Below are 72,089 nucleotides of genomic sequence, written 5' to 3'. Positions count from 1 at the left end.
TATGGAGCCCCACTACTGGCTCCGGCTTGAGGAGGAGCTGCAGATGGAGGTATCGAGAATTTAAAATCTTTGAACATGATTTACGTTTACTATTATTACCCCGATATCAAAATATTCTAGATGTCCTTCGTTACTAAGCTGCTTATTATGTTCACTTCAATTTTATTCTTCATCTAGTTTCTAGTCCAAGAGTTTCCAGTAATAGACCAGTCTCGCTTGAACGGCCGGCGTAGACAACGTTACATTCGCATTACATGTGTTTGACAGTGGTATTGAGTTTAGGTAATATCGCAGGTTGTAGGCGAGGTGGGAGCGTGTATGCCAACGATAGCCATCTTCAAGCAGTGCGCAGAGGAAGCGGCTAAGGAGACGCAAGCGTCGGCGCCGGCGAATAGCGGCGGCGGGGATAGACCTTGTTATAAAAAGTACAGTATTTAATAAAAACCGTAATTTCTTTGCAAAGAGAAAATACCTAACACGATTTGGAAGTCATAAAACTTGCATAAGAAACGTAGAATTAAAAATTGACAAGCGTTGGTAGAGCCCCATAAAAATAAGTTGACAGTTATTGTATCTTCAATCAAAACAATAAATATTTTTATTTAAACTTGTAATGACGGATCCAATGAAGTACTGAAGTTAATCGCTCAATAAAAATGTGTATTCGATTTCAAAACCATTGACTAGATTCTTATGATGCTTTACCAAGTTTCTAGGATACTAGGGTTTTAGTCAGGTTAAAATCAGAAATGTGGGTGTTAACGAAAGCATATCCTCTTAAGTTAGGGGCTGTCTTGCCACTAATTGATAGAGGCTCAGCTTAAAAATGCCAATACAAAATTCCATATTTCCATCACATGTTGGACACGTTAGATTCTAATCTGCCGATTTAGAAGAATTTGGTATTACTGACTCTTAGTCTCCAGTAACAATATCTGCAGGAGCAACGAGTACCAGACCCGGTACCTGCGGGGTCTACTGATGTACATGCGCGATGAGACCGTGGTCGGCTTCGTCTTTTGGAACATGCCGCCAATAGACGACCGCGCGGCTGTCGCTACTGAGGTAATATACTAAAACGGGTACATAAGGATCAAGGAACTATAGGCCTAAGAAGAGATAGACTTCGTGAAAGGTGACATAATTAAGAAGAGAGTGATGTCTAGACGAATTTAGAAGATGAAATGAGGTGCGTCTCACAAGAGGGGATAGGCATAGGGATATGTGGAATGAGTGATAGAGACAGCTACAAAAATCAGTCTTTGTAAACATTTTGACCACTCACTCACCATTGATCTTAATATTGCACAAGTGTTGTCTCTGATTACTATGAGCTTATATGGAGGTGCGCACACTACTCGATTTTTATTTGTGCAACTAAACAGTTAAATTGCGAAACGATCGACAATCGCACAACAGTTGTGCGATAGTTTAGTCAAAGATGTGCACCAGCTCTAAAAATTAACTACCTTATCATGATTATGCCTGGTTATTTTTATTATAATTTTAACTATAGCATAAATGCAATTTTAAAGGTATGGTTTTTATTGTTTTTACTTCATGCATATCTTATTACGTATGATTTTTCTGTTTTTTTTTCTTGTTAGATTTTGCGCGCGAAGCCATCGTACAAAGACATCGACCTGATCGCCGAACTACTCGGCTTTGTTGACACCAAGTGTATCTACAAAAAGCAGGAGGAACTGATAGAGAAGGGCCCATGCATCAAGAAGTAAGTAAACTAGAGGCAGTCCGGCTATTAGTAATTAATTAGGAGACAAAGAAGTTCTAAGATTTCCTTAAAAAATTCGCTTTACCAAATTCACTTCTTTTTATAAATCCGTTATTATGTAACTTATACAAAATGTTATATGCAATTGAATTTGTTTGGATAATTAACGTTTATTCTTTTGTTTTGCAGTTGGAGAACATTCTAGAATAAAGAAAACCAAAGGCTTGCAAATATATCCGTTTCTGGGCATAGTGTTTTGATAAATTTTGTAATAGAATAAAGTGAAATGTTTTTTTTTATTTAGCTGTTTTACTTTTGTTCTTGTGTACTTTTTGGATAGTCATTTAAAATTGTCAAGTAGACAGATGGTTTTCTACATGTACTTTTTGATTTTATAATAGAATTAATAACGGCAAGTCACCCAACCGGGGCAAGTAGAGGTTATGAATTTTTGGCTACAATAATCTATCCACATTTTTGTTTTAAAATGTTGCATAAACCTTTTTTTACTGTCAAAAAAAAGGTTTTATATATTTCTAGAAATGGATAGTTCATTGTTTTAAAATGACATCTTTTGCTTTGTTTCAAGTAAAGCGCGTAAATGATAATTGATTCTTTCTAGATTATTAGTACGAAGTCTCCCCACTTCTGAGAACCGCAACACTCAGCGCCAATTTGGCGAATTTCAAATAGGCACAAAACAACAAGTCTTTTAGCCGTTCCATGTTTAGTTTAGTGGGTATTTTGAACTGTCCGAAAATAAACTTTGTCCAATATAAAAAAATATGTCATATATTGACATTAAATTATTAACACTCGATTTTAATTATAATTTCTAAACATTTCCTTAATTTTATTTTAAAATATAGGTTTAAAATTAAGTTAAGATGTACAGTAAGAAGAAAAAGATAAAATACCACGATGTGGTGTTTGATAATACCACAAGAGATGCCATCCCCAAGCGAGGGTATTACTCCGAACTTGTCGCCAACATGCTCAAAGAAGAACCATCGAAAGAGCAGTGCGCTAAGAAGAGAATGAAGTTAATACTGCAGGTAAGTCAATAGGACTCCGATTAAAGAAAAGTGAGTAATTAATACTACCCTTTCTGTACAAAGAAAGGTTAAGGGAAGTGGATTTAGTTGGGGAAGAAACGCACAAGTGAGGAAGTCTACCTGTGCGTCCTATCCAGTGCGGATGTCTGTCATCTTGTATTGTAAAAAAATATCTAACAATATGTCGCTGTATTCGAATTATTGCAGAAGACTTATCCAACTCTTCACTGATGATGGTCTGATTTAGATGTAAGGATTACAACTAAGGTATTAGCATTTCGGTTTAGTCTTCAAATATTATAAAGGTTATAAAAAATATTAAGATTCAATCAGTAAATTAACTTAACGACAAATCATTTAATGGGTACGGAATATATGTTCGTGTGAATAATAGGCAAAAACAGACAAGTTGGCTCCGATGCTGATCTCCTTGCCCAAGCCCCAGAAGCCGAAGGTTCTGCTGCCGCCTGGCCGCTGGACTACTTACAGGGAGGACGAGAGTGTCGTAAGTCTATAGGGAAATAAATTAATCTAAATCATATAAGACTCTTATTAGAGTATTCTTTTGTTCTACGTGGCAACTTAGAGTAAAGAACTATCATAGTAAATGATAATTGTTACTATGAATATCTCCGTCCTTGTTCATTTTGTACCCAAAAGCAGAGATAGCGATAGTGTTCGTATTTCACGCATTTAATCTTTGTCAGCTTTTTAATTTTCAGCAATTTCCGTTTGAAACGTTCGTCCCGAAGCTGCAATTCTTGAGTGTTGTGTTGCCGAAAGAGTTACCCAGACTGGTTAAGATCGAACGTCTAAGGAGGAAGTTCCTGGCTTCTAATATCAAGGTATACCTGTATTATAACGTCATCAGACTTATGTCTCATGTTGTCGTGCACGGGTAGTAATTGTACCTGTTATGTGTACCAGAAAATGCTCCGAGAGTTGGGCATCCAACCGTACTGGCTTATCCCACCGTCGGAGTATCCCATACAGGACAACGTGCGTTATGGCCTGTACAGCACATACCCAAAGTTGGACCTGGAGGTATTCGACAATACCGACTTTGATTGCAGGTTAGTTTTCTAAAATAATTTTATAAAATAACAAACTTTTGTCAACTGTTTCTCGTTTACGATTGGTTTATATTATGTTCCGTGTAACTAATCGGCGCTCGAAGCTATCTTAACAGTGTCCAAATACGTCACTTTTTCAACTAAATCGTTAAATGCACAATTTGTCAAAACAGGGTCCCAGAGGAATGGCTGGCGTTAGGTAATATTGAAGGAGAGCTCTACCCGTGTCCCGGGCTCGCGTTCGTGCCCAAAGAGGAAGGTGCCAACAGGGGTCCTGGGGATATTATACAAATGCTCAACAACTTGTATGAGGTACTTTATAATTATACTTAAAAATATGCCAAAGAAAATAGTGCCCTTTTTTTAAATCCGTAAAAAAAGAATAAATCTGAATTAGATCGAATTTCAACCAATGGGTAATCGTTTTTGATGTGGATAGTATAGTTTTATTCCAGTGGACCAATGTAGCGATATACAGCTTCGATAAACTCACTGATAAGTGGGAAGTGATGGCGTTGGATGGCTCCAAGCGACGGTTCAAGTGAGTGATTTTAAATATGACAGTTTCTGTGAAGTTATAATATTATCGGCTAGAAGACGTCACGTGGGTAACACACTCAATGAGCACCATATTCATCCGTACGAGTATCATGTTCTACTACTTCATAATGTTAAGAATAAAATTAGTACCGTGCTCTAAAATTGATGCAACACTAGACTGCATAAACGTCACGTCCCTAGCTGACAGATGTCAATGTCATAAGAAGGATGGATATTCGCGCGCATTCCTGGCTGGACCGCTAGTTTAGAGTGTTAAATTAATATCCCTAGTAACAATTATATTAATTGTTTAAAAATAATATACCTACTTTAGAAAACCCTGCACTCTTGGATATATAGCATAGTCTGTCTCGTTGCATCATCTAAAAAAAGAGGTAGGTTATTGCTCCTTGAAGCCCGTTTTAAAGTTGATAAATTCCAGCATCCCCCGTATTCGTCTGATGTTCAAAGCAGACGACCCCGAGACGTTTGCGCAACGAGTTAAATTCGCTATTGACTTCCGCAACGAAGTGGAGAATAATATAAGGTTATTACACAGATTAATACAGTTTTCATTTATCAATATCTTATGAAATGCAATTAACTCTCAAATAAACAAAAAAAAGTCTTCTTTATTCATCATCATTGCTATTGCATATGCAATCATGATTGCTTTCTAGCAGCGATCGGTTCGTGCTGATTCATTTCTTTGTAGAATTGTCTTAACCAAAATGAAGAAAAAAGGTCAACGGTCAAGGTCACGACTATATCATTTGCTAGGTTCTATCTATATCTGGACTGCCTGATCTTGCACGGGCTTCCGCTGATGCCCCTGCAGTACATGCCGGGCATCGTACGAATGGTGCGGATACACAAGCAGGCCAAGGACGTGGACGAGGAACATATGATCAGGCTTAGACATGAGGTTGGTCCTTCGAGCCGGATAAGCGAGATTCTATGCCCTTACGATATTACTGGTGTCTTAATACAGTTGTCACTTGACTTATTTTAACACAGACAAATTATGTTATATACTAAAGATACGTAATTAGTGTTATTTCTTAACTAGGCGGAGCTCCTGTACTCAAAGATGGAGGGCAAAATGAAAATGATATACATGGTACAAAAATATCCCGGCATGTACAACTTTGTTCGACCACCGACCAAAGAATACGTACCCCCTGTGCCGAAATACGGTAAGTTTTAATTATAACCTGCAAATCTGTCAGACATAGAATAGACACAACAGATATGCGATAGTGTAGTCAAAGAAAAGGAAACATTTTTCTTTTAGTCATACATTTGTTAAAATATTGTTTAAGGTCGTAAGAAATGTGTGATGGAAGATTTCGCTGGACGTATGAAGTATAACCAATGGTATTCGTTGTATGTACTTACAGAGTCCGTCTCTTGTATACACTTGGTTGTAGATGAGTGCTTAAAGGTAAGAAGTGGAGTGCTTCATGTCAATGAAAGTGTACACTCCTAGCCATAAAATTTTTGCAACATTAATGCAATGCGATTTTGAATTTAATTTTCAGGTAGAAGGGATGTTGTTTTTCACCCTAAATTACGGCAGGAATGTCGGACTACCGGAGTTTGATGCTGCACAACAGCATTGCACGCAAATGGTAGCGATGTTTTTCTTATACTGGTCTACTAGGTAACACGATGTACCGGTAATATATTGATTTTTGTTCACAGATGCTTAAATATCTGACCATAACCTGGTTGAACAACACCGCACACGCCATCAGGATGTCATTCAGAGATGTTGGGAAAGGGTAAATGATCAGTCTAATTAGCTCTACAGCTGTTATAGAAAGAGAGTTTAGCTTATATGTTTTTGCAGATGGTTCAATATCTACGAGAAGCAGTGGCAGTTTTACTCTGTTAGCAAACTATGTCGATTCATGCAGCTTGTAAGATTCCGTATGCAGGTACAAATATTTTGAAAAAGTTTCTAGATAGAAATATATCCTGTGTTGACCCTATGATGCATGCATTTTGCCAGTATGCACTTCGGTACTGCATTGAACAATCAATGCTGATGTTTGTGACGCTGTGCGAGACGCCCTGCTTAGTGACGTACAGCTGCGAGGAAGACTATGAGTGGGACACGAACGACCTCATCAACTCTCCCTTCACCTCGCACACCCCGCCCCTCTTCTACTTTCATCTAATGATGAACGAGGATGGACCTTATTATACCACGCCGCCGGAGCAATTTGAGGTCAGTTGATGTTTTTTTTTGTTAGTTTTTAATATTTTTTCCTCAGTTACAATAATGTGTATGTGGTGGTTCCCCGTTTCCTTTAAAGTATTTCTTATACTTTCTATAAACTAACTGATGACGTGTCTTTTTAGATTGTAATCCAGCGTTTATTCCGCGAGATGCTGTATCGATGCCACTTCATACCTCAAGTCCATCCTATGATCCTAACTGGTCTGGTTTTCGACAACGAGCTTGTTCTTACGTCTATAGGTGTGCTTACAGTTTCTTATTATTTTATTTATTAGTTTTGAAGATTTTTACAACTTCCTCGGGTTATAGAGTAGGGGTAAAAAGCTAGATGCTACATTTTTGGTTAACTCACTTTTGTAGGTCTAATGGAACCTAATGTGGTGGACTATCGCGAGAGGCTTCTGAAGGCGTACCGCAAGGCGATCATCCCGCTCAAAGCATACATGCGACAGTACGAAGAATATAGGGACATATTTCTTCTCACCATCGAGGACTATGTCGAGTGAGTTTCCCTATTTGAACATTCTAAAAGATATTACGGTTGTTATAAAATTGTTATTAATATAAATAGAAACTTCCGAGAAGAGAAACATTCAGCGTCAGAGACAAGAGAAGAGGTGCAGACCCACTACGACGCTAAGGAGGCGCTTATTCTACGTTTGCCGCAGTACATTACTATTGGGCCCTTCTCTATAAACGTTGACACATTAAAGGTACCTCTTTAGCCATACTTCATACTTACTAGAAGGTTAGCTGCGTGAAAAACATTAGCTTTGGTTTTTCTTCTAGCAACTGCTAGTAACGAAGCGATCAGATATAATGAAGGCGCTGCTAGTAATGTGGGCGGAGGAGGTACGCATCGCGGTGGATGACGTCATCATGACGTACAAGTCAGTGATGCGCAAGCTGGGCGAGAAACCGAACACTATCGAGCAGGTCTTCGAGATCAGAGAGTGGATGGAAAGCATTCCTTTCGCATTGAAGACACAAGATGACAACATGAAGAAAATTAATACGGTAAAATAAGTTTTCTAAATGTAGTCTTCAAAGGTTGCATTCTATGCCTTATTTTTGAGTAAAAATGATACAGGACAGAATACAGTACAGAAAAAGACACTTTTTTTTTCAGGATTACGAAGTGTTGGATGCATTCTTTACGCCGCTAGAAAATGAAGATTTCAGAGCATTGTGGGAGGCTATAGGATGGCCGCTTGTTATTACAAAGCAGGCTAGTTTCAATTTCAAATTTTCGATTTAAATTAAAAGTTCTTTTGCATTTTCCTTATCCTTTTGTGTCCAGGTTGACGCAACAACGGACTTCTTGGAGGAGGAGCAGGAGAAATTCTGGAAGTTGCACCAGCAGGACGAACAAACACTCTTTGACAAGATAGATATGTTCACCTCGCAGTGCATGGCGCTCACGCTGCAGAACGACATGACCAGGGTAATGTAGATATTAAAAACAATATAGCATTTTGTATGTTGATTCAAGTAATTTATGGTAAAAAATCGATTGGTCGTTACCACTTAGGTGCACTTAATGAAGTTGCAGAGAGAACTTGTGTGATATTGTTTATTTGAAGGGGTTATAGGTTCTGATACGTTAAATATAGTATTTTACTGTTTTGTAGGTGCATGAAATAGCAAACGACATCAAGAAGGCATGGAAGGCGATGAAGGAGTCTCAAGATTGGGGCCGTGTCCTCAACCAGCGGCAGAAATTGTTCGGACAGCCCGTGATACCGTTTGCGGATCTTAACAGACTTGTTAAAGAGTTTGAGCCGTATAGAAACCTCTGGGTGACAGCTTCTGGTATGTGTATTAAGAATATAGGATTGAAAAGAAATAGAGTTGCCTTTCTTTGTGACAATTAACAAATATTTTTTTAGATTTCTTGAAATCACGCGAGGTGTGGTTCGACAACCCGTTGATGTATGTCGACGCTGACACCATCGAGCCTCTTGTCAGCGAATACTACAAAACCATACTAAAGTGCATTCGTACTTTTGCCGATCTGCCTAAAATACAGAAAGTTGCTGTGGATATTAGGGTAACTACGGCAATATTTTTAATATTTCTAGGCATTGAAAGTAAGTAATTATCCTAGAAATAAATCTTTGAATCTCACAGGACGATATCGATAATTTCAAACCACTGATACCGATCCTCCAAGCTGTCAAGAATCCCGGAATGAAAGAAAGGCACTGGAAGGAGTTTATGGATAGAGCTGGTGACTTATATTTTTAATATCAAAGATTACTTCAAAATCCCGCATTAACTTTACCTTTTTGGTATTACCAAAAAGGTCATCTCGGATTAAACTTTTATAGCGGGTGCACACATACTAAACTATCACACAACAGTTGTGCGATTGTCGATTGTTTCGCGGCAAATTCAAATGTTAACATAATTATCTATTACTTCAGGTATCACGGTGACAATGAACGAGAAACAAACGTTTCAAATGTGCCTGAAGCAGGGCGTGGCGGCGCACGGCACGCTCATCTCGGAGATCGGCGAGCTCGCCTCCAAGGAATATGTTATCGAGCAGTCACTCGACAAAATGCTCAATGAGTGGGCCAACAAGGTCATGGAAGTATCTCCTTATAAGACTACAGGTAGAAAACTTTTTAGACTAGCTATTGTTCGCGACTACGTCCGCATGAAATTATAAAAAAATATACAGTCTATGTTACTCACTGATAACGTAGCTTATTAATCTTACTTCTTACTAATATCATAAATGCGAGAGTTTAGTATCATAAATGAGAGGATGTTTGTTAGAGTTAGCAGCCTAAACGGCTGAACGAATTTAGATGGAAATTAGTAAAGATGTAGAGGATAGTCTGGTAGAACACATAGGCTATTCACTTTTTTTTTAATTCCACGCGGACTGAGTCTCGGGCGAAATCTATAATTGAAATTCAATACATACAAAAATACAAATCTTTCCTCTTTAGTATATTAGTATGGATGTTTTCTAATTTACAGTTTTAACGGTTTCCCTAGAACACTATGGGGAGTGGTTTTGTGAAATGTAAATAAATTGTCTTCATTTACGTTATAAAATAATTGTTAAGGCACGTACATAATGAAGATAGCAGACGAAACGCTGCAGTTGCTGGACGAGCACTTGCTGAATACGCAGCAGCTGGGCTTCAGCCCCTTCAAGGCTGCCTTCGAGCTGCGCATCCAGGAGTGGGACGACAAACTGCGCCTCACGCAGCGCGTCGTCGACGAGTGGATCGAATGCCAGAAGTACGTGAGCACTTTTGCCATGTGCCATGTGATTTTCTCAAATTTCATTATTGGCGCTGGTTTAATATTAGGAACTGATTATGTAGAATTGTAAACCAATATACAGACATCATAGAACTTAAAGTTATCTACAAATTGTGATTCTTTGGCCCTGTCCCACCAAATTGTAAATTGTCCGATAACAATCCAATGTGTAAAACACGTGATGTAAATATCGGATTTTGTTCCCTTATCTGACAGTGAAGTCAATTTTAAGCTATCTGAGCCTCTAGCCAGTGGTGGGGCTGGCCTTTAGTGTAGCTTTTTGACTGTTAAAGTTTTTTTTAGTCAAGTATACTTTATGTCAGGCAATGGATGTATTTGGAGCCGATCTTCAATTCTGAAGATATCTCGCGTCAGCTACCCTTCGAAGCCAAGAAATATGGCACCATGGAGAGGATCTGGCGCAGGATTATGGGCACCGCTGCTGCTTGCCCTAAGGTATGAAGATTTTGATGTGTGTTCTCGACGGAAGGTTCCAGAGGGAAAACCTCAAGATTTATCATTGATATATTTCAGATAATGGTAACGTGTCCCGACAGTCGGTTACTCGACAGTCTGGTGGAAGCGATACATCTGCTGGAGATCGTGGCCCGAGGTCTCAGCGAGTACATGGAGGTGAAGAGGATCCGGTTCCCGCGTCTCTTCTTCCTCAGCGACGACGAACTGCTAGAGATTCTCTCGCAGTCACGCAATCCGCGCGCTGTGCAGCCACATCTCAGGAAGTGCTTTGAGAATATCGCCAAGGTAAGCTTAGCATTTGCTTAATTCTATCTATATCTACTTATGATAATGATGACAATAATTTGAATCTCATGATTGTTTATGCTTATAAACATAGAATTTTATTGCAGGTTACTTTCGAGGTCGATTTGAAGATAACAGAAATGCATTCGAGTGAAGGCGAAATTGTGGAATTGAAATACAAATTCTATCCAACCGCAAACGTGGAGCAATGGCTCTTACTGTTAGAAGATACTATGAGGCATACAAGTGAGTAGACAACAATGTAATTGACATTAATTACAATTATATAATTGGAAATAGAAAATTATTTCTGTAGGGCTTTTGCAGTGTATATGTACGTAAGATATGTGTGCAAATTACAGTTCGTCTGACGCTGGTGGCGGGTCTGGAGGAGCTGTACCGGCTGCCACGTAACCAGTGGGTGCTGCGGTGGCCGGGCCAGGTGGTGATTGCGGGCTCGCAGCTTGCATGGACGGCTGGTGTAGAGGAAGCCATCACGGAGTACCGCATGGAGGAATTCTTTGAACAAATGCTGCAACAGGTATAACTAAAGACTTCTACACAAGAGAAAGACTCTATCAGTTAGTTAGTTAAGACATATTAAGGATATAAGTAATCAATTTTGAATTTAAAAAACCCCTAGCGGACAAACTAGAAAACTTTGTATGCTTAGGAGAGATACCTCAACTCATCATAACATGAACTAAAGATCTTGTGTTCTTTTTCTGTGCTCTTATTGTATATTGAAATATGAACCATCTTGTATAGTTGGACAGCTTGCGCGCGCTGGTGAAGGGCGAGCTGACGTTCTTCCAGCGCGAGGTGCTGTGTGCGCTCATAGTGATAGAAGTACATGCTCGTGACGTCACTGCCACGCTCGTTGACGAGAACGTCAAGAACGTGAACGACTTCCAATGGACCTGTCAACTAAGGTACACGGTCACAGGACACAAGGGTACAGGACAACGTACTAAGTTACTAGCGTTTGACGACGAACCACGAAAAATGCGTAAAGTAAAGACGCGAAGTGAACTGAAGCTATGTCACTATTGCCCTGCCATTCAATGTCATTTTCATAACATTGCTGGCTGCCAAAAGAAACATGTACCACTATAACTCCCGCCAGAATGGCGCGCTATTCTAAAACGTCTGAATGACATTGACAGATGTCATAGGGACGAACGATAGGGCGTACTGATTTTCTTCTTAACAATAGTCTATCTGCAGGTACTACCAAATGGTCCGCGAAATGAACCCGCTAGAGGAGGGGGAGTCGCCAGAGATATACCAGGATGAGGACCATCTGGACACATCCGCGTACTACCGCCAGTTCAGCCAGAACACCTGCGACGTGCGCGCACTCAACTCCGTATTTACATACCAGAACGAATATTTGGGTAACAGGTAATATTATTCAGCATTCTAGATTATTTGTTCATCATTTACTACTGTAACATACTTTTTCCGTTTTTCAATTTAGTCTTACGTCTGTGACGAGATCTTACTATTTACAATGTCTTTGTTGACTTTAAATATGTTTCTGTTGTTAGCGGTCGTCTAGTGATCACGCCGTTGACTGACCGCTGCTACTTGACGCTGATGTGTGCTATGCACCTGCGCTTCGGCGGTGCGCCCGCCGGCCCTGCTGGCACCGGCAAGACTGAGACTACCAAGGTAAGTATGTAGATTTTAAAGAACTGCTTATTTAGAGTGCAATATGTATTCCTGCAGCTGACTCCAGATATCGAATGAAATGGTGTAGAGATGATGGCATCTAAAGTGTCCTTGTGCAATTGTTTATTTAGGATTTGGCGAAAGCGTTAGCGGTGCAGTGTGTGGTGTTCAACTGCTCAGATCAGCTCGACTTCATGGCTATGGGCAAGTTCTTCAAAGGACTGGCGGCGTAAGTCATATTAACATAGTAAATATAACTACAAACATAAAAGTATTATATCGTGGGCGTAATTTTACCTTTTTGGTCAGGTCCGGCGCGTGGGCTTGCTTTGACGAGTTCAATCGGATTGACATTGAAGTACTATCGGTGGTTGCTCAACAGGTAACAACATTAATATATCCAAGACAACTTATTAGTACCTATAATGGAGTTGATAATTTAGAATCTATTCCAGTAATTATTGCTTGATTTTAATTCCCAGGTGGTTACAATTCAAAAAGCTCAAATTGCGAAACAGGATAGGTTTATCTTTGAAGGTTGTGAGTTGCCGCTCAAGATGTCCTGCTCCGTCTTCATCACAATGAATCCGGGATATGCTGGTGACGAAAAAAACATATAGTACTAACTGACACTAAATCTACGATTCATCTTTTATCGTTCTTTGTTTCTCCTATCAGGTCGAACAGAATTGCCGGATAATTTGAAAGCTCTGTTCCGTCCGATCGCTATGATGGTACCTGACTACGCCCTCATCGCGGAGATCTCGCTGTTCTCTTACGGATTCTACGAGGCCAAGATCTTAGCGGGCAAGATAACGACCACATTCAGGCTTAGCTCTGAACAGTTGTCGTCACAGGTTACTGAAATATTGACATTTGTTACATGGAAATTATATTCGATAGAGTCTACTTATCTGTGACATGTATCAGGACCACTATGACTTCGGCATGCGCGCGGTGAAGACTGTGATCCTGGTGGCGGGGAACCTCATCCGTCAGATGCCGGACGGCGACGAGCGCCAAATCGTGCTGCGCGCGCTCAGAGATGTCAACGTACCCAAGTTCCTTGCTGATGATTTGCTGTTATTTAATGGTAAGCGTCATCCTTATTTTGACAACCAAAGAAATTTGCAGAGATCCTTAATTTGTCTTCACCAAATCGTAGGTCTTATGCCTTAATGGTTACATTAATTATATATTTTTTGATTTACAGGTATAATATCTGATCTGTTCCCTCGTGTTGAGATTCCTGTAGTAGACTACGGCATAATGGAACAGTCTATCAGGAACATACTAGTGAAGAGAGGTTATGATGAATTGTACAGTGAGTAACAACGTAGTTTTTTATGTTGGATTCGAATGAATTAAAATTTCCAAAGTAATTTAATCGTCGATTCAAATGGTTTGGTCTGTAATATATTTTTTATATATTCCAGCGTTTATCTTCAAGATAATTCAATTATACGAGACCACCGTGGTGCGACATGGCCTCATGTTGGTGGGACCAGCAGGATCCGGAAAAACAAAAGTGATTTTTCAATGTTTTTGAAATAGACAATAGTACAAAAATGATAATCATTTAATTTTGTTTGTGGTCTGTAGTGTTACGAGGTGCTACGCGACGCGTTGACAGCGATTAAGGGCAAATTGGCCCCAGACGGGTTCCCATTCACCCCGGTGCACACGTATGTCGTCAACCCCAAGTCTATCACCATGGGCCAGCTCTACGGAGAATTTGATCTGCAGACGCACGAATGGTAAACAACTATACTTCTTAGATTCTCAAGATGTTGATATATTTCTCACGTTCTTTTATATTACAAGTAGTTTTGTTCCTTTGGTGTTCAGGACGGACGGTATCTTGTCGAGTCTAGTGCGCGCCGGGATCGCAGTCGAGGATATGGACAAACGCTGGTACATCTTTGACGGGCCTGTGGACGCTGTGTGGATAGAGAATATGAATACTGTAATGAAGATATTTCTACCAATCTTTATAACCTACTTAAATTGACTACTGCTTATAATAAATTACGTTATGAATCTGTATCAGGTATTGGACGACAACAAGAAACTATGCCTATCCAGTGGTGAGATCATGAAGATGACGGACCGACAACGGATGATCTTCGAGGTGGCGGACCTGGCGGTGGCGTCTCCGGCCACGGTGTCGCGCTGCGGCATGGTCTATCTGGACGCCCAGGTGGTCGGCTTACCGCCGCTAGTCAATGCCTGGTTAAAGAGCAATCTGCCACCTGTAAGGGTTTTACTGACTTTTGATAAAATTTCCTTCTGTTCTGTTCTCTGTTTTCTTCTCTTTACTGTCTTTTTTTCTCCTTCTAGATAGGTGACAGTATCCGCAGGCTGTTGCCGGGTTTGATCGAGACGTACGTGTACCCCTCGCTGCAGCTGCTGCGCTCGCGGCTCACGGAGATCGTGCCTTCAATCGACAGCGCGCTCATGCTCAAGTTTCTGGAACTGCTCGACTTCCGGCTGCGGCCCCTCACCGGCAAGGACGACCGCCCGCCGCCCGCGCCCCCTTTCCTCGCACTCATGCGTGAGACGTTTATACTAAATCTTTCATGTGTCTTGATATAATAGACGATATCGTTAATTATAGAGATAGATAGAACTTTTACTAAGTTCTATCTATCTCTCTCTGTCTGCGCATCGCCTCCTCATTTTTGGGAGTCTGACCACTCGTCCTGGACATATCTCGGAGGGCGTTTCTCCATTCTATGCGATTCTCTGCGACTATAAAACCATCCATGTTTTTTAGTTCAAAGTTCTATAGCACGCTTTAAATCAAAAAGATAGAACCTCTATAGAGGCTTACTGGACAATTTTAACATTGGGTAATACTGTTGGCAGCGAGACTGGCGCCGTGCTGGGTTGTGTGGTCTGTGATCTGGTCCGTGGGCGCGACGTGTGACCACAACAGCCGCGCGGTATTCTCAGACTTCATGCGGGATTTGATGAGAGGTGCCGATATGAAAACACAGTTCCCAACCGAAGGGAGAGTCTACGACTACACGTAAGTATTGAAAAATAATTGTTTTATGTATGGTGTGTATGGCCTTGACTTCAATCTTTCTGTAATAGATTACACGATGGCGGTTTCACGGACCTTACGGAAGATGGTGAACCTGCCAATCCTTACTGGTACAGTTGGATGGCTAATGTTGAAGAGTATGAAGTGGATCCAGAGCGACCTTATTCAGGTATACAATATCTAACAATGGCTTAGAGACTGTTGGGAAGATTACAAAGGTTTTTTGTGTGGTTGTGAGTGTCATAGGCTATATTTTTTAGCATTTCTTATATGTAAAACGAAGCGATTTGTGGGTACGTCAAACTGTGTGGGTTTTTGTACTGCTTCAAATATTTTTATGTAATATATTTTATTTTTGTTCAATAAATAAAAATATGTGCTTTAAGGTCCAGCTCAATCTATACATATTTAACGTAAAGTATACGAAGTCCGTTGTGACAGATATCGAAGTGCCGACAATGGACAACGTTCGCAGCGCGGCGCTGCTGGGCTACAAGGTGACTAACTACAACCACGCGCTGTGCGCCGGGCCCACCGGCACAGGGAAGACGGTCACCGTCTCCTCCAAGCTGTCTCGCGGTCTACACAAGAAGTTTATCTGCGAATTCATCGTCTTCTCCGCGAGAACTTCCGCCAATCAGACGCAGGTCGGACTCTCTATTTGCGTGCTAATATTTAACTTTGGTGTTTTGTTAGTACTAAGTATTTATTCATTTATATGTTGGTATTAGGATGTGATAGACAGCAAGCTTGAGCGTCGCCGGCGCGGCGTGTTCGGGCCGCCACCCACCAAGCGGCAGGTGTTCTTCATTGACGACCTCAACATGCCCGCGCTAGAGGTGTACGGCGCGCAGCCGCCTATTGAACTGCTCAGACAGTTTATGGACTTCTCGGGTAAAAAGAAAAAACAAATCAGACATTCTATGACCTTTATCCTTTCTCGATTCTTTGATTCGAACAAAAATAATACAGAAGGCAAAGTGAACAAAATTTTTTGTCTAATACTTTCTCCCCAGTGCTACATTAGTTGTCAAGTTGAGTATTTTTAGCATTTTTAGTCAGTTTAAATAAAATTAATACTGTTGATATGTGCTTTTGAGGCCATCAATAGGTTGCGTTAGATCATGTAAAAATGTCTCAAGTGAAGTATTAAGTCTGGATTGAAGGGTGGTACGACCGCACCAGTATTGGAGACTTCAGGACGCTGGTGGACGTGGGCATTGTGGCGGCGATGGGCCCCCCCGGAGGCGGCCGCAACCCCGTCACCATGCGCCTCATGCGACACTTCCATTACATCTCCTTCACTGAGATGGAGTATAGCAGCAAGGTTGGATATAACCCTTGTTAAAGACTATATTTATATAGTAAACAATGATAAATAATGATGACTTTATTTTTTTATTCCTATTTTAGTATGCAATCTTTAGCGTGATACTCAGTTCCTGGACGAGGAATTTCAACAACGTTAAGATTCGCGAGGAGCCGTTTTTGAATAGTTCCATTGAAGTATTCATGTCTCTGGTGGAGGAGCTGCTGCCGACGCCTACCAAGTCCCACTACACTTTCAACTTGCGGGACCTTAGCAAGGTGTTCCAGGGCATCCTGATGATGGACCCGGCTTCCATACAGGTTATATTCGATTAATTTATATGCTAAACGGTGAACTAATGAAGTCTGATGATGAAAATTACATTTATTGTGATGCAGGACGAAGATCAGGTAATAAGGCTGTGGTATCACGAGCATCTTCGGGTGTATCAAGATCGTCTTGTCAATAAAGAAGATAGGATGTGGTTTGCGAAGTAAGTCATGTGTCTGTATTGAGTTTTTTTTAATCTATTCAGTGGTCCCATTGAATTGATTCTTACTTCTCCTATTTTAGATTGATGAATAAGAAAATTGAGACACGTTTCGGTAAGAAACCGAATGACATCATCGGAGGGAGACTCATGTTGTTCGGAGACTTTATGGACATCGGTGCTGACGATCGCAAGTACATCGAGATTCTCGACTGGGATGAGGTAAGGGCTGCTTAGTTTAATTGTTAAAAACGGCAGAAGATAAAAGAACATTAACGTAACGTAATGCCTGGTCCAGATGCACGAGATTCTCCAGCACTACATGGAGGACTATAATCTGTCGTCAACGGTGCCCATCGACTTGGTGTTATTCGAAGACGCGGTGTCGCACTTGTGTCGCATCGCGCGCATCGTGCGCCAGCCCATGGCCAACGCGTTGTTACTGGGAATGGGCGGCTCGGGTACGTCAACAATACCTTGGCCTTTAGGGAGCCTAGCTAATGATTTCTAGTTGGTCTAACACTGGTCCATTTATGTCCAGGTCGTCAGAGCTTGTCGCGCCTGGCGGCGCACATGGCGGAGCTCATTTGCATCCAGATTGAAATCACCAAGTCATACGGCATGACGGAGTGGCGCGACGATATTAAACAGACTATGATCAAGGCGGGAGGCGAGAATAGGGGCATCGTCTTCCTTTTCTCAGATGCACAAGTAAGTTGTGTTCACATATCTTTAGTATCTTTGTTTTACTATATAAGAAAATGAATTCGACATCGTCGAGTTTTTAATGTTATTAGATAAAAATGGAATCGTTCCTCGAAGACCTGAACAACGTGCTGAGCTCCGGCGACGTGCCCAACATCTACGAGGCGGAGGACCTGGACCGCGTGTTCCAGCTGGTGCGGCAGGCGGCCATGGAGCAGAACCTCGCGCCCACCAAGACCAATCTGTTCGGCTGCTACCAGCGCCGCGTGCGCACCAACCTGCACATCGTCATTGTTATGAGTCCCGTCGGAGAGGTCACTGTCAATTTGTATCTAATTGACATAAAATTCAAGAAAATCGTATTACATTGCTTTAGAGTACACCTTTGCATAAACTATCTCACAATTGTTTTGCGATTGTCGATTGTTTCCCAGCGTATTCAACTGTTTAGTTGCACAACTAAAAATTCCACTAGTGCGCGCACAGCCATGTAAGCTCAAGATCGGAAAATAAACAATATACAAACTCGAAGTCTCCCTAAAATATTTTACTGTTGTTTCCTCCGTGTAGATATTCCGTGCTCGACTGCGCCAGTTTCCCTCGCTGGTGAACTGCTGCACCATCGACTGGTTCAGTGAGTGGCCCAAGACGGCGCTCGAGTCCGTCGCCAAACACTTCTTCGAGAATATGCCCGAGCTGCAGACGAACGACACTGTTATACTTTCGATGGTTGTGAGTACAAAAGTATTAAGTAAATAAATGAAGATGGTGTTTTATAGCAGTTTGGACACAAGTATGATATTTACCACTATTACGTTTGTATCAGTCGGTGTGCTGCTTCGCACACCAGAGCGTGGTGGACGCGAGCACGCGCTTCCTGGCGCGGCTGAACCGCCTCAACTACGTCACTCCCATGTCCTACATGGAGATGCTCGCCGCATACGCTGAGATGTTCAAGAAGAAGCAAGCTGCTATTCTGAAGGAATCTAATGCGTTGAAGACTGGTATAGTATTTTATCTTTATTCTTTATTACGATGAAAGCACACTAGATTTTAGACTAGTTAAAACTTTAATGCTAGATTCTGGAGCCGATACATGAGTGTGGAGATACATCGGTAGAGGTAGACCTAGGAGGAGATGGATGAATTGCGTGTAAGGTGACATAATTAAGATGGGTGTAATGACCGAGATGACGGACGACAGAGCTATTTGAAGGACGAAAACCCAAGCCGACTCTACGGGAGTAGGAGAGATGACTTCTAGAGCCTATACACGGAGATTGGTAGGATCATGATAGCAGAGTACATTTGAATTACCTCAACGATGACAATTAAGGAAATCTTGGCAGGTTTAAACAAACTAAACCAAACAGAAGTGGAAGTGAAGCAGTTGCAGATCGAGCTGGCGGAGCTCAAGCCGATGATGGAGCGCGCCGCGGACGAAACCAAAAAAGTCATCGAGCAGATCGCGACAGACACTGTTAATATTTATTTATTGATATATTTGACCATTCATAATATATGTATAGAAGTGAAAAGAAATAAATTTTCTTAGATATTTGATTTTAAGTGTTACTATTTAGGCCATAGCAGAGGAAGCTAGAATCAAAGTGGAGAAAGAACAAGCTGTGGCGGAGAAAATGGCAGGCGAAACATCTGCGATGGCTGAGGAGGCGCAAAAAGACTTGGGTAAGTTGCATTAATGTGTTATGCAATTTATAAATGTCATTTATATATATAATATTTACTTTTACGCAGACGAGGCTATGCCAGCTTTATTAGCCGCAGAGAAAGCACTGAAAGAACTAAATAAGAATGACATAGTTGAAGTGAAGGCGCTAAAGAAGCCTCCGGCTGGAGTGATGCTTGTTGTTGAAACACTCTGTGTAGTCTTTGACATTAAGCCTATAAAAGTGAGTATGATGCACAAGTTAATAAGGTAGCATCTTTATAGTTTTTAACAAAGAATCTAAAAAGTTAATCCGTGAATTGATTTAGGAGCCTGGTGCGAATTTCGGTGAAAAAGTTTTAAACTACTGGAAGCCAGGGTCTCAGATGCTTGCGGACCCTGGTGGCTTCCTGGATTCGTTAATGAAGTATGATAAAGAGAGCATCACTGAGGATATGATAAAGAAATTGACGCGTTACGTGAATAATCCTGATTACCAACCGGCCAAGATTCAGAAGGTGAAAAACAAAAAATATAAATTACATTTTAATGTTCCGATTAAATAAAAGTGGCATGTGAGATTTTAAATTTTGGTGGTATCATTGAGCTGGATGGAATCGTTTATCTCTCTTATTCTCCTGCCAGGTATCAAAAGCTTGCATGTCGCTGTGCATGTGGGTGCACGCCATGTATAAGTACTACCACGTGAACAAAGCCGTTAAGCCCAAAAAGGACGCCCTCGCCAGAGCGACACAAGAACTCGCTGCAGTAGAAGGTAATTCCTAAATATTAATATTGTATTTAGATGTTTGTCCATCGGTATCAATAAATCTAATCTTATTTCAGCCGTACTTGCTAATGCCAAGGCAAAAATGCAAGCCCTACTATTGGGTATTGCCAAGTTAAATGCTTACCTACAAGAAAAAGAGGAAGAAAAAAAGAGAATGGAAGAAGACATCAACCAGTGTCTGGCGAGAATGGATCGAGCTAACAGGTCCAGATGAAATTATTGTGGGGTTATGGTTGTCCAAAATTTTCTTCAAATGTGAATATACCATGATTTATTTTTTGTAGATTGCTTAACGGCTTGTCAAGCGAACGAGTACGTTGGATTCAAACCATCAAAGACTTGGATGTAGCTATAGTTAATTTGATTGGAGATATTCTTCTTAGCGCGTGTAAGTATTGTAACCTCTATTTCGTATTTTAGAGATTTTATTGGGCGTCCTTTTAAACTGCTACCTATTGTATTGTTTGTTTGCAGGCGCCGTTGGTTACATAACACCATTCACCGAAGAGTTTCGTAAAGAATTATTGATTGAATGGATCGAACATATGATTGTAAGAAACAATGTCTTTTATGCATCATTTAATCTTAATGAAAATGATAAAAAGTCAAATAAAAACTCACCCTTATATAGGAAGTAGCAGTACCACATACAGACGGTGCTACGCCACTCTCGGTTTTGGGTGACGCTGTACAGATAAGGCAAGTAATCAAATTCAATAATGGCTGAGATGTAAACATTCAGACAGCTTGTCTATTTCCACATTCGATATTTGATGTATAACAGGACGTGGCAGATGTACGGTCTGCCCCGAGACCCGCTGTCGGTAGAGTCTGCGGTGTTGATGACGAATTCGCGAAGATGGCCGCTCATCATCGACCCTCAAACGCAAGCTAATAAATGGATCAGAGCTATGGTACTGTCGAGTTGTTAAACACTCGATATTTGATTTTATGAGGTATCATTTTCAGTCATTTTCCTTATTTCTACGCGTTGTCTATGTTTAGGGTAAAATAGAAGGGCTGATCGTGTGCAAGCCAAACGACAGGGACCTGCTGAGAAGCTTCGAGTCCGCTCTGCGGTTTGGCAAACCCCTGTTACTGGAGAATGTCGGACAAGAACTGGATCCAGCGCTAGACCCAGTGTTGAAGGTGATTTATTAACTAATTTGAGTTGTGCTTATTGTCCCGTTTTTGATGAGATAATCGTTAACTCCATTAAAAAAAATGGGTATTATTTTGCAGCGTCAATATTTCCGACAAGCGGGCCAACTGGTACTAAAACTCGGAGACTCACTTATTCCTTTCGCCGCGGGCTTTCGTCTCTACATTACAACCAAGTTGCCTAACCCGAAGTACACGCCAGAGACTTCTGTCAAAGTGCAGATTGTCAACTTTGCTCTTGTGCCAAGGTACGGTTGGCATCATCTACTGTATAATAAACTTTTAGGGAAAATGTCCTCTTTCAGTCCATCCCCTCCTCCTTCAATTAAAAGAAGGCAACGCACTTGGAACAAAAATATCTTTGGCTTAAATAGAAAAAGTTAAGTAGATTTAACTGGAGGCACTTTAAGCCTAGTATTAGTAATTACGGACGTTTTCTTTTTTTTTTTTAATTTCACATGGTAGGGTGTTTTGATTCACAGTGGTCTAGCAGAACAGCTCCTGTCTATAGTGGTGGCGCAGGAGCGACCAGATTTAGAAGAGCTGCGCGGGCAGCTGATTGTGACGCGCGCGCAGATGGCGGTGCAGCTGGCCGACATGCAGTCTGACATCCTGTACGGCCTCTCCAACAGCGAAGGCTCACCCGTAGACGATTTGCCTCTCATCTTGACCCTAGAGGCGATCAAAATAAAGAGCGCTGAGATTATTGTTAGTCTTATTTTGATTTCGGAGAATGAATTGATAAAATTTTCAATTTGGAACATGTTCATTGACGTAATTTGCTTCAGGTTAAAGTCGAAGATATTGAGAGGACTTCGAAGGAGATCGACGAGGCTCGTCTCGACTACGTGCCGGTTGCCAACAGGGGACAGATTCTGTTCTTCTGCCTGTCGGGCATGGCCAACGTGGACCCCATGTACCAGTACTCGCTCGAGTGGTTCGTCAAGCTTTTTGTAAGAAGCATGGCTGAGACTGAAATTGTTGGTAAGTGCACACATATACATGGTAAATATCATCCATTTTCAAAAACGCCGACCATCTCAAAAAGACTTTTTATCTTTTTAAAGCCCCACAGTATTAACTGTAAATAAACTATTGATGTAAGACTTTGTTAATTAGCTGTGACTAATTCTTCGTGTTTTTGTTCTCAGAGGACATAATGGAGCGCGTGGAAATAATAATCGAGCACTTCACGTTTCTGCTGTACCAAAACGTGTGCCGCAGTTTGTTTGAGCGTCACAAGCTGCTGTTTGCGTTTCTTCTCGCCGCGCGTATCAATCTAGACAAAGGCATTATCAAAATGAACGAATACAACTTTTTACTCATCGGAGGCAAGATTGAAGAAGTAACTGCATTATTTTATATCAACTTTTCCCAATTTCAATTGATAATTGTTGATAAAACTTAATACAATGAAGCCTTTATTTGGTGGTGCAAGTAAAATTCTGTTTAGGAAATGGAAAATCCGGAGCCGAAGTGGATATCTGAGCGAATGTGGCTTGACATGCAACAACTAGCCTCGGTGCCCAGCATGAACCAGTTCGTCAAAGACTTCCCTGAGCACACTAAATTCTTCCGCACTTACTATGAGGCTTGGAACCCACATAAGTAATCATATCAAGTACTTGATCTTACGGAATCTACATTAGGAGACGATACATTGATATTGTTTTACAGAATGCCCTACCCTAAGCCTTTGGACAGTCAACTAGACTCCTTCCAGAAGTTGCTGGTGCTTAAATGTCTGCGACCCGACAAGGTCATACCTGGCTTCCAGGTAATGGTTACTTGCTGACTTAATTCTAGTTTTCTTAGTCAGTTCTTCCTGAATTTTGTAATTGGGCTGATGGTCTTTTTTGGTGCCAAATATAACAAAATCTATCAAAGTCGTTTGTAATGCAGGACTATGTAGTGGTAAGCCTGGGCGCGCGTTTCGTGGAGCCGCAGCCAGCGGACCTCGCCGCGCTCTACGGCGAGTCTGACCCTCTCGCGCCCATCATATTCGTGCTCTCCACTGGCACAGACCCTGCCGCTGGTAATCACATAAATACCTGTATTTAAGAAATACAATTTAAAAAAGAATTGCTTCAGAACTTTTCGTGTCTATGATACTGGCATTCTTGTTAAGATTAGTAATGTTTTGTTTTTGGTTCTTAGATTTATTGAAATTTGCCGAGAAAATGAAGATGGGTAAACGTTTCGAGAGCATATCACTGGGTCAGGGTCAGGGTCCGCTTGCAGAGAGCATGATGCGGAATGGCTGTGATTTCGGCAATTGGGTCTTCTTTCAGGTAACGCCATAAATTCGTGATGAACATATGGATGCCAAGGTTTACTTAAATGATTTGCTGAATTTCACAGAATTGTCATTTATCGCCATCTTGGATGCCAGTTCTGGAAGTTAATGTAGAACACATTCAGCCAGAAGCCGTGCACAAGGACTTTCGGTTGTGGCTCACCTCCACTCCATCGCCTTTCTTCCCTGTTGCCTTACTGCAGAATGGTATTACGTCTTTTGTATGATTACTTTGTGAATTCTTATTAGAGAAGATTCAGTGTTTGATGTTTGTTTTGTTTCTTTTCTGTTTAAGGTTATAAAATGACAGTGGAGCCCCCGCGCGGGATTAAAGCAAACTTACTTAAAGCTTATATGAATCAAGTTCCAGATTTCAATGATTACATCAATTCTGGTGACAGCAAAGTGCCTAATTTCAAGGTTTTATTACATTTGCTAAGTAACTTCAGCAATATCTCCTCGAATACTGCATTGAATAAATGTATTGTAAATTCTGTTGCAGTGGCTACTGTTCTCTCTGTGTTTGTTCCACGGTGTAGTACTGGAACGGCGCAAGTTTGGTCCGCTCGGCTTCAATATCCCCTACGAGTTCACGGACGGCGACCTACGCATTTGCATTTCACAACTACACATGTTCCTTACCGAGTACATCGAAGTGCCGCTCAGGGTAAGATCTTGAGGGTTACCGCTCTTTAAACGCACAGTTCGTTGTAATTCTCTGATGATACTAACGTGGGCTAGATGCTGACCTACACTGCGGGGCACATTAACTACGGCGGGCGCGTGACGGACGACTGGGACCGGCGCTGCCTACTCTACTTGCTGGCGGACTATTACAACATCTCCGTGCTCAGTGAACGGTATTACTTCGACGAGAGCGGCGCTTACAAACAGGTTACAAACTTCATCATCTCCACCTTATCCTACTCCCGTAGGGCGCACCGGGTTTTGGTCCTCCAAATAACTCTATCATCTCAGTCATCATTACCTTCTAGATCATGTTACCTTTCACGCTATCCATCCACACTCATAACAAACGTGCTTCTTGTTACATGTGATTCATGAAACAGGATAATATTAAGGAGATATAATTAAAAGCGATTGCACTAAAGGTTACATACAACACAAATGCATTGTTGAGAATTAAACGATTTATTCCATGTTATTTATCTTTTTATTCATCCCTCTGATTTAACAAAACATCACCATGGTTACCCCTTACATTTTATAACCAAAGAGTATCAAAAAAATAGCTAATTATCAAAGAATATTTACAGTATATATATACGTAACACTATATTGGTAGATAAGTGAAAACTTGAAAATTAATTTCACTTCTTTATTGGTGTAATGATGATTAGCAATCGTCGGCGGCGAATATAGAAGACTACACGAAGTACATTCGCACGCTGCCGCTGAACGACGACCCCGCACTGTTCGGTCTGCACAGCAACGCTAATATCAGTTACGCCGTGTCCGAGACCAACCAGAACGTCAGTTAGTGTGCATTAACTTACTATTTGATCTTACAAAAGGTATACTCCCTTATTACAACTGCATCAATATGGTTGTTTAAATCATTTTAAAGGGAATTTAAAATTTAAAGCAACTTTTTTAGATTGTTTACTTCATACTAATGTTATAAATGCAAAAGTTTAGATGGATGGATGGATGTTTGTTAGAGTTTGTAGCCTTAAGGGATTTCGATCAAATTTGGTATGGATATAGACGATAGTCTGGAAGAACACATAGGCTACTCACTTTTGTTTTTTTTATTCCACGCAGACGGAGTCGCGGGCGTCAGCTAGTATAGAATAAGTGTAATGTATTTGTTTTCGCCAGGTACTTTACGTGATCTCCAACCAAAGGAGGTAAGCAGCGGAGAGGGAATGTCGGCTGAGGAGATGACGGAGCGCGCGGCGAAAGATATTTTAGAAGTCCTGCCACATTTGCTTGATCAACAATACATTGCTACTAAGTAAGCAATATATTTAACACAACAGTGGTAGTGCCCGCTTTAACATCTTAGCACGAATGGGCCGGCACGCCCGGTGTAGTACCACGACCACACAGAAGACAGGCGTGAAATGGAAGCAATTCCGTGTTTCGTCTGATGAGTGTGGTGCCGGAGGCCTAATTTAAGTCCCTTTCTCTTTACCGCCCTTTTCTTGTAGGGAGAGGATGGAAAGGGAAGGTGGATTTGATGGTGGAGGAGATGCATAGGAAGGGGCATTATCCTCTATATGTGGGTCTCCTCCTCCGTTGGATAGGGGTAGGTAAAGCATCTGCGATCGCGGATGTCTACGGGCAGCGGTCGCGTCGCCATTTTGGCGGATTCAGGTGGCCGCTTGCTCGTTTGCCACCTTATGTTATAAAAAAAAAAACTTACCTGGTATTTACGTGATAGGAAAGAAAGGGAAAAAACTAGAAGGTTAATATTTGTTTCTTTTTAGCTATCCCGTGTCCTACAAGGAATCATTGAATACCGTGCTGATACAAGAAGCGATCAGATATAATAAATTGTTGGTTGCCATCGGTAATTCTTTAAAGTAAGTTAACAATTTGTAATTGTATTTTGGATGTTACCATATTTTGTTATGACGGTCATTAAACGAATCAATCTGGTACATAGGGATCTATTAAAAGCCCTCAAAGGGCTGGTGGTGATGTCGGAGGCTCTGGAGAGTATGGCGGGCAGTCTGACGCGGCAAGTCGTGCCCACAATGTGGAGTTCCAAGGCTTACCCTTCGCTTAAACCTTTAGGTGTTTACATTTTTATCAGCTAATAGAATTTTATTGTAAAATGATTTGGTCTTAATTTTAAAATAAATTACGAGATAGTAATGTTTGCAGAATTGTAATAGATGAGGATGCTCCAGGTATCCAAATATATCTTTTGTGAGGGAGTACCCTTGGCAAAAGCCTATCGTATCGACCGTTTAGAACGGGCGCACAACTTTGACTCAACTATCGCACAACTGTTTGATCGCACGACTTTGGTTGCACAACTAACAATCGAGTAATGTGCGCACCTCCGTATAAGTTCATAAGAATCAACTTAGTTGATTAAAAATGACATATCTAGCAGATTTTAATGGTATGGGGCTGTTACGATAACTAGAAACTATTGCCCAGGTGCGTGGGTGAAGGATCTATGCCAGCGCGTCCTGTTCATGCAGCAGTGGGCGGAAGGCGGCATCCCCAAGGTGTTCTGGATCTCGGGCTTCTACTTCCCGCAGGCGTTCCTCACCGGGGCGCTGCAGAACTACGCAAGGAAGCACGTCATCGCTATCGATACTATAGCTTACGCTTTTGAGGTTAGTCTCTTCCGTTTATCAATGTAATGTCAACTATTAGAAATCTTAGGGAAAATTCATCAGATGAGATGCAGAAAGAAACAAAGAAGAATTGTATTTATTTACGACTAGCTGTTGCTCGAGACTTCGTCGGCGTGGATTAGAAAAAAAGGTAAAACATGGCCTATGTTACTCAGTGATAAAATAGCTTTTTAATGGTGAAAGAATTTTTGAAATCGGCCCCATATTTTTTGAGTTATTTCAATATAAAAAATACAAATCTTACGTCTTTATATTAGTATAGATAGATTTATTGAACATTTCTACCCTAGTATAAGCAATAACGATCATAATATGCTCATACGTGCTGGTAATTATGCAATATGAGTATACTAAACTGGTATTTGTTGTAATTGTGTCCAGCCCCTGGCGGGGCCACCGGCGAAGAAGCCGGAAGACGGATGCTGCGTGCGCGGCTTGTACCTGGAGGGCGCGCGCTGGAACATGGGCGACATGTCACTGGAGGAGAGCAGAGCCAAGGAATTGTACACTGGTAATTCATTGTTGTGTGGAGTTGTTATTTAACTAGTTTTCGCCCGCGACTCCGTCCGCGCGGAATTAATAAAAGCAAATGCAAGTAGCCTTTGTGTTCTTCCAGACTATCCTCTACATCTATGCCAAATTCCATCGAAATCTGTTCAGCTGTTTAGGCAAACTCTAACAAACATCCATGATGTATGGATTCATTTCATTCATCCATCCATATAAATTTTGACATGATAATCGCCTTATCTAGGTCGTCCTAGTAGTTGTAAACTCTATTTCAGAGATGGCAATAATCTACATGAAGCCGGAGCAGGGTCACAAGCTGCAGCAGGGGCTGTACGAGTGCCCCACGTACAAGACGCTGCTGCGCGCTGGCACGCTGTCCACCACTGGCCACTCCACTAACTACGTGATGACAATAGAACTGGCCACGCATAAACCACAAGCCCACTGGATCAAGCGGGGAGTCGCGCTCTTCTGTGCTCTCGACTACTAGGACAACAGAAGTCGACGATAAGAGAGAGACTGGCAATTCAATTTAAGATGGCGCGTTTTCCTTTTGTGTATAAAGATAACGAGAGAAAAAGAGATAGGTGTAGTTTATCTTTACGCATGGATATGATGCAAATTGATGTTGTTTTGTTTTTTTATTTGTTTTTTAAATCCGTATCAAGTTTCTATTGTCAGTTGTATTAATTAGTAAATAATAAAAGTTATTTTAATTTCAAGTGTCTTTTTATTCGTTTTACCAAGGAATATAAAATAGTTTGAACAAATTGGTTATTTTGTAAAGTCAAACGTAATGGTTTTAATTCATGATGCAAATAGTACGCCACATTTATCGTAACATGTTAATGGGACCGCATTTAAATTGAGTGGTCGTTTCTTCAGCCTTTTGTGTACATTTGTGTTGGACGCTAATTAATTTCTATTATCAAAAACGTTCTGTTCATGCTAACAATATATATCACACTTAGTTTAAAAAATCTATTGTCTAAACAAATTTATTTCTTGGTAACATTTATTTACACATATGCTTTGATATTCATTTATTATTATTACTAGAGTAATAAGAAACCGAGTAATGACGAAAAAATACATTCAATTTTGTTGATCCCTGCTGTTAAGATGGCCAGTGTTATTTGACTGTATGTCATGCTGTTTTACTACCCCGTAGTAGAAATATTAGTTGGCTATTTTTAGTATCAATTCTTATTATTCCAGTACAGTAGCACGCAAATCAGCACAGTATAGACGCAAACTGACGCTTGAGTCAAATTCAATGGCCTGGCGAATGCAAATTAGCTAACGTACTGGCATACTGTGTATTCGGACTATTCCCAACCATCATCCCGTTCTTTTCCCACGTAAGAATAATAATTGATATCTAAGGAATAAAGTTAGCGAAACATTGTACGTAAATGTTTTTAAGTCGCAGTACTATCCCTCGAGACTGGAAGAAAAATGTTTCGTAATCTACACAACTAATGGAATCTGTTAATGTAACCGCCATATAAGCAGAAATACATCCTAACTTAATGAGCATACTCGTATATGTACAGATTAAGTTAATAAGTTTTTACTTAAAGCGTATTTTTGTATTTTATAACGAATGTTATACATTTACAAATACGATAACATTTTTTAACTCGAACGACTATTTTTACGTTAAAAAGAAACTAAATGAATTAAATTAAAGTGAAAATTTAAATTTAGAGATTTTCCTTGATTATCTAAACAATGTGACAAAACAACAAACGTATTTCTATCTCACCGATTGTTAAGCTCGTAAACATAACTTCTAATACTTAACGGTGAAATCGTACAAAGGGAATAAAATCCGTAACTTGAATGCTCGAAGTGCGAGTAAACAGAGCAACTGAAGTTGTTTAAACTTTAATACTCTCTTATAGGACTTTACAATTGTATTGTTTTTCAGCATTTTAATTAAAAAACGAGTAATTATTAGGTAAAAGCGGGCGCACATATGATCTAAACTATCGCAGAGAAGTTGTGCGATTGTCGATTGTTTCGCAGAAAATTCAACTGTTTAGTTGCACAACTAAAAATCGGCGAAGTGTACGTATAATCGCATAGGAATCAAAGCGAGACTAAACAGTTGTGCTATAGTTTAGTTACAGGTGTGGGCACACTCTTAATAAGTAAGCATGTTAAATTTCATGTAACCTCAGGAAAATCTTAAGAAACTAACGTAGACGTTTCCGAGGAAAAAATCTACAGTAAAATTTTAAAGTTCATTTATAAAATATTGACAAAAAATAACAGGGGACACCCGGGTTTGAACCGGGGACCTCTCGATCTGCAGTCGAATGCTCTACCACTGAGCTATATCCCCATATATCTAGTTACATTAAAACTAGCTTACTAAGAAATATGCTTTTATTTAAAACAGAAAAGACTAGTATAAATTCAATAAGAAACTGACCTTCAAATATTTGAAGAACTCTAAACTCCGATAAAGACATTTGTACTTGCTTATTACGAAATTTATTTCGTAGAATTATTTTATTATCGCCTTAAAATTATTAAAACACCAATACAAAATTCGACTTAACATTTTCATCACGTCCACCAAATTGCGTAACGGAGAGACGTTTTTGAATAACTTCTCTATATTTTTACATCTTCAATGGCCGTTGAGCGTGTCGTTATTTAGTTCTAAAAGCCCGAAACGTCCTACTGATTAACATGCCCCTAACTTTTATTACGATAATAAAGTACGTTTTCCTCACCCTTATTGCCGTTTTTTAACTGTTTTAATTAAATGAATTTAAATATTAATTGGTGAAAACGATGAGTCACCTACGACTTTAAATATCAAGCGTACTTTCATTATTCTAGACTAAGGGCCTGTCCCACCAAATTGTAAATTGTCTGATAATGATGCAACGTGTAAAATATGTCATGGATATCGGATTTTGTTACCTTATCTGACAGTGACGTCGTTTTAAGCTATCTGAGCCTTTCTCAGCCAGTGATGGGACATTCCTTAAATTTTAACAACTCACTTTATGAAAATTAGGACAAAAGTATTCCTAAAATAAAAAAAAAACATTTTTATCTATACTTCTTTAATTAAGTATACTAATATTATAAAGGTAGGAGATTTATATTTTTGTCTGTATTGAAATAACTTAAAAACTAATGGTCCGATTTCAAAAAATGTGTAGTGGTAAAAAGTGGTAGTGCCCGCTTTAACATCTTAGCACTGCAGGGCCGACACGTCCGGTGTAATACCACGACCACACAGAAGACAGGCGTGAAATGGAAGCAATTCCGTGTTTCGTCTGATGAGTGTGGTGCCGGAGGCCTAATTTAAGTCCCTTTCTCTTTACCACCCTTTTCTTATTAGAAGAGGATGGGAACGGAAAGTGGATTTGACGGTACAGGAGATGCATAGAAAGGGGAAATATCCTCTTTATGTGCGTCTCCTCCTCCGTCGGATAAGATTAGGCAACGCATCTGCAATTGCGGATGTCTATGGGCAGCGGTCGCTTCGCCATTATGGCGGATTCAGGCCGCTTGTTCGTTTGCTACCTAATGTTATAAAAAAAGCTACGTTATCGCTAAACCTAGGCTATATTTTCAAATACCGCGTGGACGAACTCGCGTGCCACAAGTTATGTATAAAGAGATATTAATTTCTCTAATAAATTTTATAGTTCAATTAGTGTCAAATATTAATTAATGAGGAACTATCATGTTCTCTTGTTAATATAATTTGTAATGTATCGCAACAGACGGATATCGATTGCATTCGTGATATATGACTATCGATTTATAACATGAAGTTATTTATGATGTTGCCTTCACGACTTTGTAACTCCGTAAGGTATACAGATATTGTGTGTACTGAACTTGAATATATTTGGACATGTATTGACAATATTATATGTTAACGTAAAATGATACTAACACACTTTTTTATGGTCATGTCTGCAAGCGTAATGACTAATCCATCGAACGGTACAGTGTAAGGTGGCAGGCACCAGACCTAGGAGATCACCTATGAGATGGACTGACCAGATAAGAACGGCTATGGATGTACCCTTGCATCATTGTGCAAAAAAAACAGCGTACAGAGAGGAGTGGCAGCGGCTTGTGAAGCGGGTCACTGAGACATAATGTGTGTGAACCACGACGAGTCTGTAAATACTTAAGCGACAAAAAAGAAGAAAAAGGAAATTTTACTAAAGCACTTTTTATCATAAATTTATTGTTATCATAGTAAAGGACATATTTATCTAATAATTTTAGGCCTTGTAAATTTTGATTCTTCCTTAATTAGATTCGGTTTTAGTTTGGTTATTTCTACGATTCAATTACCTAATGCAATAAAATTACTAAAGTTCGAATGGATGGATGTTACTACGCATCTTTAACACGGACAGGACATAGTTTGGAAGAAAACAGAGTTACAAAGTATTTTTTTAATTCCGCGCTTTTAAAAATGTAGGCAAAAGCTAGTGGACTTTCGACAAGCAAAAACGTGTTATAGGAAACAAGGAAAAGACAAATTCCATAGGAAACAATATGAAGAATGACGTCACACGTCACTATAATGGTGCAGTTCATTTGTCTTCCTTTGAAGGCTCCTGAGGGAGCATCGCTACTGGTACACGAGGTTTGTCCCGGATAATGGTTATTGGTAACCTATACAACAAACAAACTACTTCCTTTATATATATTTTATGACTAAAACTAGATACTAATTGAACTCTAATCTGTTTTTTTAAGATTCCTGCTTCTTTTATAACTTGGATAAATTTTTTAGACATCTTCATGCCGCCCTCTCGTTCCCCTAACAAATTTTTAGTCAGAGACCAGATGTTGATGACAGATGTATCTTTATTTCGTTATCAACGACGCAAATACTTCATCTTCCCGAAATCTGGAATATTTTTTTTAGATATTGCAAACAGATACTCCAATTTTATTATATGTATAGATTTAATGCATGCTAATTGAATCTTGTTATTAAATCTGTTCACAAGAGAATAGAATCCGTTGCTCATCTTAAAACTTCTTTGGCTGAAACTTTTCTCTTTTGGTGTGAACTTTCATAGTAAAATGACTGAGCAGTGCAGCTTTTGGCTCATAAATTAAACTCCCAACTTAACTGTAAATGCTTTAACTTTATCATGAAACTTAACATTTTAGTGCCAGAAACTTTGGTGTAAATATTTTGCATTTATAATTTATTTACATTTAAGATAAAATTTTTAAATTAAAAATAAAACTTCGATTGCTTGCAAAAACTAGTACAGAAGTGATTATAAAACACAATATAGAGTATTTAAGAATTTTAAAATTCGCACTAAAGGACCAATAGCTGGAGGGAAAGGCACATCTTAATACAAGCACACTGTTTGACCGGGTTTTCGTTCTCCATATAACTCTATCATCCGTCATCTCAGTCATCACTCCCTTGATCATGTCACCTTTCACGCATTCCATCCATCTCTTTCTAGGTCTACCTCTACCGGTACTTTCATATATTACACTTTATCACGTTATTTCTCATACTCTTAAATTCCATTTCAATAACTATTATAAATGCGAAAGTTTAGATGGATGGATGTTTGTTAGAGTTTATTGCCTAAACGGATGAACGGATCTCGATGTATTTTGGCATAAATAAGAAACACATAGGCTACTTGCTTCTGAGAGGGAGTCGCTTGCGAAAGCTAGTTATGTAAATATTTTCTTGGTAACAATTTATAACACGTGAATAGATATAAAGTGGCCATTATAATGTAGTTGAAGTGCATTAACATAAAAGGAAACCTGTCTCCGCTAGATGGCAGTACGTTGCTAAAAGTAGAGTACGTCATTTGTTATTTTGTAAGAATTTGTGGTCGTATTCATATATTTTTTATACTTAGAAATGTTTTAAATATGGAACGATTTGTCTTCAGTACAATTTCTAATAGTTCTATGGTTGCTTTTAAAAAATACTAGCTTTCGCCTGTGACTCCGTCCGCGTAGAATAAAAAAACAAAAGTGAGTCTATGTGTTCTTCCAAACTATCCTCTACGTCTATGCCAAATTTCATCGAGATCTGTGAAGCCGTTTAGGCTACAAACTTTAGCAAACATCCATCCATCTAAACTCTCGTATTTATATTATTAAGATATTACTCCTCGTTTGCAGGCTTTTCTAATCTAAGATATATTTGTATTTATTGCAATATTATGAAACTCAACATAACAGTTATATGCACCGGGAATAACCTTTTACAAAGATTAAACCCACACCTGTTGGCTACCAAATGAATTGTAACGCCTCGCTCTACGCCTGACAGCAATAATTTTACACCTTTACAAGGAAATGTATTTGTTCTTTTAATATAGGATTTACTTTTTCTACAGTACTGGTTTTATTTTAAATTGTATTCATTCTATCTTATTTTGAAGATGTATTTTTTCTAGCAACACTCGTTTTTATCGTCATTTTATTTTTCCCCTAAAGAAGACCGGCTTAGTATGTACTCTTCCATTCATTTATCAGTGTTCACTACCTATCCATACTTTCTTTTAGTACTTTTTATAATTTTAAAATAGGTCTACAATCATGTGCACGTGACTGAACTATTTAATCCAATTAAATAGCCGCTAACGAGCAATTTGTTGGTAATTATGTAAATGACAGCGTCAAGTCCCTCGCGCCTCGCTCGATACGAAGACGCTATCAAATATATATTTTATGTCTTTATTTTGTTAATATGGTTTTAACTATTTTTACTAACATACCATTTTTAAAAATTCCTATATATATTGATCGTGTAACTACAAGTGAAAAAATTACATTACTTTTTATTTAGGTGTAGGGTTTATTCTGTTTTTAATAGTTTATTAAATGAGTGAAGAGTACGAATTATGGATAACTAGCTATCGCCTGCGACTCTGTCCGCGTTGATTTAAAAAAAATAAGCAGCCTATGTGTTATACCAGACTGTGTTCTACATCTGTGCCAAATTTTATCGAGATCCGTTCAACTGTTTAGACGATAAACTCTAAAAAAAATCTATCCATCCAAACTTTCGCATTTATAATATTAAATAAGATTATGCAAGCATCCCTTATGCTTTATTAAAACCATGACAATATGTTTGCCTGTGTTATGTTTGTAAGCTTAATAATGTATGACAACAAACAACAGACGCAAACTGTAGAAATTAATTCTAACTTAAAAGCGACGAGTGTCCCTCGCGACCTCGCGTCAAACAATACAATGGTATTGTGTTAGTTAAATTTGAAACTGTTTTTAGTTGTCAATGCTATAAGGAAATGAAAGTATCTTTCTGTTACATGTTTATCAACGAGTTTTCTATTAATGAGAACTTATAAAATTTTAGTTACCATCTTCGGTTTATTTTGAAGGTTATAACATAAAAAAAACTTTTATAAATACTGTTAAAGATCTAGAAAGTTCCACTAAAGTAACTGCGTAGTCTCAGCTTTAATACATGACATTAAATTACGCATTTCAATCAACACTCCCTAAAATAACAGGCGTGATAAAATCAACGGAGCGCGTGTCACGTCGCGCCGACAACTCGATTAGTTAAATCAAGCGATGCCGTGTGACCGTCCAACTGGACTTATTTGACGAATATTTTGACTGTAGTTACTCTACTCTAATGCCTAGTTACTTCTTCCTTTTAATGTGCTTCTTCTTTCGAAATTCAGCGATTATTAGGGCACTCTTGACACCGCAGCTCTAAAAAACTGGTACTCTTTTCTTAACCAATGGCGTAGGTTTTTGAGCTAAGATAATCTCCGACCTTCTTCGCTTTCTTTGTGTATTGAAGTACGATAAGCTGCAGCAGTCTAAGCTAGTAAGTCAGTCGAGAACCGAATTCAGTAGTTAAAATTATCTCTATTGCTGAAAACTCGTTCGCACTAATATGGTACAATACTCAAGTAGTCTTGGGCTTAATCAAACATCTGCAAGTGCGCACCATACTAGTACAATTGGGAAAACGTACTAGTACACAAGTTAGTACCTTTAGTACTTCAGATTTGTGAGAACATAATACATGAATAGAATATAACGAGGGTTATATGTTACTTGATATCATTTTAAGCAGGGTCAAACATATGTTATTAGCGAAAATAAATTTAGTTATAAATAGTTTTATCCACTTTTGATTCTCATTATCGAAGGTGGATGCTTCAATCTAGCAAATATTCAATCAAATCAAACAACGAAGAGGCGAACACTGATATCGTGTAGTATACTAAAATTACTAATTGTCCTATTAACAGAAGCCGTTCGGTAACGTTACATTTAGTACAGTGCCGACTAACATTACTTTTTAGTACATTCGTGTACTACCTAAGACTATATTCAAGTGAGTGATGTATTCCAAGACGTTCGGACCTGAACCAAATTAATGACGAATGCTGGGACTAGAGGCCTCCATACGAGTATTAACATTTTGTTAAACCTGTCTTAGAAATAGAGCTTAGTAGTACTTAAGTAAAGTTTGTTGGGCTAAAGGGTACACAGGACTTAAGTACGACTTAAGTTATCGCATAGTTGTCAGCTTACATGTTAATTTATACACAAGTTTATTAATAAGTAATTTTGATGTTTTATCATACTAATATTATAAATGCGAAAGTTTGGATGGATGGATGTTTGTTAGAGTTTGTAGCTTAAATGGCTGAACCGATTTCAATGAAATTTGGTATAAATGTAGAAGATAGTCAGGAACACATAGGTTTTTTTTTTATTCCGCGAACAAAGTCGGGGGCGAAAATTTGTGGATTATAAAGTTGGCATATTTTGTAAAGGTCAATGAACCTATAGCTGAAATAGTAAGGGTTTCTTTTTGGTTAATAATTTAATTAATCTAGTATGAATCTTTATTTGGTGGTTATAAATGTAATCCAAAGAGCTGCTCTATATCTATACATATCATAAAATTGGAGTGTCCGTAATATAAAAAAAAAAAAACATATTTCGGGAAGATGATGTACTAGCGTTGTGGATAACAAAAATCGCATTTATTTTTTTCTGTCTGGCCGCTAGCCGTGTTTGTTCCATGTAATATCCGAAACGGCTAGACCGATTTTGACCAGACTTTCACTGAAGGTTAGCTGACATAGACGGGCATATTATACTTACTACCTACCTACTTTTTTTTTTAATTCCGCGCTGACAAAATGGCGACCGGACAGCTATCTCTGGAACGAGTGTACCTACCGATTTGAACGGGACTTTGATTGGAAGATAGCTAGTAGAAGATGCATGCGGGGATGTGATAGATGGCTTTTTTTTGATCCGCCCTAACGAAGTTTGCGGGCGACAGCTCATAAGTAATAAAGAAAATACAAAACCTAATACTTATCAGATATTTATAACATTTTGAATACGAAGTTACAATTTATGGGCCTTTTTCACGTCAATAAATTTACATTTCAACATCCCACTAAAAAGGAATATAAAATATTTGTCGCAGGAAAGAAATAAAGAATAAAACACGTTCGAGGTTTTACGTGTATCGGGCAATAAATTTCTGTTTACGTTGTCATCTTCAGTTGGGAGTTGTAAAGTTATTTTAGGATTCATAACAATACAGATACTGTCGTGAACTTAGAGTGCGCACACATCTTTGATTGTACCACCGCACATTTGTTTAGTTTCGCTTTGATTCCTATTAACTTATATGTAGGTGCGTACACTACTATTTTAGTTGTGCAACTAAACAGTTGAATTGCTGTAAAACAATCGACAATCTCACAACAGATGTGCGATTCTTTTGTCAAAGGTGTGCAGCCGCTTTTAATATCATAAATATTATAAATGCGAAAGTTTAGATGGATGGATGTTTGTTAGAGTTTGTAGCATAAACGCCTGAATGGATTTTAATGAAATTTAGTATAGATGTAGAGGATAGTCTGTAAGAATAGATAGGCTACTCACTTTTTTTTTAATTCCTCGCGGACGGAGTCGCGGGCGAAAGCTAATATTTCTTATATCGTATTCAAATGAACTTGAATTACGATGGTTATTACTTTTGCAATGATAATCAACAGTACCTTTAAATTATTTATAACAAAGGCAGTTAAAATACACTTTGGGGAAGAATATAGACCAAATGTAGTTCTCATTATTGAAATATTGGAAATGTTTTATATAGGTACTTTCGCCCGCGATGCGGTTCGCGCATATTTAAAAAAAAAACTTAATTAGAATGCATATTAGTTCTTGCAGACCAATTGTATCACTACATAGTATAAAATAACGTCGCTACCCTTTGTCTGTCAGTCTTTAAAACTACGCAATGGATTTTGTTTCAGTTAGTAAGAGTGATTCATTTTATATGTACAAAAAATGTATAGCATAGTAGAGAACTGCTAATAATTATAAAAGTTTCTTATGTAATTTCGTAAATAAACACATTTTATGCGCTGACATTGTAATAAGTAAGTAACTTTTAAATTCCACGGGACAGATCGCGTGGAACACCTAGTTAGTTAGTTTAATTGTTTTTTATAGATACCCAAATGATAAGACTCGTCAAGTTATATTAATTACTACTTAGTCACTATCTAAGCTTTCGTGACAAGATGACGTAGGGTCGTACCCACATTACCTTACGAGGATAAGTGGATAGTGCCATCTTAGTATAGAATAACTGTTACTTTAGTAACGTTTTAATTTTTAATTCGATACATCTTTTTTTTTAACCTAGCACACTACAACTCTAATGTAATTCTCTAAACTATTCCAGTATATTTTTTAAATTAGGTTCTTGCCACTGGACACTCGAATTAAGGCATAAAATGTCGTGCTGTCTACCGCTATGCAAGTCGTACGCAGGTTTGCCGATTATTCCCTGTCTCACTAATCGTTAGTTAACACGTGACGTCATTGGGCATCGGCAAAGCTACCAGGAGTAATCATTTAATTATTAACTGTCATCATTGTGATTGAAGTAATTATTGTACAGTGTTCAATTGTTATAAATCTCTTTTGAGTAGAGTTAAACTTTATAATACTAGCTGTTCCCATGCGACTTCATCCGCATAAAATTATAAAAAAAATATTTCATTGTACACATTTGTCAAATTATCAATTTCAAATGTCAAAATGACATAACATGATGACAAACCATGGCAACCATGCTTCCTTGATATTGGCAACAACTTATGGACTCTTTCCCACATTAGGGTTTTTATCCAAAATATTTATAAAGTTTAACTGCGTGAAAATATATAGCCTAAAGCGTGACGTAAGTGTAAGGCTTTTTATTAGAAAAAGATTTATAAAACAGCTGTGATTGCTGACATCTTAGGCAACAATGAAGTGTGTGTTTACGCTTTATTATATTAGTATGCATAAGGTGGCAAACGAGCAACTGACCACCTGAATCCACTGAAATGGAAAGCGACCGATGCCCATAAACTTTAACTAAAATAAGGGAGTTGAAATAAATACAAATAATGTTGCCACATTCTATGATTTGTATAATTTAATTGCATTTTGTATAATGATTATAAACATCTTAAGTCTTAAAGAAACTTATAAGAATCTTAAATTAATTTCACAGAGCTATTACGAGATCAAAATTGACTAGGAATTAAACAAAAATCCAGATTTTAACAATAAAGAAGCTATAATTATACTTTAATACGAAGACTTCTTTAGTAAACAGTAAATAATGTCTGACTGCAAACATTAGTTCCATGATACGTGTCTAGAAACAACTAACAATTATAACCAACTATACAAAAATCTACATCACGTCAACAATAATATACAAAACTATTTCCAATACCAAATTGCAAAGTTGCAGAAACATCGACCATATCAAGAACAAGATAGAGTTGAAGATAGTTAAGTATTTAACCTCCATCATTATAATATGCAAGGTATAACATTTGGCATACGCTAAGGGATCCAGTCAATTGAGAGCTTAAATACAAACATTTAATTCTATCAGAGAAGAACGGTCACGTGAAATACATTAAAACTTTCCGATTTAAGAAAAAGTTAGTTAATCTTAAAAATATTGTTGTGAAGGCTGGTAAATTCACAACGAAATCAATTACAAAAAACATATTTTTTTACTCGAAAGTTCGTAGATAAATTAACTTCAGTTACTTATTTGTATAGAATTTTTTAGAAATTAGTTTAAAACTAAAAACTGATGGATAATTTTTAATAATTCACGTAAACTTCATCTGTAAGTAAAATGATGTTTTATTTATACTTCCTCGTAGTCGCTTTCCATTACATCAGATCGTTTGCCGAGACCGAAGCTGAACCGGTGCATATCGCGCTCTCTCTTCCCCAGACCGAAGTTGAATTTGCTGAGTCGTTTCCCCAGACCGAAGTTGTAACTCCTGGCCCGCTTCCCCAGACCGAAGCTGTAGAGTTGCGGTCTTTTCCCCAGACCGAAGTCGTACATGCGAGCGCGTTTCTCTTCGTTTTCCTCATCTTCAGCGAGCCGTTTCCCGAGACCGAAACTGTACGGTCTGGCGCGCTTGATCTCGTAAACTGTAAAGAAGATTATAACTTTAGATTCTACAACTGTACACTAAGAAAAATATTCAAGATGAAAAGTTTACAAATAAGAATTAATTTAAAGTGATTAATATTTTTAGAAGACATTTTTTTATGACATAGTTGAGAAAATCTTAAGACGTCGCATCTACCTTTGACTAAACTATCAAACAACTGTTTAGTCTCGCTTTGATTCCTATGAACTTATATGGAGGTGCGCACACAACTCGATTTTTAGTTTTGCAACTAAACAGTTGAATTGGCTGCGAAACAATCGAAAATCACAATTGTTTAGTCAAAGGGCCCCCGCTCTTAAACTTATGATATTGAAATTTTTACCTGCCGGGTCTTCGTACTGTTCAAAGATCTCTGGAGCTTGGGCCTGATCCATGTCGGAAACGAATTCTTCGTTGCTCTGATCTTCATCCACGGAGCGCTTGCCAAGACCAAACGAGTAGAGTCGTGATCTAAACAACAGAAAAAACAAACTTTAATAACAGGTAACGATTGAATTTGTCTATTTACGATGATACAATATCTAAATTCCTCTTTCAGTCAGTATTTTTTGCAAAAAACCCTTTCCAAATTACGTTTTTTACCTCTTCCCCAATCCGAAGTTATAGACTGGCAGCCGTTTGTATTCAGACACGTAGCTGTAAGCCCGCTTCCCCAAGCCGAAGTCGTACCGCGGGGACCTCTTCTCTAGCGGGGCGGTATGCTCTGCATGGGCAACCTGCATGTCCTGAGCGTCCTGGGTTCCATGCGTGTCGTCATTACGAACGCTTTCAGGAGTGCAGAATACGGCTCCAAGGCAAAGGACGAGAATTATGGAGTTCATCATTCTGTTATAAAGAGAGGAAAGAAGTTAGTTGATGTGTAAAATGAAAGGAGAGTTAGAGAAAATGGGAGGATTGAAAATGAAATAGAATTGTTAAATTGATTATTTATAGAAGTAATATGTATAGCTTTTTGTTTTACTGCAGCGAAGTGGTCGTAAGAATTTTGTAAGAATCGAAAGTCGAAAGTGGTATGTAAGAATCAAAATGGCGTCCGTAATAATTTAAATAAAAACAATGCATTAATTTTCATGTAAATTGCATTAACACGTACAAACAGTAAACACCGATGTCGATACTTTTCCAAAGTTGTGGAATTTTCCAGAACTTTGTTGGAAAATAGTTTGTATATTAACTATCGGTTTATTGTTCTAACTTTACTGACACTCGTGAGTTAACATCCATTATAAGAAGACCTCTGGTTATGTTTACTGCTATTTGCAATAGAGGTCTTAGGATACGGTGAGTATTGTCAGTTGGAATGTAAAGGATTTTAAATTCAATGGCAGTGACACGAGTTATTCGTGGAACTTGTGTTAGTATTAAAAAGCTTATAATGTCGTGTATTGCACATTTTATTTCTATCTATTATCTATACTCACATAAGGAAGCGTAAACACACTCTACTTTGTGGCGTAAGATGTCAGCAATCACAGCATATTTTTTAATAATTCTTATTTTAATAAAAAGCCACACACTTACGTCATGCTTTAGGCTATATATTTTCACGCGGTTCAACTTAGACGGTAAATACATTTAATAAAAACCCTAATGTGGGAAAGAGACATACAAGCTGCAAACATAAAGAAGTAAGATTGCTAAGGTTTGTCATGTCATGTCATTTTGACATTTGCAATTGATAATTTGACAAATGTAAACAATAAAAAATTTTCATAATTTGATGTGAATGGAGTTACAGGGGAACAGCTAGTCTCACGTACAAATAGAATTTGTATTAGCTTTCGTTTGATATAATTAAATCTTCATATTTAATAAACAGTGTGGTTAAAGGGACTATGTTGTGTTCACAAAATTAATTAAAACACCAGTTACTACGGAACGGCACAACAGTGCTCTGAGATGTTGAATAAATTATTTTTAATTTCATCTCCATTAATTTGCTCTTTCATTGTAACGACTAGAGTTACAATAGTCGGATTAACTTTGCATTAAAATCGTAAATCATGCTGTTTAATTTTGGTTTGCAATTTAATCTCATATTGACATTTGCTTTTGATAAATTGAAGCTTCCACACTGAGGTCATAAATTGACAATTATTTTTTTTCGAAATAATGAAATTGGTTTTAAAAATATCTCCCTTTAATGTTATTCAAAGCATTTAGTGATGTATCTTGTGTAAAAGGTGAATCATTTATCATTTAATCGGAAGTATGTGGGCAGAATCGTAAACTTTAAGAGCCTATTAGCAGTAAAGGTAACGATCAAAGTCGATGACAACTTAATGAAGCTGGAAACTGAACTCTTGACCGAAGGATATCTTACGTTTTCGCACTCCGTAAACTTTGATTGCACAATTTAACATTTTTTACGCACACGTGATCATTGAACTGTAAAACAAAATCAACGCCATCTATTGAGTGACCTAATGCTGTGTGCGTAAGGTTACTCAATAGATGGCGCTGTTTTATTATTTAAATTCGTCTTGTGATTTATTACTTTTTTTTGGCTTATTTATAAATATATTTCAAGATAAATCTTTTGCATGAATAAGAAAATTATTATACGTAATATAATATGAGGCGACATTCATTAATCTTATTGATAAGTCAATAAACTGTACAGAAAGAAGGTAATCCTCTTACGACGCGTGTAATATTTTAACGAGAACTTTTCCTGTGAATGAACTCCCATAATGTTATAAATATAATTAAGAATCAGGTTTCACGGGCGAAATATGTATAAAAAATCAAACCGAACATTCTCTATGAAAATTTAAAACCTCTGTGAATATTTACGAAAATGTGACAGGCGTAAATTTTTTAAGAGAATATGGAGTTTGAGCCAGGCTTTATTACTGGGTTGCTGAAGTTTCCACTTATTTTGTTATTACCTATCGTTTCAATTTAGTAAAACTCGTGGTAGCTAATTCGGAAACGTATTTCTTGAGTTTATTGAACTTAACTAACGAGCGGTTAAATCTAGCTGGGAAACCGGCCATAAAATACACAAATTTAAACGTAGTTTTAGTATTTTTTGTGAAAGTTATTTGTAGCTAGTAATCTCGATTCGCAAAAACAAAGCCCTTTCATCCATTTCGGTTGAATCCCACCACGAATATGTTTTCAAAACTTCATGATTGAATTTTAAACTAGGCTGTCATTCTTTTTACTTGCATACGGGGAAAATGTCGATCCCGCTTACATTGTAAAATATACCTTAACTCCATAAAAATAAGAACTTAAATGCAAACATCATTAATTGGAACGCCGATAAGCCGTGGGTTGTTGAAAATTGCGGCTGTGTAAAATTGAAAAAACTTCCCCGTGCAGAGCACGCGTCATCAGTTCGTAAACTGTCTGATATAGTACAGTTAAGGTGCGTTTTCACTAAACTTTTAAACCATTTTTATAAACACGAATGAATATTACGCAATTGTCAATGAAATGTAGTTCATTTCTGTTTATTTACTGTGGTTTAATCATTTAAGAAAAGGTGATCTTTCCATCACATTTAAGCGGATTTATAAAAAAAAATACTTCATTCGTAACGCTACCAATCTTTTTAACCGAGTTCACAAAAGAATAAAGTTATGAATCTCTCTTTTCTATTACTGCATATCTTTTTCAAAATGTCGTCTCTAAAATTCTCACGTTAACATTTAAAATGCTGTTTAATTATTTAATTTAATCTTACTAATATTATAAACGCGAAAGTTTAGATGGATGGATGTTTGTTAGTTTGTAGCCTAAACGGCTGAACGGATCTCGATGAAATTTGGCATAGACGTAGAGCATAGTCTGGAAGAACAAATAGGCAACTCATTTTTGTTTTTTTGACAGCTAGTAAATAATAAAATAATGCCTCTAATTCTGACAATTAAACTATCAAACTATAGAATTCAAATTAACTAATATCAAATTATCGAGTGTAATAAATCGTTCTACACCTGCAGTAAATCAGTCTGCTAACGGCGTCGGTTGATTTACGAATCGGAATGCCAGCGATAATTATGTAATGATAGTCTAAGAGCTAATTGTAGGTACTATTTCCGTATTACTAAAGAAAATGCGAATTTAAAATTTTTATTAATAATGATGGCTCTTAGACTATAAAAGTAAAAGATGCAGTTTTCGATTATAACAAAATCTAAGAGTTGAAGGCAACAGAATTAGTTCTAAACATTATAAAACTGTAATCACGTAATTATGAATTCACTAAACAATGTCACAAAGTTTAATTTCGTTCTCTTGAATTCTCATTTTAATACTCCTATGAATTAATTTAGTTTGTGTGACATCACAAAATATCTCAACGTCACAGGACGTGTTATAATTTAACTACCTCCAAATACACAAACACATACACATTAATATTCATGCAGCAAACAAGATGATTTGATTTCCCACACAACTATAAACAAATTATCAGCCAAATATTAAAAGGAATCTTAACACTTAGAGCACACTTGTTTAAACAATCGCACAACTGCGGTTGTCGATTGTTTCGCAGCCAATTCAAATCTTTGCACAACCAAAAATCCAGTACTGTACCTCCATATAAACTCATAGGAATCAAAGCGAGGCTAAACATTTTTGTCTGCATATCTAAATGTCGTTTCAGTATTGTAATTTGAATTTGAACTAAGAGGTCACCACTGTTGAGAGTACATTATGTTGACCCTTTCGTTCTCGTCGAATTAGACTGAGATAGCAGTATCATCCGAGTTGTGCAATTCTGTCACTTTTTGAATTTTAACTGCATTTTTTAATTTCATTGAATTTTTTGAAATCCTTGGAAATGTGAAAGAATTACTACATACAGAAAACTACTATTTCCCTTTAGTATTTCCATGGTTTTAATAACTTTTTTTTAATTTAATATTGACTCTATACGGAACGAAACTCAATATTTAGGTCTGTTTTATAAAAAAAGTATTTTCAAAGGCAAAGGTAATATGATTAAAAAAGTTAACGGAGATTGCCAAAGCTTTAGTTAATATAAATAAAATGAGCGGAGAGTAAGTTAATTAAGTTTTCATTAGTTCTTATTAAAGCATTGAGATGACCGGTTTACACAATTCCAGTCCAGCGATATAAATCAGCACTGTATTGTAACTGGAAAGAAAACATGTACTCTATTCCACACTAAATTACAGTGTAGGTATGTATCTAGTTGTAATCCAGTACTGATCGCTGGACTGGAATAATTTAAACCGGACCCATAGGTACTCATGAGTCGAGTCACGTATGTACACACTCTGTAGACTTTCGTTTAGAGTGTTGTCATTACAAGAAGTAAGAATTAAGCAATTTGCTCAAAGTTTTCTTGCTAATTTTATTACGTAAAAGATTTTACGAAACCAAGTCGAACATGTTTGTTCATTACGCACGTATGCTTTGAAATTACGTGGAATAAAAATTAAGACACAAACATTAGTAAAAAGGCCACTATTTTTTTTATAACGTGTTAATATTGTTAGCCAAGAAAAATTAAAATATATGATGCTTTATAATAAGCTTATGTTTCCATTAGTTGACCTTTTTCTTCGTTGAAATGATTTCCTATGCTCTTTGGAAGGAAAGATAATTCCCCAGTTATAAATAGATGGAATAAAAGGGACTATGTTAATACTACTGGTCTGTTTACAGTTTAATATACAGATCTGATTTTTATGATTTTAGTAAAGGTACATTTTTAATTTTAAAAAAATATATACTGATATACTCTGTACTAATAATATGAAGACATTTTTTATCTGTGTAAGTAACAAGTTTAATAAAACAGTAAGAGTTCAATACTGGACCGGTTTTACCATTAGAAAGCTAAATAATTACATTTATTTCTAGTTTTTTTTTTTAATATCCGTCAGACATTTCCAGTAATATTACGAGACATTTTCTGAAAATCTTTTAATGAAATTATTTCAACATAAACATCTATACTAATATTATAAATGGAAAACTTTGATTGATAAGGAATGGAAAAAACGACTGGACCGTTCATAAAAATTCTTTCACCATTTGAAAGCTACATTATTCACGAGTAACATAGGCTCTTTTTAATAATTTCACGCGGAAAAGTCACCAGCAACAGGTAATTTAAAATAAAAATAAAAAGTTGTTTATGACGTCAAAATATTATTTTTATTAATGTATATATCTTTATCGATATAATGGATAGTATTGGAGTGTCGTCACCGGTGGAAACTCATAGAATATTCTAGAACAATATTTTGTAGTTCCGATCAGGTGGCATCTCATTCTTCATTGTAATATTAATCTTTGTAAAAGGTTATAGCTACAGAAAGCCAAGATATTATTCTTTTCTTACAGATTATTTGAATAGAAAATACTCGATATTAAAATATATAAGTAAATTCTGTCTTTTTATGTTTATGTTTGTGTTGGCAACAGAAGCATTATTCTGAAATTTTAATATCATTCCTTTTAGTTTATCTAGATGAATCGAGACCTAAGTTTTCTGTTAAATTTATTTCTGTATAGATAAGCTATCATAAAAATCTTTAAAACGGAACTTTAGAAATTCAACCAAGAAGTTACAGATACAAAGGCAAGTTGCCAAGTTATTGATAAATCGTTTTTGTTTAACTTATGAAATTGGATTTAATTATTTATATGTTTGGCCACTATTTAGTTATTTGTCGATGGATGAATTTATGTTACAGTTTGCCGGCTGAACGGATCTCGATATTTAGCACATATGCATATTCTGGAAGACCTTATGAGCTACGCATTCTTTTTTTAATTCCACGCATAAAGAGTCGCTGGTGAAGCCTTTATTATAAATGCCAAAGGTGGATGTTAGTAACTACGCTTTTCCCGGCTTAACGCATTATAATGAAATTTGGCACAGATGTAATATATGTCTGGAAGTACACAGGTTACTAAGGGCATGTCCCACCACTGGCTAATAGAGGTTGAGATAGCTTAAAAATGTCGTCAGTGTTATGAGGTAAAATCCGATATTTTCATCACATGTTTTAAAATTTGGTGGAACAGGCACACGTTTCTTAAATTTCACGTGGACGTAGCAGTAGGCAAAAGCTATATCTTAAGAATAGCGAAATTAAATAGTACTCAAGTTGATCTGTTAGAATGAAGTTAGCAAGTTCGTCAACTTCAAGGTTGCGTCGTGTTTTGTTTTCGATGTAATTGGACCCGACCTCTGGATTACTTTGTCGTTCGAGTTTTCGACAAATTTGAGAGTCTGATGAACAATGATAGCAATTACTTATTTTAACTTACTTATCTTTCTGTACTTGTGTATCACAAATTGAAATCTCGTTTGACTATGGCTATACTTAGACGAAATATTTGAAGGTTATTGATTGGTGTTTAAAAAATATGATTAAAAAAACCTTAATAAGTAGTAAACGCTACTACTAGACTCTTTTAGCCTTTCTTAAGTTACGTGATAATAATCCAATTTTTACATATAACTAATATTAAAAAGTTTAGAAGAATGTTTGTTGGAGTTTGCCGCTAAATCGTTGATCGGATACCGATGAAATTTGGTATAAATATACAGCACACTCTGGAAAACCACATATGCTACTTAATTTTTTTTAAATCCTACGCAGACGGAGTCGTGGGCGACAATTAATAGGTATTTTCAATTAAATTAGAAAACCGAAATATCTCAATTTCGATAACTGAAGTTCGTAAGTTACCGTAAAGTTGTGTGATCGTCAATCAAAAACTATTTAGCGAGTAACGTGTAATCTCCGTACGCACGGGGTTAATAAAATTAAACGACCCCTTTGACTAATCGAGGGGAAGTTTACTCCACTCCGGTCGCAAAATAAACTATCTGCTCACTGCCGGCGAAATATCTGCCTCAAAGTCAAAGGCTACAAGCAAATTAAGTTAACGGCAACGTCAACTTTATAATGAATTTTTATTTAGAGATACGAGTTGTCTATTGGTCAATTCGACTAATGGGCGAACACTATTTTATAAACGTTTTTACATCGTGATGCGATTTGTTTATACCGGCGAAGGAATTCAAAAATAAATGTGAAGGCTTGCAGTGGGTCAGTGTGGTTTTTTTTTATACACGTCCACCCCTGACTTTCTAATCGTCAGAGACTTTTTCTTTCTTTAAACGAGTAGCGAGTGGACTTTCGAGGAGCGGACCATGGGCCTGACCATGGAGAGTTAAGTAACCTATTTTATATTCACTGTAATACCTCTCAATAAATAACTGTAATAACCTTACCATTTGTACAAAGCTATATTGTATATAAAAAGTATATATGGGTTGTTGGATAAGTAATGTCAATCATGACAATTATGTGAATTGCATTTTATAATTTGTATTGGTTAATACTATTTATGTGATCTCTATAATATTGTGTTGTTTTATTAATTGAATTAATGAACATATGCTTTGTAAAGTTGCTCGTTGTTTCTATTCATATCCAGGTTTGCCTCACAAGGAAACGGTTAGCTGTCACCTTCATTTATTAACAGACGTCCATATTTAATATATTCCCATACAACTTCAAATGATTCTTGAAACTAAATTAGATGTTTGACTCTCTAAATTACTGTAGTTGTAGCATTTACTTATTGAATCTGAGTACGATTCTAACACGGGCATACATACAACGAAGCGCCAAAGTGACGGTTTTACAAAGTATATTGTGCCGATGCTGCATTTCTGAGATCAGTAGCGCCAATTACGTCTTATTATTACAGATTTTACTACTTTTCCTATTACTTGTATACAATGTTACTAATATTATAAATGCGAAAGTTTAGATGGATGGATGGATGTTTGTTAGCGTTTGTAGCCTAAACGGCTGAACGGATCTCTATGAAATTTGGCACAGGTTTAGAGCATTGTCTGGAAGAACACATAGGCTACTTTTATCCCGGGAATAGATACGGTTCCCCTGGGATTCATTAATTTAGTTTTTTAATTTTTACTCGATCATTCTGCAACGGTTCAACATATCTTATTGAAATTTGGCACAGATGTAAAACAGAGTCTGGAGTACACATGGAATAAGCTTTATCCCCGAGAAATATCCGGTTCCCGAGGGATACGTAACTTTTTGTAATTTATATAGTTTGTATGTTTTCTAATACAACGCGGACGAAATCGCGGGCAACTGACTTTGATGTCCCTAATTATTTTATTTATTGTTTCTTTATTTATGTTTATTTGTATTGTATTTTCTAATTCTTGTCTTTGTTTCAGATACATCGGACACTCCGCAACTACTACGGGTCAGTGTGGTTGACTATGGCGTAGTCATCTCTAACTTAGTCTACTTAGTTTGATTAGGAGACCTTTAGGGGGACATAGTGAACCAACGATCATGATGTGGGATATGATTGTCGAAGTACTAAAGTAGTAATAAAGAACTAACAAAGAAAGCAAAAAAGAACCCAATTTTCGTCACGCGATTTTGAGCTAAACTATTTAACTACGACGTAGTCTTTGACTCCAAAAATTAAACGAAAAACTGCAAGCACTTTTCGGATAAAGAAAGAATTATCGAAATCGGTCTACCTGCGGCGGAGTTATGCCGTAACACACATAAAAATAACAAGTAAAAAAAAATGTACAGACGAATTGAGTACCTCCTTCTTTTGGGAAGTGTCAAAAAGTACTAAAGTATGAATTTTTACGCTTAAAAATACTGACATAGATTATATGACAATACAAACGTTAAAACAATTAAATTTTCAGTTATATTAATTTTGTAAATTATCTAAAAAAAACATTTACTTTATTAGATAGAATATTTCGATAACGAAGTTGTGTTATTGTCCACGGGTTGTAAAACCACGTTTCATATTAAATACAATGATCATAAAATTTACATTTTCTTACAAACTAGAACAAACTTTGTTCAAGAGTTAATCTAAAATTCCATTACATTTTGTATTAAGGAAAGCTACAAGCAAATTGACGAATTTTTTAAACTCATAGGAAGTTTTCATGCAGACTTTCATTTTAAAATAAATAAAAGATGAATACATGCAATATTATTGTGTAAAATTTAATTAAACTAGCTGTTGCTTGCGATTTCTTATGCGTGAATTTAAAAAATAATAAAAAACCTAGCCTATGTTCTTCTCTGATAACGTATCTTTTTAATGGTGAAAGAATTTTTAAAATCGGCCCAGAAGTTTTTGAGTTATTTCGATACATAAAAAAAAAACCAAATCTTTCCTCTCTATAATATGTTTAATCTATACGCGATTACGGACTCACCGAATAAAACAAAACGGTTTTCATATAAAGATTAGAATAGGAACTTCTAATTTAGTATTTCGCTAAACTAACATTTCAGAACCTAAGTGCTAAATCATGTCGACCTATTATCTGATGTGACGTACTAGAGTGGACGCGAAATCGCTTTTAAACATATTAATATCCTTTACATAGATAAGTGGCTATTTTGATGAACTATGACTAATGTATCTGTTAAAGATCGTGTACACATAAAACTAAACTATCGCACAACTGTTTCGTCTCGCTTTGATTCCTATAGAGGTGCGCATACTACTCGATTTTTAATTGTGCAACTAAACAATTGGCTGGCGAATCGACAATCGCACAAGTATAATGTGGATATCAAAAGAAATTAGGATGTTTTATAAAATTTAGTGCTTGGGAAACTTGGGATACACGAGTGACATGAGCGTGTTAAAAAACCCTCCATCATTGTCAATTTTAATCACAATCGATCATACATAAAAATTACGGAAAATACACGCCGGAGTTAACAGAAACTCATCCAATGTCTCCAACTGACCCGTAATCGAGTACAGTCGCGTCGTAAAGTAATAAGTGTCTATTAGCAGTAAAGCGAGGCGATCAAACTCAACTCATTTGAGAACAGGAACTCTTGACCGTTTTATGTGTCCTTACCTTTACATCTTTTAACACGCTGTAGGTTACTGCCGTTCGACTCTCATACGAAATACATATTAAGGGTCTTTTTTAGCGACCACTTAACATAAGACATACTTTGCTAACTAGTCAAGGACGTTTATTTACTACCCATTTCGATGCAATGGTAGTGACGCTCAAAATGGCGGTTTTTAACATAACCTCAAACCCTAGCATCATGCATATATGGTAATTTATACCATTTATGGATCTTAAGCTTAAATAATTATTCTCTGTACATGTAACTAATATTATAAATGCGAAACTTTAGATGGATGGATGTTTGTTAGCGTTTGTAGCCTAAAAGGCTGAACGTATCTGGATGAAATTTGGCATAGATGTAGAGCATATTCTGGAAAAACACATAGGTTACTTAGTTTTTTTTTTAATGCCACGCGGTCGGACTCGCGGGCTAGAGCTAGTATTAAATGTTTTTGAAATAGAAAAGATCCTTCTTTATGTACGAAATTTACTTAATTAGAAAGTCTAATATCATAGCCTTTTAATTACTCGAGAACTTCAAAGGGTATATTTTAAATGACAAAGACATTGCAGTAACGACTTCTCGTCGACAACGAAGCGTTTGCATACGAAAATCATTTAGTTGCAAGAAAAAAGAAAAAAGGCAGTAAATGAGTCAAACATTGCATCACAAAAGGTTCTATACCATTTAAAAGGGAGTCGCTACAAAGAACCGCCGGAAAATACTGAAACAATTCCCTTTTTGTTTTCTACGCATTATTTATATTTTTAATGAAATGCATTGTAATGTATATACTACAGTAACTGAAAAAACAAAAATACCAGTTAAAAAATTGTAATTTTTATGACAAACAGTTACCTAAATCCGCCAAAATGGCGAAGCATCAAGCAATAGACGTCCGCAATTGCAAATGCGTTGCCTACCCTTAATTGACGGTGTAGGAGATGCACATAAAGAGGATATTTCCCCTTCCTATGCGTCTCTTCTATCAAATCCACTTTCTCATCCTTTCCTTAAAAGAAAAGAATGAGAAGGAAAAGGGAATAAAATTAGTCCTTTGGCACACACCCTTCAGACTAAACGCGGAATTGCTCCCACTTAACGCAATCTTCTGTATGGCCGTGGTATTGCTGGGGTCGAGCAGGCCCATTCGTGCGAAGATTTTAAAGCGGGCTCTACCACTGTTAAATGTGGTTTTAAATTTTGCATAATTCAAATTAATCTAAAAATGTATAAAGTGGTCATGTCACCTAGTAGCTACTGCTCGCGACTTCGTCAAGTTATTTTTCTAACGGTGAAAGATTTTATGAAATCGGCTCAGTAGTTTTTGAGTTATTTCAATACATGCAAAAATACAAATCTTTCCTCTTTATAATATTAGTATAGATATCGAAAATATATGCTTGAAAATGTTATAAAATACTTCGATAAAACCAACACGACACAATTTCTATTTATCCATATTTAATAATGAAACATTGCGGAGTAAAATATTAGAAAACATTCCGTCATTTGATACATCAATGACATTTATAATACTCTTAGTAGCCCTCTAAATAAGTTATCAATCAAAAGAATAAATAACGAAAATAGTATAATAAAAGATACAATCTATTCATTCAGTTATAATGAATGATGCTTTAACTTTTTTTGACCTCGTAAATGTTTGCGAGAATACTTTATATTGAAAGAAATAAAGACGTAATGACATTAGCAATTTACAATGCTGTCAATATAGTGTCATCTCTATTTACACAAAGGGAGTGAAAGGGACAGAAATATATTTATGCAAATGTTAAAGATGTAAATGCGTAGTAAGGTTTTAGTTCCATAGTAAAATAAATATAGTAATTATTTTTGTGAAATAAGATTTATGAGATAAGTAAAAAGTGCGTTGTAGGAACAGTGTCACGGGACGCCAGCCTCTGATCTAGACAAGGTACAGGAGGAGACTGATGGATGTATCTTGTTTTAAAGATTATGTTTTTCAGCTAAAGAATGGAATCAATAAGTAGCTGTTTAATAATCTAAATAGATTCACATGTGTTTTACAGTTCATGAAGATTAGGTATGTTAGTACTAAAAAAAAAAAAATAATTTATTGACCAAAAAATTATAAAAAAGAACAAAACTTACAAAGCATATTACTGAAATAAAAACAAAAAAAATTCTTGGCCAAAAGGAAAAGGCTCAGCTGATGCGGCCTTCAGCTTGTCACTAAAGGCCGCGCTGGTTTTCAGCCGTTTCCGTTCTATTATATTTTATTTTATCTAGCCGGTTAATTTACTTTATAACCTAGTTAGTACATTAATTTTGCTATATTTATCCAACGATATCAAAGCGAATCGATTAACAATCGTAGCGTATGACGTAACGGCATTAGCATACAAATGGCCGTGTCTCAATCGACACTCCTCACTCAATATAGAGATTGACTTCAACTGGGGATGAACACTCTAAGTAAAAAACGGTAAAGTGAAAAACATGCGAGAAATAAAAAACGAAAAAAAAAGGAATAAAAACTAAGGAAACAACGAATTGGTGAATGATCTAAATTACTATTACGATTTATTTAAGAAATTTTAATTATAAAAATAAATAGTTACTAATTTAAAATTATGTCAAATAATTTCAAAAAACTATATCTACAAATGCTATATCAAATATTGATTTAAAAAAAATAAATCGCAGGTTTGTTAGCATGTAAGTAATGTTAAATGTCTATTTAAAAATGTTATAACGTATTTTATTAGTAACTTAGGTATTCATCATCCTTTTTATCCTCCTCCCGTAAGGTCGGCACAACAGGTTTTTGTCATCCAAATAACTCTATCATCCGTCATCTCAGTCACCAATCCCTTTTTGTTCATTTCACCTTTCATGCAATCCATCCATCTCTTTCTAGGTCTCATCATAAAAGTTTCATGATTAATGTAAACCAAAAAAAATGAAGTTGCACTAAATGAAAAATGTCCAGTGCACGAGGGAAATCAACTTTTATACGATGTTTACGAACCCTTTTTGAAACTTTTTCGTTTACTTTATGAAAATTAATCTTCATATTTGATATTAATTGAAGCAGTTGGAGACATTAAGCCGGCTACACACCTTAAAACTGAACAGTCGGATTCTTCAGTTAAATTGAAGGTTTGTAACTTGTATAAAAAATTAAAAACTACATAAAGACGTTTCTACAAGCTTCATTTTGTCCGATCAGTTTAAGATCTAGTTTTCGTAATAGACTTTTTGTGGAAAAATTAGTCATACATGCCTGGAGAATTCCAATTGGTAGCATTGTATTCACAGTAGAGGGCGCTCTAAAAAAGAAATATAACCCAAGTGGCGACCTCTACAATTTTCACGTCATTTATTCCTATTGTTTCAGACCCCCACTTTGTACGTGGCAGGAAAATATTAACACGTCTAGAGTTTACTGTTACTAAAACATTACGCAAGTGCCTGTCTCACCAAATTGTAAATTGTCTAATAACTACAACGTGTATAAAATGTGATGAAATATCGGATTATGTTATTTTACCAGATAGTGACGTCATTTTTAAACTATCTGAGCTTCTGTCAGCCAGTGGTGGGACAGGCCCTAAGTGACATTTTAAATTCCGATATGTTGTGTATTAATTTGTATTTTTTGTCTCAATAAATATGCATATCTAAATATATTCAAAAGAATTATCTTACTAACATTATCAGCCCGAAAATACACAGGAAATATAGAAACAGATTTTAAGCTGCCTTAATACAAAGGCCAATTTAACTTAAGTCTGTCTTATATAAGATTATTATTAATCACAGGTATAAAAATTAAAAATAAAGCAGATAATACTGGACTAAGTAAACCCATACTTACTCTTAATGTAAGGGTTTCCTCATAACCATAACTTAAGACTTGCTAACAATAAATAAGATTCAAAGCCTAACCACACATCTGGCGGTTAACTAATCTTGTAACCATGCTTAAAGAGATTTATGCAGGTTTTCTTATATAATGATCTACGAAAGTTTCATTTTCATCTTAAAAATGTTTCACCGTTAAAACAAAGGATACAAGTAGGTTATTTTTTTATTGCAACGAAAACGAAGTTGTTAGTAACAGCTTCTCAAGTAAAAAGCAACATTTGATTATGAAGCTGGTTTATATTTTACTGCCTTAATGGGTTTCAAGTTAAAAGAGCAATGTTGAAGTGATTTTAATTGATACTTGAACAAGAAACTCGTTATCCAACACCTCTATTAAAATTCAAAGATATTATTTTTACCTTTCCGTTAGTTTAATAGACAGTTTTTCGATTATAGAAATTTTAAATGGATAGTTTCTTATCCAATAGTAGTATTAAACCTGAAGTAAACGACTGAAGTATGATGACGTCACCAGAGTTAGGTATCAAGTTTTTGTGATGAATGATAAGATACAACTGGCTGTCGGAATTACATAAAAAATTAAAAGTAACATACATAAGTATATGTTTGTCCAGACTATGTTCTGCATCTGTGCTGATAGCGAGATCCGTTGAGCGGTTCTTATTAGGAATGTAACAATAATAAACATTCATCCATCTAAATAATGATAATATGCCTGGTTAAATTTTTAACATGAGATTTTAAGTAACAGTCTCCAATTAATGTATTTATTTAAACTGGAAGATCAGTTTGTGTCAAGATTGGTTAAAAAATTAATATTTATTTCTAAATGCGAATTAAAAATCACTATATGTAATGTTTAGTCAAAACATAACAAGATAGACCACGTGCGATGTCCAAATTTAAAAGGTACAAAACGAATTTATGGTGATTTTTGTTGAAAAATGTGCCCCTGATAAAATTCTGTTGCGTAAAAGGGTTCGATAAAACCCGCGTTGTAAAATGAAATATGACTAACGTCGCATCGAACTGTCAATGATTCCTATATTTATAACTCCTTTGATTAAACTGTCGTACAACGGTCGTGCGATCGTCGATTGTTTCGCAGCCAATTTATCTGTTTAATTACAATACTAGTCTACTTAAAATTTTTGAGCTATATTTTCTCAAATACGAGTAAAGAGATTTAAATCTCTTTACTCGTATTTGATAAGGCTCAGTGTTTTAAACACTTGACTTGTAATCTACAGGTCTTGGGTTCGCATCCCGCCGTGTACCAATGTGAATATCGGTTTTTCGAATTTTCATATGTACATAATTTAACCGACGTTCTTACGGTGAAGGAAAACATCGTGTTGTAACCTGCACATATCGGCGAAGAAATTCAAAGATATGTGTGAAGTCAACCAACCCGCACTTGGCCAGCGTGGTTGACTATGGCCTAGTCACCCCTTATTAGGGTAGGCTCCGAGCCTCTCGGTGGGGCCGTATAGTGAGCTGGTGATGATGAGTAAAGAGATTTAAATACGGATTTTCAATAGAAATTTATTTCTGTTTATAAGATCGCTTTGAATGTAAAACTGGTACAATGTATGCTTTGTTGAGTTCTTGCTTACCTCTGTTGCTTTGTGCAGTTTGAAATAATCTTACGTTTGCATACTGTGCAATTTATATTCATATGATATTGTAAGAATACTCTATGTGAAATAAAGTATTAGTACACACCTTTGACTAAACTAAGGCAGAACTTTATGCGATTGTCGATTGTTTCGCAGCCCATTCAACTGTTTAGTTGCATAGGTCATAGGAATTAAAGCGTGACTAAACAATTGTGCGATAGTTTAGTCTATGGTTCGCGCGCTCTTAATGTGTATTACTTGTAATGTAATCAAACTACGTCCGTCTACTTCTACATAAGTCTTTCTTTAACATCCATTCATGTCCTCTGTCTAAATGTATATTAAAGTATATTAGAAAAAATGTGTTAATTAGAAAATTTTATGAAGGGAATGACTTCAGATATGAAGCTTGATAGAGATGTTTGGAAGAGCAATGCGCCGACTTTCCGTAGGGACAAAAGCAGGTTGATGCTGTATTGATTAAAAAAAATCTTGTTTCTCTGCATTTTAAATACATTGTTCTACAATACATTTGTTTAAAGTATGACAGTATTTCACATTTCTCTAAAAGCTTACGCTAAAATTTTTGTAAAATAAAATTTGAATTTAAAAATAAAACTGGACTGAAAATACAAGATAACGTAAATGGTTACTCAGTGTAATTACGAACAATAATTTCATGTGACCGCTTGCTTTAGGCACGTGAACAAATGACGATCATTTGACAAACTCGTATCAAGAATTTTTAATGAGGCAATTACCTGGATTTGTCAATTTGTAGTCGTCATTTTTTATGTGTTATTAAACAAAGAAATGCAAATGTATTTCGAAGACTATATTGAATACAATTTTGTGTAAACGAGTTATTTATTAGCTTTGACTTCGTGCGGAATGAATAAAGAAATATTTATAGAAATAATAGCCTATTACTGATATTTTATTCGCTTTAAGTAAAAAAAAATCTCTCCTCTTTATTATTAGTATAGTTAACATAAAAGTGTGTTTTTTCCCAACATAAAACTAATATAATAATTAACCTGAATGTGATACGCAACGAAAAAATATTAAAAAACATTTCCGTCCGTCCCCAAGCGAGGCTGTCTCGTTATTTCGTATAACATAGGCTCGCTACACGAAACGCATTCTTTGTGCTACTGATGTTTCCACGAATATAAACTCTTGGTTTTATTTTGTCTTTTATCAGTAAAAATGATAATAATTTTTCTATTTAATAGTAATATTTCGGTCCTTTTTTCACGACGCATGCTTTCATAAAATATCTAATGTACATTTAATTACAAAACATAAAATATGTCGCATATTGTAAGAATTATGAGATGTAATTTAAATTATTTATAGAATTTATGAAGGCTTCCTACTACTCTTCATTCCTCTACGCGTCTACGCGGTCTACACGTCTACAGTTCTACGCCTCTGCGCCGGTTCTACGCAGTTAATTTCAGATCAAAAATTAAGTTACATCCAAACGCACACAAGCCTACGCAACAATGCAAAAATACATACACACAGCAACACACACACACACACAAGTGCAATGATGGCTTATGTTATATCTCAACTGCCCCCTGTATCATAAACTGAACCATGTTATAGTAGTTTAGGGGAGGCTGAAAACCAGCGCGGCCTTCAGTGACAAGCTGGAGGCCGCATCAGCTGAGCCTTTTCCTTTTGACCAAGAGTTCGTATCTTTATTTTTATTTCATTAATAATTGTAAGTTATGTTCTTTTAATTTTCTTTTTGGTCAATAAATAGTGTTTTATTTTATTTTATTTTTTATTTTCTCCTCCAATACAGTAAGTAGAGTTTGCAGTAGTTAATACAGAACCTTCAATTTTAAATCAAACTTGCTGTAACTTAGCGAAAGATCGTAAAAGTCCTAAATAAACAAACGTTTGGGAAAACCGTTTATACTATGAAATGACTTTGACTTCGGTTTTATCGTTTAGTTTAGCTGATGATTTATGGCATATATTAGAGCGTGCGTACACATTTGACTAAACTATCGCACAACTGTTTAGTCGCGAGCTTATATGGTCGATTTTTTGTTGTACAACTAAACCGTTGAACAATTTCACAACTATCATGCGATAGTTTAGTCAAAGTTGCACCCGATCTTAGGTGTAATTTCTGTAACAAAAAATAACTATAAAGGCATCGTAATATTTAATTACTACATATTTTAATTTGTAAAATTTATTATCAACCGGGAATTAACCAGAGATAATGATCGTCATATAATAATAGTTATGCAATTAAAATAATAGCCAAAACATTTGTTAAAACGTCGCATGCAACCTGTTACTATACAATGGAAAATTGAAAACCATTAACAAAATTACAAAGATAAAAGCAGTCGCTCACGAGGGATTACAGCTTACAATTTTGCAGGTTGTATGTCAACAAAATTAAATTAAAATAAATTACTTATAAGGGATTCCACAACTATGCGATTATAGAACTTTTTGCCCTGCATCGCCGCGTTGTGGTGCGATCTGTTCTCGGCGGTATTTCCAAAAGTACGACTTAGCATCCTTTAAGAAGCGAGCCTACAATTTCCTCAAAGGCCGGCAACGCATTTGTAGTTCCTCTGGTATTGAGGAAGTCTATGAGCGTCGTTAACCACCTCTGTGTTCCCGCCGCTCGTTTGCCCCCTTCTCATATATAAAAAACCGCGATACTGAATTTATTTAAGTCCGTTACACACGTTAAGTTATAACTGAAAAGAAAATTGCACAGAAACAACGTGTGTAACGAGCTTTGACGTCATAATTTAAATAACCATAATTTAAATGAACTCCCTCTTTGTGTTATAGAAAGGCCATGCATGTAGTAAAGGTTGCACACAGGAAACAACCGGACATGTCAGGCACAGTATCGGCCGCTTTGTTTACCAATATAAACTCGTTTCAATTTTACATTAAAATCAAAGGTTATTTTAATTTTAAAGCACAAGGTTTATAAAAGCTTTTTAAAATTTGTAACCTACAGTTAAAATCATTTAAAAATGCTCTTTTGTGGATACGAAACTTATGTAATTATTTTTTTTGTAGAAGATATCATGCATGGTGTTTTCGCTAACATAGCGAAATGAAATCCCTAAAGTTCATTCGGGGAATTAAGTATGTAAGCAATATTTAGATCAATGTCTAAGATCAATGTGTAATCTTATCCGTGAACGATTTAGAGCGGGCGCACACCTTTAACTAAACTATCGCACAACTGTTTAGTCGCGCTTTGATTCCTATAAGCTTATATGGAGGTGCATACACTACTCGATTTTAACAATCGACAATCGCACAACGTTGAGCGATTGTCGATTGTTTTCCAGCCCATTCAATGGTATGCACAACTAAAAATCGAGTAGTGTGTGCACCTTCATGGCTCATAGGAATCATAGGCGACTAAACAGTTATGCAATTGTTTGTTCAAAGATGCGTGCGTAAAGATGTTTCGTTTGTCTGCCAGCCGAATAACGAGTTACACCAAGTTTTCATTAAATCAAAGATATAAACACAATTCTATGTTCATTTTGATTGATTAAATACAATACGGGGCAATTTGAATTGTTAATAACTCGTAACAGATCGAACGTCTCTCTGTTATCATTAGATACGCTTTGCTTTTATATCGACGTTTTCATTTCATTATTATATATTTTTTTAATTAAAAGTCAATTGGTTAATTTGCATGTTTATTGTCTAAAATATCCGTTCTGTTCTGTTCGCGAGGAATTAAAAAAAAGTACATAACACTACTGTGTGGAATTTCATCTATATTTAGCACCCGAATAGGAGATCTAACAATCATCACCAGCTCACTATATGTCCCCACCGAGGGGCTCGGAGCCTACCCTAAATTTGGGTGATCTAACAAACATCCATCCAAAAATACAAAGTCTCACTTCTTACTAATAATATAAATGCGTAAGTTCCATCTAGGATGAATATTTGTTTTTGAGTTTGTAGTCTAAACTGCTGAAGGGATCTCGATGAAATTTTGCATCAATGCAGAGAACAGTCTGGAAAAGCACATGAACTAGTTTTTGTTTTAATTTTTTTAACGCCGATAGAGTTGCGGGCGAAAGCTTGTTTATAATAATAGTAAGATTGAATTTGCAATAATAATTAACTAGATAGTCATATTTAAATGTGTTATAAAATTGTAGGGAAATTCTGTTACTTTATTTATATCGTATTATGAATGAATAGCTTTCACCCGCGACTCCTTCCGCGTTGAATTAAAAAACAAATGTTAGTAGCCCATGTGTTCCAAACTATGCTCTACATCTATGCCTAATTACATCCAGATCCGTTCAGCCGTTTAGGCTACAAACTATAACAAACATCCATCTAAACTTTCGCATTTATAAGATTGTTTTATTTGAAAATAACCGGAAGGTTTAATATTAAATTACTTGTTTATCTAAACAATATTTTGGATGTTGGACTTATTTAGCTTTGGATCTTTGCTTCTCTGAACTTTACATTACTTAATTAAGTTAACTCCTTAACTTTAACACAGATTATAATTAGATTGTTATTTATACATAAACAATGATTTTTTTAATCTGTTGTTTTTGATTAGAAACTATTGTTTCTGACATTCGTTGGTGAAAAAATAATTTTATTTTCAATTCACACCTACAATAATATTCAGTAGTAAATAATACTTAATAATAATAAAAGTAGTTACCATTTCTAAATAAAAAATAAACGTTAACAGAAGTTAGAACTTCATGTAATTAACATAAACGAGATGTTTTATTCAGCTTTTCCCAATTTTAAATGTGTTCAAAATGAAACCATAGTAGTAAATGTTAATGTTTTTTAATTAGCGGCATTTTACCGCACCACACGTCTGGTATAAGGTCAACCGAAAAATGGTGACAGTTTGAAAAACAATTAAAACGCAACCTCAAATTAACATCTGTAATTGATAAGTCAATTAAAATGAAAATAATGTAGTCTGAACGTTTGTAACTGCAATTGTTACAAGGTTTTATTGTTATTTTATTAATTTGCTAATTTGTAACATGAATTTATTGTATTTTTAAACTTGATAAACAAAAAGGATCTCGGCTTATATTACCACCAGTAACAATTTTGATTTTTTTATTGTTTTTGTTTAATATGTGTACCCTAACTTATAGTTGTAAATAACGTGATTCAACGTTTGTTATTGAAAAAGTAAAACATCATTTTCTTGTGAGCGCTGTCTACGTCTGTCATCTGTATGTTCTTCTGCTTCTTTGTTTTTATTGTGTACGGTATATTAATTTGCTTGTGAACTTTGAACATGCAATTGATGTAACTTTCCAATAAATAAATAAATTACATCTTTGAGCTAAGTACTTAAATCGAGTTGACAAAAATTTGAAAAGTTCTGTGACACATAACAGGCAAAAAAAGTGTAAATAGGAAAAAGAAACATCTACCAAACATATTTTTCCTATCATACATTATACTTTTAATATCAAAAAAAGAACATTAACATCTCAACTGACCTAATTTAGAGTTTAACTTTTCCATTGACAAGATTTTCCTATAAAACGAGATTATATAAAATCTCAGTATAATAAGCTTCAAAGCATGAGAAGGAAAGTTTGTAAATAAATTCACTTTAAAAGCTTCCGGTACTTGATAACGATATTAACCTGTAAGTTATTATTACCCCATGTTTAAAGTTACCCGACCTAACCAGAAATATAAATACCTTCGTCAGGATATAGAAAAATACAGAATATTATTGAATTCAAGATTAAAGCGACCCCACGGATATTGTTGGTTAATCTATAGTGTTTCTCATACTAAATCTATAGTCAGGGACCGCTAAGGACACCACCGAGTAATTGCAACTACAGTCTTTCATAAAATTTAATTTTTCTCCTTTGGTGTATTTGCAATTGTGTACATATCATACATACAGATAGCTGCGGTTACTTTGCTTGTTACTTTCTCATACTAAGTGTTCAACTGAAAATAATTATTATTCTAGGTACAATTGTGTTTTACGTTACGCTAGCACAACAAATCTATAAATGTTAAAGTTTAACCACAGTTCAGTGACACCCACACGTGTGCTTAACTCCGAGTTTGAATTAAACGGTAACATTTTAATAAGGTTGCCTGTCGGTGTCACGTGGTTAGTTAACCGTGCTATGTTAAGTTATGGTTGATGAATACTAACTATGTTACGTAAAATCCAATTCAATGGAAATGAGAAATTATAACAAACCTGTCTTAATCTTACTAATATTATAAATGCGATTTAGATGGATAGATGCTAGAGTTTGTAGCCTATAGGCTGTACGAATTTATTCCCAACCGTCACCCTGCTCTGTCCCCACGTGAGGATAAATTAGAATAAAAAGTTTCATCCGTCCCACCTTTTGCAATGAGGGGACGGTTGGAACTTATTTTATTTCATAACGGTTTCATCTATCACCTTACTGATGATAGGGGGACTGAAAGGTGGGACGGATGAAACTTTTTATTCTCATCTATCCTCACGTGGGGACAGAGCGGGGTGACGGTTAGGAATAATCCGCTGAACTTTGTCATAGACATAGTCTGGAAGAACATATAGGCTATTCACTTTTTTATTTCTATGCGGGCGGAGTTGTCTGCAAAAGCTAGTAACTTTATAAAGCTTTAATTACAGACTTCTTACAAATTGATATATTGGTATCATCAATTCAAACACTGAGAGGTTCTAAAATAAAGAAGATAATTTCTCATTTCCCTTGAATTTTATATTTACATTTATTACTGTGGCTTTTAACACTGATCATATTCGTCTTTGACCATTTAAAGGGAATGTAATGTATGAAATTATGTGTTAAAACAAGTGTAACTGCAGCCGAAACAAGTTACAATAACACTCTCGTAACCGACAGGAGAAGGCAGTGACCTCTAACCGTATTGTAGGCCTGACACCACTCTCGTTTCTTCAACATTTCCCTTACAGACGAAATCACTAACAAAAGCAAATTATAGATAAATTGAAAAATACATCTCATTATTTACTATAGTGTTGTAATATTTCACAGACAGAACTAAACTGTAGTCTATAAATAATAAAGCAACGGTCAAAACGAACGTTGAATAATAGAGGTGCGCGTTCCCAAAGGATTGCAACAGTATTAGAATATCTAGCAAATAAGCTTAGTAAAAAGCATTAGTAGAGGCTCCTGTTTGTAGTGAAAATCCTATTTCTATACAAACACTAAAAGTACATATCCTGGAAAGAGTTTTCAATATGTAACATCGCCTTAAACGATAAGGCCAAGTTACCAAATTCTTTAAAAAATTGACGCCTGTCAGATTATAAGCAGCGCTTACGAAAGTGTTTAAGATTCGTTCCAGTTTCAACAGTGGTAGAGGCCCTTTAACATCTTCGCACGAATACGCCGGCTCGAACCCAGTAATACCACGACCACAGAGAAGACAGGCGTGAAGTGGGAGTAATTTCGCGTTTCGTCTGATGAGTGTTGTGCCGGAGGCCCAACTTTAGTCCCCTTTCCTTCCCACCCTGTTTCTTATAAGGATAGGTTGGGAAGGGAATATGGATTTGACGGCGGATGAGACGCATAGGAAGAGGAAACATCTTCTTTATGTGTGTCTCCTCCTCCGTCGATCAAGGGTAGGCAACGCATCCGCTATTGCGAATGTCTAAGGGCAGCGGTCGCTTCGCCATTGTGGCGTATTCAGGTGGTCCGATTTTACCGCAATAAAGTTTCTCATACCGGGCCAACTAAGTCGATCACACTATATGATATTACTTTTTTTACATCCAGACATTTCTAATATTATCAAAAGACGTTTTCACACAAATAATTCTGTATCATTTGTAATAAATGTAATCTTCTTATGATTCGTGTGAAAGTCACGCTTCGGTGACAACAATTTTCTATCAATTTTATATGAAATTGATAATTTTACGTCAAGGGACACACATAAATAGCATTTATTGATATTCTATATTCTAACACTTATATAAAGCTTGTATTTATTGAAATTTTACCTTTTTGGGTTACATCACCCAACCTTAGTCTCTTTATCTCTTTGAAAATGTCATCAGGGATACTGGCGGTATTCACATTTGCTTGTCATTTGTTTGTTTCCTACACATTCTATCAGGCGGAGTTTATCTTGTTGGTAGGAACAATTTATGAAACTGGAACACCGCGAAGGGCACTAACTGTACTTTGAATGACATTAGCTTTTCGTTATCACAAAAAGGTCATATGTATGTATGTATGTTTGTAAATACAAATTACGTATTATCGCGTATATTAAATATTATAATCTATACTATTATAATGAAGCGTAAACACACACTTCTTTGTTGCCTAAGATGTCAGCAATAACAGCATATTTTTGATTAATTATTTTTTTAATAAAAAGCCCTACACTTACGTCACGCTTTAGGCTATATATTTTCATGCCATTAAACTTAGGGGGAAATATTTTGGATGAAATCCCTAATGTGGGAAAGAGACCATAAGTTACTGCCAACATCAAGGAAGCAAAATTGCCATAGTAAGGTAATTTGTATTTTGACATTTGCAATTGAGAATTCGACGAATGTAAACAATAAAATTTCATGCGGATGAAGCCGCACGGGAACAGCTAGTATTACATATTTATTAATACGTCAGCGAGCAAGCAGTATAACAAATGATCCGTAAAACCTATATATAAGCTTAATATGAGATACGAGCTTCGAAAGCATGTAGTCTATATGTTCTTTCAGACTATCCTCTACATCTATAGCAAATTTCATCGAGATCCCTTCAGACGTTTAGGCTACAAATCCTAATAAACATCCATCCATCTAAACTTTCGCATTTGTAATATTAGTAAGATTAAAATTGCTTTCAGATTTGCTTCTACGTAAGTTACAATAAGTTTTGGCGCAATACATTAATACGATTACTTCATCAAACATGAATTTACGATTGACAACCAAAATGTAGAGTTTATGACTTTAAAAATAAAAGCGCGCACACCTTTGACTAATCTATCGCACAACTATTTTGCCTCGCTTTGATTCCTATTAGTTTACATGGACGTTTAGTGTGCGCTACTCGATTTTTAGTTGTGCAACCAAACACTTGAATTCATAAATTGTTGTTGAAAAACAATCGACAATCGCACAACAGTCGTGTGTTAGCTTAGTCAAAGTTGTGCGCCCGATCTGTTATTAACATAAATAGGCGTGTATAAAAAGGAAGTAAAATTTGTCGTTTCTAAACCTATCCATTTATACATATCGATGTCGCATAACGTTAAAACTCAAGTATCGAAGATAATAAATATTTTAAGCAAGGATATTAGATATAGACAATATCACTTTTTTATTTTTTTTTTTTTTTTTTTTTTTTTTTCTTTTAACAATACAAAAACAATTAAATCTAGCTTAATCTAAAAAAACGCTAAATAAACCTCAATGGTTTTTCACTAGCGTTTCAGTGGCTTGCGTACATAAATATTGTTTCAGTTTATGCATAATGTTTTTTTGTGTTATACATTTTATTAGACCTGAGGGTAGTTCATTAACTAATCTAGGTACAATGTATGATGCCGTGCGCTCGCCGTACACATTTTTTGCGCCAATAGTGTTAGATTACTTATCTTCTCAAAACCATTTATACTTCCTTAGGGTGCAATAGAAACTTTCCTATTCGTTTTATTGTTTTACTAGCTTTACCCGCGACTCCGTTCGCGTGGAATTAGGAAAAACAAAAGTGGCCTATGTGTTCTTCTAGACTATTCTGTACATCTATGCCAAATTTCAACGAAATCCGTCCAACCGTGTAGGCTACAAACTCTAACGAACGTTCATCCATCCATCCAAACTATCGCATTTATAAGCTTTAGCTCGCGACTTTATTCGCGTGGGATTGAAAAATAAAACGAAAGTGAATAGCCTATGTGTTCTTCCAGACTATCTTCTACATCTATGCCAAATTTCATCCAGATCCGTTTAGCAGTTTACACTACTAATTCTAACAACCATCCGTCCATACATCCAAAATTTTCGCATTTATAATATTAGCAACATTGAACTTGTTGCGAATTAGATAGTACATTAATTTTACGTATTATAAAGACAAAGATCGTCATATTTCTAATGAGAAAAGAAATAAATTAAAAACGAAAGAAAAAATCAAAACCCTTCCTACAAAACATAGTGAGAGAATGTTTACTTGTTAAGTCTAATTCATCGTTCAATTAACAATAATATAATTTCATTTTCAGTTTTAAAATTAGTATTTTCTCAATATATAAAGGGTTAATTCATCAGATTTAATACAAAGAGTATTAGATTAAGATTAGTAAATTGCATTTCTTTGAGAACAATAGGGTGTGTCGGCGTCAGGGGCAGTGATATCATTCCTTGCTCAAATACTACGTGCCTTATCTCCCTGAACTCACCCGCGCTGCGGCAAATGAGTTAATCTGTAATTGAAGGGCTCTTTGACTTACACTCAGTAATTATTATTTTCTTTATTAAAGGTAAAAATATTAAAATGAAACACTTATTTTATATTCAACTAGTTTCTTGCGTCTTAATACACGAGTAAGAATAGTAATAAATATAGCCTAGCCTATGTTGCTCAGTAATAACGTAGCTTTTTATTGGTGAAATAATTTTTTAAATCGGCCCAGTAGTTTTTTAATTTCAATACAACGATCCCACTTGATGATGAGGGGCCCGAAGAATACCCTAAGTTAGGGGTGATTAGGCCGTAGTCAACCACACTAGCCTACTGGGCGTTGGTTAAAGTCACAGATATCTTTAAAATTCTTCGCCGATATGTGCAGGCATCACTATGTTTTCCTTCACCGTTAGAACGTCGGGTATATTATGTACATATGAAATTCGAAAATCACATTGTTACATGACGGGATTCGAACTCAGGGTTTGTAGATAAATTCAAGTGGGTAAACTTCTGAGCCACCGACGCTCTGAACTGAAGACATATTCGATTAGTGGTAAATACATAAAAGTTTAAACACCTGTACAAGGGAATGCTTTTGAAAGTTTTGAAGGCTTGAAAGGGATTACGGATTACGTTATGGTTACGTATATTTAATACATCTTACACACGTATTTATTAACCTGAATAAACAGGTTCTATTGTAGTGGTATACTTACTAAGTTATATGAAATTAACTTAACATAAGATTGGTAAGAAATTGTGATTACATAAAACGTAAGCAGTTCCTAGAATTAAAAAAGAGGCGTCTAATTGTGCAGAATCTAAGTCTTGTCTAGTTTACAAGCAATTTAACAAGAATTGCTTTTTTATATTTCCTAGAACTCCTAGAAAATGTCATTTGAATGAAACATTGTAATTCTGGTGACGTTATCACATTGTAGTTTAGTCGTTTTCATCAGTTATCTTCCAGTAAAATTCTAGTCATAAACGTCAACCCATTTCGGAGTGAACAAATGCGTATGGACAGAGACAAAATTTATAATAAATGTTTTTGCATTATAAGCGATTCCAAGATATAATATCCGCAAAAGATGAAAAAATATTATCGAAATAAGACACTTCAATTTTACTTTGATAGATGCTACTTCTTAACTAAAAATAAGATAATAATCTAGTTCCTAATTTCATTTAGATAATAATCGTGACACGTAGTCTAAATTCTGAATCGACTAAGTTACAATTTAATCTGTCTATCAACGCTAAGAAAGAATTTTAACTCCTCGAAATTATCTCGTGTCCCCATCGAAGGTTATCGAAGGCCGGAAATTGGAACCTTTATAATGAGGTGCTGCGAAATGTAAATGATGTTCCGAAACTAAAATGCTCAAATTATTTACGTTATGGCCGTAATAAATGAGAAGTAATGTTTTTTTTAATACAGTTAAAATGGTAGTAATTGTAATAAAGGATGTTTCTTTTATAACGTATTGTCATTACTAAAACTTTGACCAATAAAATCTTTTAGTAAGGTTTTTCTAACCTTGTGTTCTATGCTAATATTATAAAGAGGAAAGATTTGTATTTTTGTATTGTTGTATGTATTGAAATAACGCAAAAAGTAGTGGGCCGATTTCAAAAATTCTTTTACCAATATCAAGCTACGTTATCAGTGAGTAACATAGGCTGTCTTTTTTTTATTTTACGTAAACGAAGTCGCAACAGCAAGTAATTAATAAAGTTATTTATTATAAAATTTTAACAGCCCTGCTACTTCAGAGTAAAGGGTTTTTATTTTCATTACTTTTTAAGTATAGTAAAAAAAACATTTTAATAAAAATGAAAGGAGTTTATTACCGCTTGCTATATTTAGTGATCTTAGTATTAAAAATATATTTTTTTCTACTAACACATTGATTAATCTCGAGCATATAAAGTTGTATAACTACGTAATACTTTCGTGGTTCCTTAAACGTGAATACAGACTTTCTGGTTATTATCTAATTAAATATGATGACCTTTTACCCTTATTTTCTGCATTTAAAAAAGTTTTCCTTTCACCTTAATAATAAATGCTTTGTGACTGATTTTGTATTGCCTTGGCTCTAGAACTGAGATTTGACGAGCGAATTCCCTTAAAGCAACCATCATATAAAACTATAATGAAAAAAGACCTTTAAACAAACGACGAACAAGAATTATAATTAAAAACACTGTCAATACAGACGTAAAATCGAAAATGTCAATTAAATTTAATTGCGATTTTGCTAGACGTTAAAACTATGCAAACATTTACACTCCTTGTTATTTTTATGCACGGGAAAACTTTCAAATTGAAGCGAATTTTTTGTCATAAAAATATATGATTAATATTGTGATATTAACAGTAAGATATCAGCAAATTCATTAATAACTGACTTAATTTGCTACAACACTTTTAATTAAATAAATAGATAAATTTCTATCGCCAATAGCCTAATGATTTTGGGGTACGGATTACGAATCTTGCGGGTCGAGGATTCGAATCCCGCCATTCGACTATTGTCGTGAACCATATCCTGACACAAGCCTACAGCATAGTTGGAATGGTTAAAGGAAATATTTGTAAATTAACAAAAATCTACTAATATTTTTACTAAGAAAAAAAAATAGAAGAAATCTTCAGTAATTCCGGAAAAAATGAATAAATCCTTCTTAAATTCTTCATAAACCATGTAAAACTTTTTAGGGTAACTTTTAATGAGTAAATTTTAATTTAATGGAAGTGAGAAATTAAAAAAATATCTAATCAATTTTACCTTAACAAGACAGAGACCGCAGACTTATTAATAACAGACATTTCTATATGTCCAGTAATTTTATAGTTAATAACTAGAATCTTATAAATAAAATTGTCAGCTGAAATGTGTTGATAAAATATCTGTTATTGAATTTCGCTATAAATTGGGCAATTTAAGATAAATTAATTACTCTTGTTAATCAATTGAATTGAACTGTCAAATTGTTCATTTCCTTACGACTAAAGATAGATATCTCCTGAAGATAGGATTTACCGTAATAAATATGAACCTTTTAAAGTAACCGATTTTTAAGATTCATATATCTGTATTCGTCTATTTACTACATAATATTTTTTACGATTTTAAAAATTATTATTTGAATTAATAATTGCTTTGTGTATTACTTTTATGAAGAAACGTCACGTTAGTCACAGTCTACAGGCTTTATACAGTGAATAAACTGTTCCATCTTCCGAGATTCATATCCAATTTGATATTTTTCAATTATTCCAGAAGTCGGAGCGAAGGAGCAAAATCTTTTCATTGATTAAAAAAAATGCAAACTATATTTTTAAGTTTCTAAGTGCAATGTCTCTACTGATAAATCTTTTACAGTTATTTGGTGTTTATTAAAAAAAAAACTCATTTACAATTATTTTAGATATGAATGCACACAATATAGTTTTTTCTAATTGTAAAGATTATTTATACACTTCTTAGTAAAATATTTATTACTTTAAAAAAAATTGTTCTTTTTATTTTCAATTATTTGGACCCCTGTAAGCTTTTTAACTTTACTAGCTTACTTATCTAAACTTACCTGAATCGTATCCTTCACTACACTTAGTATCAACGTGGCATGCGGTGCACGCCGGCGGACGTACTGTGCGCCAGCAGGCTTCGTCGTCACTTATATAAGCACCTCCCATAGGCGTTGGGCGGGCGGACGACTTGAACAACCGCCCAAGTTAGCGTAGGCGGAAGAGTGTTAAGTTGAAGTTGAAAGACGTTGTGATTCTTCATCACTGATTGCTTTTATGGTGACAATTCAATGGTAGAATTCCTACATCAGTAGCATCAAGTATTATAACTGAATAAGGGTAAGTTGCATTATTACCCTTAACTTTACTATGAATACGTGAAGCAAGAGTTATTTTACTCCTTTATTAAAAAAATCGCGTCTCAATGGACACCAAAGACACAAACATGAATTACAGCCATAACAAGCAGATGGGACTCTATGTGTCTACTGCCACTATTGGTTCAGACCTTACTCAAGAAGTCCTTTAGTGTTCATAAACGGTTTAAAAAATGTTTAATTTTTCATGTTAGATATTAACTACTAATCTTCAGATAAAATCGTATTTTACTGGGAATCGAACCTATTACCGTTCAGTCTCTTATCGTTAACCTACATCGAGTCTAATATTAAAAAGGTCATTTTTTAAAAAGCTACGAATGGTTTTATGTCCAACTTTTAAAGTTCTGTTATTCAATTCACTCTAATCTAATAACTTAAAACATAATATTAGAAATGAAATAGTTGAGACCGTAACGAAAATAACTTCGTAGCAGTCTGCGTAAATGTTTCGTAGCGGGTACGTAACGTTATACGAATGTTCACCGATCTAGGTTATTACTGCGTTTAAGAAGATTCAAATGAAGCTTTTGTTTTTGTATATTAGTTAATTTTACCACCACAATGAGTAATAGAAATAAATAAATATAGAAACATTTATAGAAACTTGTAAAGATTAAAAAGTCTTCTGAATTTGTGTAAAATATATTTATTTATAATGTTAGTGATAATATAAAATCAATATTGCAGTTCTGTTTATCAAAGATTTAAAAAGTAAATCGAATAAATATATGTATTCAATAGAATGTGTACACACTAAAGTCATATTTTCATTCAAGAGCGTGCCTTCAAATGTGATTTGCTGTTTATATTTTGTTTAAGTCAATTCTTTTGTTTTTTACTGAGCCTTAAAGTATTATATTCTCATAATAAAACGGTTAAGATTTGAATTTATCTACGCTGACATTATAAAGAAGAATTATTTGTGTGGATGTACGAATAAAAAACTACTGAAACGAATTTAAAATCACTTTCACTATTAAAGAGACACTACCACAGAGTAACATTAGCAAAACCTTTTGTTTAATATGGAGAACGGGACCACAAAAGAAAACACTCACTTGTA

At 36.0% G+C, this 72,089-nt stretch overlaps 3 protein-coding genes and 1 non-coding gene across 5 annotated transcripts in view; 2 read left to right on the top strand and 2 right to left on the bottom strand.

The window, feature by feature from the left end:
• LOC106103884 (apoptosis-inducing factor 1, mitochondrial) overlaps window positions 1-2,031 on the top strand; it is an 8,190-nt gene extending 6,159 nt beyond the window's left edge. The window contains exons 12-16 of one of the 2 annotated variants that reach the window (XM_013283796.1): window positions 1-49; window positions 295-425; window positions 942-1,065; window positions 1,608-1,732; window positions 1,922-2,031. The exon at window positions 1-49 is cut by the window's left edge and continues 128 nt beyond it. In XM_013283796.1, the coding sequence (XP_013139250.1) occupies window positions 1-49; window positions 295-425; window positions 942-1,065; window positions 1,608-1,732; window positions 1,922-1,937 (445 nt within the window). In that variant the 3' untranslated portion in view covers window positions 1,938-2,031. Of the gene's footprint in view, window positions 50-294; window positions 426-941; window positions 1,066-1,607; window positions 1,737-1,921 lie in introns of those variants that run through there. The other variant, XM_013283797.1, reaches the window with a different exon arrangement.
• Window positions 2,032-2,573: 542 nt separating this feature from the next.
• On the top strand, window positions 2,574-28,371 carry LOC106103883 (dynein heavy chain 1, axonemal-like). Its single transcript, XM_013283795.1, has 86 exons — window positions 2,574-2,787; window positions 3,182-3,292; window positions 3,510-3,632; window positions 3,715-3,860; window positions 4,034-4,172; window positions 4,316-4,401; window positions 4,843-4,947; window positions 5,181-5,325; window positions 5,470-5,596; window positions 5,723-5,844; window positions 5,942-6,031; window positions 6,105-6,184; window positions 6,253-6,340; window positions 6,415-6,633; window positions 6,768-6,885; window positions 7,006-7,147; window positions 7,217-7,358; window positions 7,435-7,662; window positions 7,775-7,873; window positions 7,946-8,089; window positions 8,277-8,457; window positions 8,535-8,695; window positions 8,776-8,875; window positions 9,072-9,263; window positions 9,726-9,903; window positions 10,251-10,383; window positions 10,462-10,689; window positions 10,797-10,935; window positions 11,052-11,230; window positions 11,458-11,621; window positions 11,917-12,093; window positions 12,240-12,363; window positions 12,495-12,592; window positions 12,673-12,745; window positions 12,846-12,963; window positions 13,042-13,220; window positions 13,294-13,456; window positions 13,577-13,687; window positions 13,800-13,891; window positions 13,966-14,120; window positions 14,212-14,329; window positions 14,414-14,617; window positions 14,704-14,917; window positions 15,232-15,394; window positions 15,463-15,581; window positions 15,854-16,059; window positions 16,144-16,306; window positions 16,579-16,739; window positions 16,826-17,041; window positions 17,120-17,214; window positions 17,295-17,433; window positions 17,510-17,672; window positions 17,753-17,922; window positions 18,009-18,230; window positions 18,487-18,648; window positions 18,743-18,920; window positions 19,266-19,396; window positions 19,500-19,605; window positions 19,675-19,829; window positions 19,915-20,103; window positions 20,231-20,360; window positions 20,432-20,579; window positions 20,660-20,763; window positions 20,850-20,926; window positions 21,007-21,074; window positions 21,160-21,289; window positions 21,381-21,524; window positions 21,618-21,784; window positions 22,019-22,244; window positions 22,325-22,520; window positions 22,688-22,881; window positions 22,990-23,144; window positions 23,214-23,313; window positions 23,439-23,571; window positions 23,694-23,827; window positions 23,898-24,039; window positions 24,128-24,252; window positions 24,335-24,499; window positions 24,574-24,726; window positions 25,194-25,329; window positions 25,675-25,810; window positions 26,286-26,381; window positions 26,465-26,595; window positions 26,968-27,149; window positions 27,552-27,681; window positions 27,956-28,371. The coding sequence occupies exons 1-86, from the start codon at window positions 2,620-2,622 to the stop codon at window positions 28,168-28,170; spliced, it is 12,558 nt and encodes a 4,185-aa protein (XP_013139249.1). The 5' UTR covers window positions 2,574-2,619; the 3' UTR covers window positions 28,171-28,371.
• Window positions 28,372-29,958: 1,587 nt separating this feature from the next.
• On the bottom strand, window positions 29,959-30,030 carry Trnac-gca. The gene has a single exon. It is a non-coding gene; the product is annotated as a tRNA-Cys (tRNA).
• Window positions 30,031-39,862: 9,832 nt separating this feature from the next.
• On the bottom strand, window positions 39,863-70,765 carry LOC106103881 (helicostatins). The gene is made up of 4 exons (XM_013283794.1): window positions 70,706-70,765; window positions 40,814-41,056; window positions 40,554-40,681; window positions 39,863-40,208 (listed from the first exon to the last, which is right to left on the bottom strand). The coding sequence occupies exons 2-4, from the start codon at window positions 41,053-41,055 to the stop codon at window positions 39,916-39,918; spliced, it is 663 nt and encodes a 220-aa protein (XP_013139248.1). The 5' UTR covers window position 41,056; window positions 70,706-70,765; the 3' UTR covers window positions 39,863-39,915.
• Between the last annotated feature and the right edge of the window lie 1,324 nt (window positions 70,766-72,089).

This window comes from Papilio polytes, unplaced genomic scaffold (genome assembly GCF_000836215.1).
Source record: "Papilio polytes unplaced genomic scaffold, Ppol_1.0 DF823696.1, whole genome shotgun sequence".
Classification (NCBI taxonomy): domain Eukaryota; kingdom Metazoa; phylum Arthropoda; class Insecta; order Lepidoptera; family Papilionidae; genus Papilio; species Papilio polytes.
This window is presented reverse-complemented; position numbering and strand designations above follow the sequence as displayed.

Bases quoted from the DNA above. Each gene is read 5' to 3' on its own strand.
- LOC106103883 (XM_013283795.1), top strand. From the start codon at position 2,620: ATGTACAGTAAGAAGAAAAAGATAAAATACCACGATGTGGTGTTTGAT. The intron at 18,231-18,486 runs GTCACTGTCAAT...TCCTCCGTGTAG, and splicing joins TTATGAGTCCCGTCGGAGAG to ATATTCCGTGCTCGACTGCG. The intron at 26,596-26,967 runs GTGTTTACATTT...ACTATTGCCCAG, and splicing joins CCCTTCGCTTAAACCTTTAG to GTGCGTGGGTGAAGGATCTA.
- LOC106103881 (XM_013283794.1), bottom strand. From the start codon at position 41,055: ATGATGAACTCCATAATTCTCGTCCTTTGCCTTGGAGCCGTATTCTGC. The intron at 40,682-40,813 runs GTAAAAAACGTA...TCTGTTGTTTAG, and splicing joins AACTTCGGATTGGGGAAGAG to ATCACGACTCTACTCGTTTG. The intron at 40,209-40,553 runs GTAAAAATTTCA...TCTTCTTTACAG, and splicing joins ACAGTACGAAGACCCGGCAG to TTTACGAGATCAAGCGCGCC.